This window comes from Marmota flaviventris, chromosome 11 (genome assembly GCF_047511675.1).
Source record: "Marmota flaviventris isolate mMarFla1 chromosome 11, mMarFla1.hap1, whole genome shotgun sequence".
Classification (NCBI taxonomy): Eukaryota; Metazoa; Chordata; class Mammalia; order Rodentia; family Sciuridae; genus Marmota; species Marmota flaviventris.
The window spans coordinates 45,162,762-45,234,850 of NC_092508.1; the positions used below are offsets into that span (position 1 = coordinate 45,162,762).

Below are 72,089 nucleotides of genomic sequence, written 5' to 3' on the forward strand. Positions count from 1 at the left end.
CTGGAATAAACACTGGATAGTGGATGTCATTTCTGGCACTATTGCTCAAACTATGTTTGAAATCTGACTTTTACTGCCTCAATTACAGCTTTGACAACCACCAAAATGTCTTTGCTATTCTTCATACTTTTTGTGTTACTACAATAGTAGATGGAATGGTGTCTCCCTAAGTAAATTCATCTATGAATTCCTAGAACCTGTGATTGTTTTTCATTGCATGAGCCAGGAAGGAATTAAAGTTGCTGGTTAGAATCAAGGCTGCCATAAGGTGACCCTGAAATGTGACAATTATCCTGGTTTATCTAATTGGGCTCCACATTATCATAAAAGTTCTTATATGTGAGAGGAAGGCACAAGAGTCAATATCAGAATGATGTGATGTGGGCAAGACTTGGCCAAATATTGCTAGCTTTGAACATGAAAGTGGATCACAAACCATGGGATCTGGGAGAGGAAAAGACATAGTTTCTCCCTAGAGTCTCTCAAAAGGTACATAGCCTTGCTGGACACTTCTGTTTTAGACAAGACCTAGTTTAGATTTTTGCAAAGTAAAATATTTAGACTCCAGAAATGTGAAAAAAATTATATGGAGTAGAAAGTCACCAACTTTGTGGCAATATGCTACAGCAGTGATAAGAAACTAATACAAATATCTCCAGATTCAAACTTTTGGGTGTGTCTGTCAGCTTTACCAAGCTCAGATCATATGCCTAAATCCTAAATTCAATTAAAGACTGGAAAAGCAAATTGCTTCTAACCTCAAATAAAACATTGGTTGCAAATTTCTTGCAGTAAGATAGGGCTTTAAATGCTTGGGTAGGTACTGAATAAATGAATAAGCGAAAGAATAATAATTTTAAGTCTTCCTTTATCTGAATATTATGTATCAATTACACATAATGTGTTAAAGCTATATTAGTAAAATAAACTACTGTCTATGATATAGTAGTTACAAATATGGGAAAGGAACGCTGTATATCATATGATTCTCTTTGTTTAAAATAAAATGCTAAGACATAATTTGCTAAGCCATACAACTGGCTTGTGTGCACTGCCTCTTTGTGTATATATTTAAACATTTATATGCATTAAAAACTTATATGTAAATAATATATAATATTGTGATATATTATTGAATGAAGAAAATTAAATTCAATAAAACATTTCTCAAAAGATGCATCAGAAACTGTAAACATTGGTTGCTTCTAAGTTGGAGGAGAAGTAGACAATGAGCCCTGATATTTGATAAATTTTCAATTTTGAAAGTATTATTGTTTTTCTTAGTGATATAGAGTGATTAAATCTCAAATTATAAAGTATTCAAGATCATACTAATTTTATTCATGGTGACTATAAGGATAAAAACTTGATGGTGGAGGGGGCTGACCCACAAGGTCAAAGTGACAGCATATAGAGATGGTAGAAAATGCTTCATCTTGAAATTATTTTAAATATTTTTAGAAAAGTATTAGTTTAATTTTTAATGGGCAATAAAATTTGTGTGTATTTATCATATACAACATGATGTTTTGAAACAGGTATACATTGTGGAATGGCTAAATCAAGCTAATTAGCATAATCATACCTTATCTACTTTTTTCTTTTTGGTGAGAACACTTAAGATCTACTCTCTTAGCAATTTTCAGGAATACAGTGCATTGTTGTTAACTATAGTTTTCATGTTGTACAAAAGATCTCTCAAGTTTATTCCTGTAATCTGACTCTAATTTTCTCTCCTTCAACCAATATCTTTCCAAACTTGTCTCACCTACAGCCCCTACTAACTGATACATTACTTCTCTTTAATGAGTTCAACTTTTTTAGATTCTAAATATGGGTGAAATTATGTGATATTTTTCCATTATTCTGAATAGTAAAGTGTTTTGCTGGATCAGTCTTCCTCCCTGATCATTCCCACTTTAGTGACACCCTATTTACTATGTTACCATTCCTGGAGACTAATCCTTTCAAACAGAATGCTCTCAGTTTTCAATATGCTCCAAGAACTCCACTAAATATGATCTAAAAATCTGCATGATTCCCTCCTGAGCATTCTCTCTATTCTGAACATGTTATATAATTTCATATTCTCAAATCGTTGTATAATTAAACTTGAAAGTTATAATTGAATCTATTTTTCAAGAAAATCATTAGAGTTCTTGGGTGTAGACATGTATTCGTTAGACCTGTGAACAGTGACGAAAACCAGGAGTGTTTCATTATGATATTTTATTATGGGTGTCTGTAAGAAAAAAAGATCAACAACCACATACAAGCTTACAAAGGAAAATTTCAAAACATTCTCCGTGTTATTGTGACAAAAGCAGCCCCGTAATTTGTTTGATTTTTACAGGATGAAGGGACAGATTCCCTGTGGCATGCCAATTAATCTTTCTGATGGGAGACAGGTACAGACATTGTGCATTCATGGTTTGAAAGCAGAGTTCTGAAAGTGAAAGTTCATTAGCACCATAACATGTGTCTTTAAAGCCTCCCAAATGTTTTTCATTTTCACCAGCAATGACAAGTAAAGAGAGAAGCACCTTGAATAGCATTTGATAGCCAAGATGAAGATAACTGTGGCTTAGAAAATGTTTGCTTAAGTTTTTGGACTACCTTTTTTTTTTTTTTTAACCAATGTTCTAGGAAATTAATCAATGAGATTCATACATTTGGTCATCTTACACAAATTGTTCAGTCTTCTGGGACTCAAAGAATTTATCTGTTTCTGACCAGTTGAGGTAGTTAAAGAGGGAGGTCATTTCTAATTTCATGTCTGACTATTTCAGAAAGAAAGATTATCTTTTACTGGTGAGCACAATTATTGCTGTACAGATGGGCTAGGATTCAAGAATGTAACACAGTGTTATTGTAAGAGTGTTGAAGTTTATTTATTATAGCACCATTGAGACATTTTGAAATTGGAATTGGTAAAAAAATAAAACAAAAAGCATTTGAACTGTATTTGTAGAACAGCAAAAAAAAAAAAAAAAAAGTATCCTTTTTTTGTCAAATTACACATTTTCCAAAAATTTTGGAAATAAATAACTGGAATTTAGTTGGTCACTTGTACTGGTTGACAAGGTTAGAACAAAAGGAACACATATGGAATGTGGAATTTTTTTTGCTGGAGTTTCAGATAGAGTTTGGCTTATAGAAAGCAAACAGGGCCAATGTCCACACCAAATTCTTGATCAGGACCACCAACATCATAGGGTGCAATATCTATAATAGGTAGTCTCACTGCCTTGCGTGTTCTATATTCAAAGACTGTTTTGCTCCATTCCCCAGTGTGTTTCTGTAAAAAAGATCAAAAAAGTATAAGTGATCATGACTTTACAATTACTTAGAAATTTCCTTATGACTAAACTGAAAAATATTTTTCTTTACTAAGGAAGTTTAAGTGTGCCATGTTATCTTTTATATATATGAGACCTGCTTTATTTAAAATTTTAATCCTTTAGTTGCTAAACAATACTCTTAGTCAAAAGTCTCATGGGACTGGAGGGTAGACCCAGTAGAAAGATTGTCACAGTCCTCCCCGTTCTCCAGAGGCCTGGTTCTGGTTATTGTTACCAGGCATATATTTGCTTACTAAAAAGTGGACTGATCATCCCCAGTGGAACTTGCTAACATTATCAGCAAGATCTTCCTTTGTTCATAAATGCAAATAACACAAGATAGATTTGAAGTTAACCTGAAGTTTTATAAGAGAAGAGATTGTGCATTGAATTCATATAATAACTATTATGCAGAACATATAGAACCATAAAAATTATCACAACCCAATTATCTAGTAAAATTTATATTACAGGTTTAAACTTCAACTGCTTTCCACCTGGAAGTTAAGATCTATTTTTGTGGTATGTAACATTCTCTGCAGTGCATTGGTAGAAGCTATGCCAAATTCACAACAAATGTCATCTTTTGTTTGCCCTGTTGTTTTTATTTTTTCATTTCAAAAAATGATTAATCAAGAAATGCTAACTGCAATATGAACTATGTAGATAAAACTCATTACTTACAGTGCAACCATCCTCCAGAACTGTGTATGTGAATTTGCTACTTCCTTCAGCCTTGAATTCACCTTCATTTGACCCCATCAACTTCAGGGCTTTCTTTACATTCCCACTGGCCTGATCCATGTATGCAATGCTATTCTTGCAGTGATATGTGATGTTCTGGGAGGCCCGGCTTGAGAGAAGTCGGAGATATGCCAATTGAACATCGAGCACATCTTCAGGAAGTTCAGGATTGCCATAGCTAAACTGTAATAGGGAATAAATAAAAATGATCAAACATTATAGTTTTACCTTCATGTAAGAGCTTCATGTAGTAATAGTATGAATGTTGCAATATAAGCTATTCATATATAAATATAAATATATTTTTATGGTGTGCCAGAGTAAAATATTCTTAAGAAGTGAAAAAAAAGATGTTTGCCTGCAAAGTAATTCAATCTAGTTTAGCTCTTATTGAGAGGAAAGTTATAAAAGCATAGTCACCTCAATATACAAGAGTCCTTTGGACTCTTCTATGTATTAATTAACATAGCTTTGTGATGCACAGTTAGGAGGAACAGAATATCTTGGGTAAGTAGGGATGACTTACTTCAAAAGGTATGTCCTTTCTTACCTGAAAACCACCATCCATTGACTCTCCAAACCAGACATGTTTCTTCTCAGCCCCAGTATCTGTCCACCAGTTCTTACGTGGAACAGTCAAAGGACTAGCCTGTATGCATGTTTCCCCAGTTTCCATGTTACAGAATACTTTGATAGCATCCATCTTGCAACCTTGGTTAGGATCAACCCAATATTCTCCTGAATAGTCAAGAAAAAAAAAGTACAATAGGTATTGTTAATAAAATCCAGTAATGAGACTTGAACCAGAATGTCTTTGTTTACTGATAAGACATAATAGTGTCAACTGCTAATGGTTTTATATTTTATGTATAGTATATAGAGAATATTTAAAATGAAATTACCAAGGTAAAAAGTTAGCTTTAACTGTAGAAAATGGCAAAATAAATATAATGTCTTGGTTTTGAATAATGGAGATATACTAAGCCAAGAACTTTTGATTGGTGTATATGATGTGGTAAATTCACTTCTTTTTTAAAAAAAAAGAGTGAATATCTAATGTGAATTTGTTTAACAAAATAAGCTGGCTGTCTAATCCAGAATTATGTCAATCTATCTAAACCTATTTTAATCAATTTGTACAAGTAACTCAGACCAAGGCAATACTCTGTATCTAGATACTTACAAGCTTGAAATAATTTTGTTTTTAAGAAATAGTTAACTTAATGTGTGAAAAACCTTCCACTATAACAATATTCTATGTAATTCTTTAACATTTTTTCATTTGTTTCTAAATTTGAAATTTTTAATAATGAGACTTTACAATTAGGTAAATTATAATACATACACACAGCAATAGCCAAATTACACTAAAATGATGCATATTTAATCCTGAGAATGCAATGACATTATGTCACTTTATCACTCACATCACTCTGATAATATTCAGAAATATACTAAGCTATGATTTGTATTACAATTTCTACAAAATTATTCTTAAGTTTTTCTATATTTGAAATATCTTGAAGTTATTTATGTTACACTTTAAATATTTTGTCACAGCATTTTCAATTCAGTTAACAGTATTTACTAATTTGGCTTAAAAATATTTTCCATTCACAGTGAGGAAAAATAATACAAGGGGGAGAAATGAATGACAGTAGAGGGGGTAGAGAGAGAAGAGGGGAGGGGAGGGGAGGGGAGGGGGGATAGTAGAGGATAGGAAAGGCAGCAGAACACAACAGACACTAGTATGGCAATATGTAAATCAATGGATGTGTAACTGATGTGATTCTGCAATCTGTATATGGGGTAAAAATGGGAGTTCATAACCCACTTGAATCAAAGTGTGAAATATGATATATCAAGAAATTTGTAATGTTTTGAACAGCCAACAATAAAAAATTAAAAACAAAAATTCTAAAATAAGCAGCTTTGTCTTTAGTCCTGTGGCCATGAGTATTTAAGACTCTCAAACATACCACTCTTGAGTTCAGGATGGCAGAATTTCAGGTCTCTGCAGTTCCTAGCAGGGTTTTTACGAGAACCATCAGGACTAATGAGGCTTTCTATTTGTCCGTTAACAGATTTCAGCGAAGACATAATTTCTTCAGTGTTGATTTTGAAATCCATTGGTTCATCTCCATAATAAGGTGCAAAACCACCAGATTTTTCACCTCCAACCCCACCTAGGGCGGCAGCCCCACCACCACAGCAAGGACCAGGGGCACCAGGGGGTCCAGGAGGGCCTGGTTGTCCTGGGTGTCCTGGGGAGCCCTAGAATAGGTAAAAACATGAATCACTGAAGTGTTATTGTTTGGTTGCCGCTGAAAGATTATACCACTCATCCAAGAAAATGCATTGAAAACAACTCATATGTTGTGTCATAGTTACTTTAACAAATGTTCACTTGGGTGCTTTTATAGTCACATTATTATAAACTTAAATAACTATAATTCACAACCAAGAAATGTATTGTTCCACTATGTAAATGTAAGTAGTGTTTAAGAATATATTTTACTCTATCATTTGTCTGTATAAAGAATGTAGGCAAACAGCCCAGAAAACACAACTCTAACACTGTCATCATAGCGGGAACAAAATAAGGAAACCTAGGTTCTGATCCCAAATTTTCCATTAGCCTGGAGTCTTTGGGTTGATCACTTATTTGTGTTTTCATTGCTCCATGCATAGTTTGTAGATATAATGGTTTATATTTCATTTACCTTAAAGGTGTGAGACAGGAATGTATTAGAAATGATGGTATCAGTAGCAATATAAGAATCACAACAGTGAAAGTTTAGAAGTAAATTCACTACATACATGCAAATTGCCAAGATTATCCCAGTTGTGAATTCTAGAGAATGAGATCGAAACTTGCCTGGTTCATTTGGTTAATTGAGCAGATAACATTATTTTAAGTTACCAGTTATCAAACTATAAAACCTTTTTTTTCCCCTTGTTCTTATAGTTTGGAGGAAAAAGTCTTAATGCAGTCAAGAATGTTTTGGAGTTATTGCTGGTTTTCTAAATCAAATTATTACTTTGTATTTAACTCACTACATCAGTTTGATAACATTGTACAGAATTTCTGAAAATGTGAAGATTGCAGAAAATTAAGTATACACATGTTCAAGTGATGTCTTACCTCAGATCCTCTTTCACCTCTGTTACCTCGAGGCCCTGGTGGTCCAATGGGACCTGGATGTCCAGAGGTTCCATCTTTTCCAGGAGGTCCATGAGGTCCAACAGGTCCCTAAGAAATTATCACAATATCATAAAGTTAGAATAACTTCCTATAGTGAAAACATTTTAAAATGTGGACCTTCCAATGTATGTCTGTAGTACTTACTCTGGGGCCTGCAGGTCCTGGACTACCAACAGCACCCTGGTGACCAGAAGGACCCTAGAAAGAAAAGAAGTATAAATATAAGTGACATCCTTAAAAATTTTTAGGAAACTGAACATTTATGATCAGATCAAAAAAACATGATGATCCTAATGAGTTGTGCTTTTCTTTTTAATTTCCACACTGTTTTATGCCTAGTGTTATTTCAAATAAATTCTTGAACTATTTTTTAATTCCTTCTGGCATATACTTTCAGAGATGGAAAGTTTTCTCAGTCTTTAAATTTTTCTCCACTCATCAGTTAAGTGCATTCAAGGAGATTTTCTAACAATGGATGTACTTACAGGAGAACCTGGGGGGCCTGGATTGCCTGGGAATCCTCGATGTCCTTTGATACCATTAGAGCCACGTTCGCCAGTTTCACCTTTGTCACCACGTGGGCCTTGAGGACCCTTTAGAAATATGTTTAAAATTAAGGCCATATACATGCATACACTTTGAAATAATAAAATAGAATTTATAGAAATTAAATTTCTTGTATGGCATTCTAGTTAGAAATCCCCATAAACAGACACTTCACACATTCATGAAACAATAAAGACTGCTTTTTGTGGTTGCTTCAACTTTGTGCTACTAAATGCATGGAATTCCAATAACTGATGTTTATATCCTTGACCTCAAAGAATTTTTAGAACCTGAATTGTATTCTGTATCGCCAAAGGGGAGTTTATATTTGTTACAAAGTTGTATATTGTGTTATTCTCTTTTCCTGACCATGCCAGAAAATAGAATATTTCCTGCACTGTATGATGAGTTAAAACAGAGAACGAAACTTACAGGAGCACCTCGGGAACCAGCAGGACCAGGAGCACCAGCAGGACCAGCAGGGCCCTGGGACAAAAACAAACAAATGAACAAATAAACATAGAATTGTTTATGTTCATTAGTACAATTTTGTTTTGAAAAGTTAACAATTTCATTGTGAAGGAACAATAGCATGCATTATTAGAAATTTGCTTTGTCCTTCAAAGTCCTTTTCCTATTTGTATCTATACAAGGGGGGTCTAACCTGGAAAGCTAGACAATAGTTCTATTAATTTAGTTTTGTATTTACTCAGCATACAGATTGTTGTTCTGATTAACACTGTTTCAGGTTTTAGATAGGAATTTTTTCATTGACTAAATGCTAGAAACTCCTATTACATCTTGATTATTGTATTTGCCTAAGAACCACTAGTATAAGAACTGTAACATAAATCAGAACAGATATTTTGGTCAGAAGATTTGACATTCTATCTTCTCATTGCAAATCTTTTTCATTGAGAAAAACAGACAAGTAAAGAGAGGCAGTGCTGATCAGGACTCACAGCTTCTCCTCTGTCACCACTCTTTCCAGCTGGACCAACAGGACCAGGTGGGCCTGGATGACCAGGAGCACCAGGGGCACCAGGAGAGCCATTTTCACCACGATCACCCTGGGGACAAATTCACAAATCCAAAATAAATGAGATGATCACGTGCTTATAGTACACATACTTATGATTCATGTGTTTGTTATACCTTGCCACCAGGAGCACCATCTCGGCCTGGCAGACCATCTGATCCAGGGTTTCCCTGATTAAAAGAGAGAGAGAGAGAGGGAAAGGAAATAAACTTCCTTCAAACCATCCAAATACAATATAAACCACTCATTCTTAATGGGGCAATATAGTTCTCAAGGTGTGGAAATCAGTTCTTGGGCAATAAGTTGTAGGTATTACAATGCAGTTTGGCCCTTCGAAGCATCATAAAACCTGAACAGATATGGAGTATTTATAGGATACTAAATTTTATAAGGTGGAATAAGGTGATATGATTAGGAAAAAAAAAGTTTGAGAAAAAGTGATCTGATAATGGAAGTCTACTTGATAATTCCACATTTTATACATATATCAAAATATCACATGGTATCTATTCACATATACAATTAAGATTTGTCAATTTAAAACATTAATTTAAAAATCTAAAATAATAAGAAATGACTAATCGCAGATAACTGAGGAACATTTCATCAAAAAAAATGACGTAAATTGAGGCTCTCTCTACTAACTTGTTTCTTAATTTAGCTACAATTCATATTTTCTCATGATTATTTATTGGGTCAATATTAAGGACCAGAGCCCTTAAAGGCTATTCTGAGTTGCAATAGGAAGAATATATTATTAGAGAAGCAAAGAGAACTTGGCTACTTGGCCATATTTATACTCTCAGATATTAAGGCTCAATTGTATTTCTCTTTAGGTAAGTGACTAAATTCTACCTGACTTGTTGAACATCTCCTAAGAATTGCTACTTACATCTCTTCCAGGTTCACCAGCTGCACCAGCCAGACCAGGGAGACCTTGGGGTCCAGGAGGACCACGTTCCCCATTGTGGCCACTAGCACCTGGTTTCCCACTTTCACCCTGTGTACAGAGGAGTAAAAGATATTACCTTAACTCAAGAAATCAATTAATATGGTGTTATCACATCTCTTTATTTTTCATAGAAATATCTTGTTTTACTCAATTTCTACTGAAGTTCTTTTCCCTACACTATGCCCACCATGGGGCAAAATTAGAGGGGGAGCAAGCTTCTTGCATTTTCTCATTTGTTCAGTGACTTGGGATATTAAGGGAATGCATAATTACACAGATTATCTTATTCAGAGTACATTCTAAAGTGAGTTGTATAAATAGACAGGAGTAATGCAAGAAAATATAATGGTTTACTATCAAAGAACTATAGTTTTATGGTGACTATTAGACTAGCTTTTATTGAATACTTTTGCTATATGAAAACTATACATCTACTGGTTATACCATACAAATTAAGTACACTTAATATTAAAATTTTAATCTCATGACAATATTACTTGACATTTTCAAAAGTAATGCTTACTGTGTCATAATGTGAGCACAAATAAAAATGAAATTTGATTACCCTACTTACCAAATGGAACATTTTAAATGCTATGTACTAAAATATTATGGTAATACTAGTAAAAGTAAATGAAGACTGCAAAATGACTAGAGTGGATGGATAATAGGTATCAGTTAAAGACTTTCATAGATTTGTAAGCAAAGAATGTTACTTCCTTCAAGATTGACAGACAACAAGCTCAAGAATATTCACAACTTTCTTAACAGCAGTATTTGAGATGGTAAGATTATTTTTCTTTGATATTAATTTGCTTGTGTTTATATTTAAAACCTGATAATGATTTGCCTGTTTTTGTGTCCTGGGACCATTTAATAAAATTTGTGTTTCTGCAAATCTAAAAGTATACAAAAATGGAATCACTTAGAGAGTTTGAACCTATGAAATAAAAACCTCTCACACTTGATGGGATGAGGTGATCTCTGAATGCTATCAAAGAAACCAAGAGTCCAATGAAAGATGACTGCACTCACCTTGAGACCCTGAGGACCAGGACTTCCTCTAGGACCTGGCATGCCTGGTGGTCCTGCAAGACCCCGTGCTCCTGTAATCCCTGCAATTCCAAGTGGGCCTGGAGCTCCCTGTTGTGACAGATAATGAAGACTCAGTTCATCTTTATGTGACTATGCTTTCTTCTATTGAATTTATGATGGAGAGCAAAATAGTACTGTCAATTAATAGAGCAATGAAGCCACTCACCGGAGGTCCCTGGGCACCAGGTGGTCCCTTCTCTCCTGGTTGGCCAGCATCACCTTTTGGCCCAGCCACTCCAGGGTTGCCAGGAGAACCACTGTTACCTGCAGGACCTGGGGGTCCATCTTTGCCTGGAGCACCACTGGCGCCCGGTGGCCCTGGGTTACCCTACACAAAATTGTTGGAAATTTAAATATGAAAATTTAAGTATTAATGAAAAAGTGAATTTTTCTTTCCTTTTTTTTAAACCTTTTTTCAAGTAATTTTTTATGGGACTCAATAGAAAGTAGCAATATGTGTTTCTTGTCTTATAGCTATACGAATGCTCTTTCGGAAGTACATAATGAAAAAAAAAGTTATAAAAAACTTACATTATTGCCAGGAGGACCAGGAAGACCACGTGCACCAGGAAAGCCAGCAGCACCCTGTGAAATAATAGTGTGTGTGTATATATATATATATATATATATATATATATATATATATATATATATTTTTTTTTAATTTCAAAAGTAGAACAAGTAATGATTCACTGGAAACAAATATAAAGTATAAGAAATGTGATGGTATCAACATTCTACCTTGAAGTCACATATGGTTAGCTTTATCTCCTTGGAATTTACTTATTACTCATCAATAAGTGATAATAATTTCTATGTTCACTTTATGGCGCTAATATCTTTCAAGCAGTTTTTTTTTTTTTATATCAGTCAATGCTTTTCAATAATAGTTAAGAGGATCAATACTTACAGGACCACCAGGACTGCCACGCTCACCCTTTACACCTTGGGGACCAGGAGGACCCTGTATGAATGGAGGGAGAAAAGGGTTATTTAGTATAGCACCAAAAAAAAAAAAAGAACTTGAGAGAAGCATTTAACCTTCAATAACCAGTAAACTTATGAAGATTAAAATAACGTGAATGTTGTCCTATCTAGACTGCTGGAGCCAAGATTCAAATTTAGAATTATATGCCTATGAAAATTATGGCATGCTGTGTCAACATGAAGTATCAAATTCCTGATAAACCTGTGTTTTCCCTTAAAAGCTTAGAGAGTACTTACTGCAGGCCCTGCACCTCCAGGGGGCCCTGCAACTCCAGGAGGGCCTCCTTCACCTTTCTCACCAGGGGCGCCTCTTTCTCCTTTAGCACCAGGCTCACCATTCTGTCCCTGAAAGCAGAAACAAAGGCCTGTTGGCTGACATCCTTAACACTTGGTGTATCCTTATTTCTTTTCAGAATATAGCATTCTTCAGATGAAAGAAGTTGAAATAAAATAAGAATAGCGAGCTCTCGGAATCCATGCCAAAGTAAAGGCAATCAAAATATCCTCATGATAGAAAAAATTTATTAAGAAAGCCTGAGGTGTACGTAATTTGCCATTAGAAAGAAAGCCTTTCCAAGGATTTATGCGTTTGAAAATAATTCCTTTGATAAAAACTAAATTTAGAGAAAATTTTAATTAACATCATCTGATAATGGAAGAACTTTAAAGACCTTGGACACTTTTAAATCTATGATGTTGCTCTAGCCTCATTACCCAGACATAAATGCAGGACAGGTGTTTTTATTTCCATTTTTAATAGAATGAGAATATATGGGCTGGGGTTGTGGCTCAGTGGTAGAGTGCTCCCTTAGCATGCACAAGGCACCGGGTTTGATCCTCAGCACCACATAAATGTAAAATAAAGATATTGTATCCACCTAAAGCTTAAGAATAAATATTTTTTTTTTAAAAAAAGTGAGAATATATGTAAATTAAAGAAACACAGAGGTAAAATAACTTCTCAGGGAATAAGTGGCCCAAGAAAGACTAGAACCCTAAAGTTGAGTTATATTTCTATTTTGCAGCTGTGTGATATACTTGTTTAAACATGCATACTTACGGGAGCACCAGGGAAGCCAGCAGGGCCAGGAGGTCCATGCTCACCTCTCTCACCCTGCAGAGGAAAATATCCTCATTAGTCACAGTGAAGACCTTTCCCCCCAGGCAGTGCTTATTGTCCCCTGTGTCATCTTATTTTTCTTTTAAACAGGAAATGTGCAAAGATAACACACAGAGTTTAACTTCTGATGTCTTTACCACTTCTCAGCAAAATTCAGAGCAGACAACACCACAGCTATTGACTCTGTCTGCCTCTGACCATGGTTATTATTTGCAAGAAAACACAAACTTTTAAAATGTTGAAATATTTAGCACATTTAATTATCTAACTTTCAGAAATCTAAGCATTTAAAAATATGGTAAAACGGTTTATTGAAAAATCAGTTAATTAAAAAAGTCTATTAGATATCTATCTTGAGTCTTAACCCTGGAGTAGAGAATTTTTAACCTAGAAAGACTATCAGGTAAAGATTCTGTAGGTTTAAGAAACTCATTTACAAGTGTATATTACTTGTGCAATTTTAATTCTTCCAGAATTATTCAAGCAAGAAAGCATGGCTTACAAATGTCTCTTGTGGATTTTGTCATGTGTTCCTAGATATAGAACCTCCAAATTGAGGCTCAGGGTATCTGGGGCAGAATTATTAAAAAAAAAAAAAGTGTGTGTGGGGGGGCGGTGGGGAGGCAGAACAAGTAGCTATGTCCTGTGTGAGGTATGAAAATAGGTTGAAATGTCTTTAACACTTACAGGGCCACCACGAGGTCCAGCTATACCTGGAAGTCCAGGGGCACCACCTTCACCCTAAGAAGAGAATAAACAAATATTGTCTCTATCATGCATCCAAAAGTCTAAGTCATTTTATTCTTGTTAACAAACAGTTTTATGTGCTACCTTATCTCCAGGCTGACCAGCAGGGCCAGGGGGACCAATAGGACCAGTAGGACCCTGAGGAAAATAAAAATATACTTTTAAATTTTGAAGATAAAACACTTCATTTTTTCCATATTATTTAAAGAGAATGTTTACAACTTTTCATCAAATAAACTAGATAATATGATTTCATTTATGGCTTGAATGTTATGCTGATCATTGTGTGTAGTGATTAAAAAGTTTAGTAAATAGCAGATTCTCTGAGGATGATCCTAGAAAACAATAGGATTCAGCAGCAGTTTATTGATTCATTCATCATTTTTATCTCTATTGTAGAAGATAAATAGGATGTGATGAGAGATCTTAGCATAATGTCTTTTTAAAATTACATTCCTTTAATTCAACTGCTTGGTCATTTAAAATGTTTACTCAAAGTACTATCACTCACATTACATTTTGAAACTTACAAATATTAGTTTTATCCATATATCTATATCCATTTATACATAAATGATTAGGCATTTAAAAATAATTGAATGATGGCTTATCTATCTAGTCTGTCAAAAGTGAAGTATACATGAATTTCTTTAAGACGATTTCAGTAAATATGTCTATGAAATAACTTAGGTTTATTTGAGCCAGTCTAATCTAGAAGTTTGTTAATGTGAATAGGATTTTTATAATTTCTTGTATATTTTTAACTTTTATTTTGAAATGGCCACAGATTTGCAGAAGGATACAAAGAAATGGATAAGAAGTTCTGTCCACCAATATTCATATCTTACAGAACTATAGTAAGATATTAAACCAAGAAACTGACATTGGTGCAATCCATCTAGATTTCAGCAGTTACTTATGCAGTCCTGTGTGTGCCATGTGTGTATGGCTCTGTACAATTGTATCATGTGCTGCCTGCCAGGACTACCCCAAGACACTATGTCATCAGTGTACCACCTTCTTGTGCCACCTCTTTAGACCATATCCACCTCCTCTTGTTCCTAAATCCTTACAACAACTAACATGATCCACAACTCTTTAATTATGTTATTCTGTGACTATTAAGCAAGAATGAGAACATGCACTTTGTATCCCTTTGAAGTTGACTTTTCTTCAGTCAGTGATGTCCTTGAGGTTTGTATAAGTTGTGCATATCAATATTTCATTCCATTTATTGCCAATAGTATTCCATGATATGAATGTACCATGGAATTATAATGTTATTTAAAATAAAAAAGTTTTTTTAATAGCAATATTGATTATTTTGGATTATAGGTCTCATGATGACATTAATTTTAGACCTTTATCATAGTTTCGAGGGTTTTCATTTTTAGATCATCAAAGAATGATCAGGTAGTGATAGATGTAAACTAGTAACTTACATAATCAAATCATTTGGGTTCTTTTAATGCCCAGAAAAAGGACAAAGTATAGTTCTAAATTTATTATGAGGAACTGAACTAAGGGACTGTCCCATACCACACATGAATAAGGCCTGTTAATCCCAAATGTGAATGCTCACCCTTGGACCATCTTTTCCTGGAGCACCATCAGCACCAGCACTACCTGGTTCACCCTGTCAAATAAAACCAATTGTCATCAGATTGTAAGTATTCTCAGTGAGAATCTAGTAAGAGGAGCAACCCTCAGGATTTGCTGTGATTAGGCATTCTGATCCATCTCAAATTTTACTTAGTATAGAATGATAACATTAATTTTGAAAACAGATTATTTCTACTATATGGCTTTCCTTTAACCTACAATATCTGTTTCATTACATAATTAAGAGAAAAAACGTGTCAGTACCTTGTCACCTTTTGGGCCAGGACCTCCAGGACCTCCTCTTTCTCCAGGCATCCCTTGCAGACCAGGAGAACCAGCAGTACCAGGTGGCCCAGGGGGACCAGCAGGACCCTGAAATTATGGGAGAATAGTAAATGGAAAGAAAGAAATGAAATGTGTTTTCTAAAATATAGGGGAATTGAATTCTGTGGCATTACCTTTCCTCCTTCGGGGCCAGGGGGACCAGCTCCACCTCTGATACCTGGGGTCCCTGCCAACCCAGGAGGCCCACGTTCCCCAGGAGCACCAGCATCACCCTGTCATAGGAAAATGCAAATATTCAAGTTAGAAAATCCAGTGCTAAAAACAAAACAAAGGCAACTTAGATTATATAATTTTGATACAGGCCACTAGGTTCTTAAGATATTTTTGAGCAGTTTGGAAATTTTTATATTTGTAAAAAAATATTTATCAGTTGTATAGAAACTGAAAACTTAAACAGACTAAACAAGGAAAGTCAGATTCTTGTTCTGCCTAAGTATTAGTTTTCTTTGAAAAATTTATTATTTTATTCGCTTGGTAAATTTTGAAGTCGTTCTACAAATACAGTTTTCCTATAGAGAATTAATGCAGTATTTGCCTTTTGAGACTTCAAGCCCATGGCTGATTCTATACTGTTTATTATTACTGTCAGAGAATTGGATTTTCTAGATGAAGCAAATTTAATGTATTGGAAATGTCTTGAGCTTCCCTAAATGGACTTACCAAACATTTAAAATGTTGATTTTCTAAAGAAGTGCTAGTTTGGCTTAACATTTTTTTTTCTTTTAGAGAGAGAGAAATTTTTTAATTTTTTTTTTTTTTTTTTTTTAGTTTTCAGCGGACACACATCTTTGTATGTGGTGTTGAGGATCGAACGCGGGCCGCACGCATGCCAGAAGAGCGCGCTACCGCTTGAGCCATGTCTCCAGCCCTGGCTTAACATTCTTAAAATGCATTACAAATGAATTGCTGTATAATGAGGAAAAAGAGAGAAACCGATATATTACCTTTCCTCCGGGAGCTCCAGGAGAACCAGCTTCTCCCTTTGGACCCTAGGAAGTGGGTATTACATGATTAAGTCCATATTAAAATGCATTATGTAAATATAAGCAGTAAATATATACACCTTGTTTGTTCATCTTGTAAAATTGTTTAAATCTTGAAGTTTTGTACTCTTTATTTAGTTCCTTTATTTTATAGTAAAATTCAAACATTCCAGGTGATTTTTAAATTATCATTTTTGTTTTGATAATGAATATTTCAAAACTAAATATCACAACTTATATGCCATAGGATGAAAAAGTGAAAAAGTTAATAATTGATGCATGATTACTATTTATTATAAGTTTCTAAACATAAAATGGCACTTACTGGTTCACCAGGTTTTCCATTTTCTCCTGGAGGACCACCAGTTCCAGGTAAGCCCTACAGAGAGACATATTTGTATTATGTGATCACTTCAAACAGTGCTTTCCATATAAACATATTTTTTCAAGATATTCAAAGAAGTTTTCATAGTATTTCTAGAGATATACAGTTTGTGTTACTCAAAATCCAATGACAAAGATGAGATAATAATATCTTCCACGTCTGTGCTAATCTCTTTCCTATTGCTATATATAAAAATGAGTTGATAAAAATGGCAAGACAAATTTAGTTACATGGATCTATATTATAATGAAAAATAAATGTGAACACACAGAGCTATGAGTTTAATTCTTTCTTAGTAACTTAATGTGTACATTCTGAAATAGGTATTGAAGACATGTCAACCTCTTAACATTGACCAGCATTTTAGGACTAAAGACAAACTTATCAAAAAATTCGAACAGCCAATTCACTCAACAAAATAATTATAAAAGCAAATTATAGGATTGTCTGGTAAAAGCAAGTACCAGTGAAGTCTAAAGAAGAAGATCTTACTTGTAATCCTTGGGGACCAGGAGGTCCTGAGTCTCCCTTGTCACCAGATGGCCCCTATGTAGAAAAATATAATGATATACTCCATTACAAAAGGCCATTTCATCTTAGTCTACGCTTGACATTTTGGCAGGCTTATAATTTAATTTAAAATAAAAGGGTGTGAAGAGGGGAAGTCTGGGCTGTGAAAGCAATCCAACGAAGACTATTACCATGCATACTATTGCAAGCTTTTAACTAGATAACTAAACAAATTCACAATTTCTTTGGTAAATTACAATGACACAGTGTCAGAGAGAGTCCAAAGTCTTCCCCCTACCCAAACTCCACCCCACTTCCATCTCTAATTTATGTGAGTCAACTTACAGTAGGTCCTGGGGGACCCTGAGGACCAGTTTCACCATTCTTTCCAGGGGGACCCTAAAGACAACAAATTAGAGGAGCACAGTTAATTAGATAACAAAGAGAAGTCCTAAGGGTGGACATGAATGCATCTATGAGAAGGCTAGAAATAAGTAGATGAAAGGTACCTACCGGAAGGCCAGGCCCTCCAGGGCCACCTCGTTCTCCATTCTTGCCAGGAGCACCCTAAAGAAAAAAATGACCAATATTTACCAATTTAAAGAAAGATCACAAATATCATAAATATGGTTACCTCCTATATTTTTTTTACCTTGAACTTGGGTTTTATTTAACCATAAAACACATACATTTAACATTTAAATTATCCATTAATAGGAATAATACTTTACTTTAAGTCATTTATTACACATACACACACAACCAATTATATATTTAGCTTTCTTCCTATATGCTGCAATTATACTTTTCCATATTTTAAGGAAAAGACTCAAATAAGAACAAAGGCTTCCTGTCATATAATTTTTGAATAAATTAATAAAGGAACTCACATCGTTTCCTTTAGGACCAGGGAAACCCATGACACCAGGCTGACCTCGGGGACCAGATGGCCCAGGAGGACCGGGGCGACCACTTTCTCCTTGTGTTCCCTGATGAAATAAACAATTATATTAATCAAAGTTTAATAAATACCCGATCAAAATATACAATATAGAGAGGTATCTACTCAAGGACAGTTTAAAGTCTACATTGTTTTTTGGGGGGCTTATAAAATGAGATATTTTTAAATTGTACATACGGGAGGTCCTGGTTTTCCATCATTGCCTGGTCCTCCTGGGCTTCCAGGCATACCCTAAATGAAAGATATCAGTTATCAAGTGATTTAAAATAAACTTTTAAAAAATACAACACAACCTGTTTATACAATTCAGATATTTCAACTTACATACTTGGCCTCATATTTGACACTTTGTCTTTTTTCTTTCTATAAAGCATCTAAGTGTTTTATTTTCTATTCTTTCTTAATCTGCCCTGGCCTTAATTGCCTTAAAAGAATTTTTTTGATTTGAGCTTTACAAAAATTCATTTATCTTGCCTTTCTTTTGACCAAGTTAAAATGTCACTCCAACAAATACCTACCCTCATTCCTGGACTTCCCGGGGCACCATCTCGGCCAGGTTCTCCAGCTGCTCCTCTGGGACCTGCAGGGCCTGGACCACCACGTTCCCCAGCAGGACCCTAAATAGTGAAATAAATTAACAAACTTTTAGAAGAGCCTTCATTAGCCTAGACATGAACAATATTTAAATTGTAAGTATAGAACTTATTTGGCTAATATGTTGCTGACATCTTCTTCAGAAAAGCAGTTATTTTAGCATGAATTACCATATTGAAAAAAATTTTTTAAAAACTATGATGAACGTAACGTCCTTAAAACAAACAATATTTATTTGGCTTAACAGTATACTTACATACACTTAAATTCAAGTATCTCTGAAGATATGAAATCATTTTTTATATTACTTTAGAGCTTTCAAAGGATTTTCAGGTATTTTATTTTATCTCATTTTTGCAATGGTGCTAAGTGAGTTCCAACTCAGAATTAAGTTAAAATATTCTGATGAAGATTAAGTGACATTCTTTAATTACAAAGCCAGGAAAGTGGCTTTTGCATTCCAAGTTTTACATTGGAATTTTTAAAATTCATTGCCTTTCAGAGATTTAGGTTTTCAGTGGTGGGAAGCTATATATTGAAGAACTACTTATTTATAGTACTAGTACTCGACTTTAGGAAAATAAATACCAAAGTTATCTACCTTTTCTCCTGGAATGCCATTTGGTCCAGCAGGTCCTCGGAATCCAGGGGCACCCTGGAAATAATGAAAGTCAAATATTTTTGTCATAGGGATTAAAACTTTTTCATAATTCCTGAGTGGCAATATAGATAGTGTCATGCTATAAAAGGCTTTAAACAATATTTAGGATTGAATATTCAACATCAGAAAAACAGTGGCTGCCTCTTACAGATGACCAGTAGAAAACCCACCCTTTCTCCTGCAGCTCCTGGTATTCCATTTGCACCAGGTTCGCCAGGTGATCCATCTTTGCCGTCTTCACCCTTGGGTCCTGGAATGCCTGGGGAACCAGCTTCTCCCTAAAAAAAATGATGCCAAAGTGAAAGATTGATGACTAAATTTAGTTGCAAAATTTTTACCTATTTACTTGCTAATTATGTGCTAGTTCTCCAAGAAATAACCAAATCTGTTGTGGTAGTACTTACACGTTCACCACGTGGTCCTGGCTCTCCTTTGGCACCATTCTTACCAGGTTCACCCTAATGTGAAACAAAATCTAGATTAAGAAACAGGAAGGAGTCATAGAAAAATCATCATCAGTCACAAATGATTCAGTGTTTCATCGGGGTGAAATCTATTCAACCGAATAGGGCCAAAAAAATCATGATTAATATTTTTATTGTGAGAATTAAGCCACACCTTTTAGGCAACAGAGGGGAGAAAAAAAGGCCACTTACCGCACCACCTCGCTGTCCAGGAGCACCATTAGCACCAGGTGGTCCTGGAGGACCCCGGGCTCCCATTAACCCAGGAGCTCCAGGAATGCCAGCAGGACCCTAAGAACAACCCAAGAACATAAACATTAGCCAAACATGAAGTTTCCCTTCTGAATATCTCACTTAAGTATCACAAATGTAATCTGTATGTGTATGAGTTGCTAGTGAATCATGTGTATGTTTGGGTGAGGAAACTTACCATTTCACCTTTACCACCAGGACTCCCAGCATTCCCAGGAGGGCCCTAGAGGACACACAAATGAAGCATATTAATAATAATGAAAATAGTTCATATACAGTTAGAGTTGTTTATTTGTTTTTAAAATATACTTATCAGCAGTCATTACACTTTGTAGAGATTAGGTGGTTCCCCAAAATATTTAAATAAATTAGAGATGATATATACTTTTTCTAAATTATTGAAAAAATACATAAGTAGGAGAAGTGTTTGGTTTTGTTATTTTTTTAAGTTTTTTGATTGATTATTAGTTTAGGGCACATTCTTCAAAATGCCAGATGATTATCCTACCCATTCCAACCTATTCTGGGTTATATAAACTTAAAATTTATGCATTCTAGAATAGTTCAAACCTCAAAACTACCATTTTAACTACTAATCTGATCAGTATTTATCACAGTAGAATCATTGCAGAGCATTCAGCAACTTTTTTCTAATTGCTAGCAACATTGAAAGATATGCCTCTGCAAGTAGTGTAGCAGCATTCTTCCTCACAGTGGCCATATTCACTACTTACAGGAGGACCTTGAGCACCAGCATGTCCCTGAGGTCCGGGTTCTCCTCTTTGTCCAGGGGATCCATTTGAACCAGGGGATCCTGCAGGTCCAACTTCACCCTAAGAGATAAAACCCTAAGTAGTCAATTTTGTTTGCCACTCCTAATTGCTTAGTTCACACTTTGACCCTGTTTAAAACCATCATCCCAAAGCTGTAGTACTATGACTACATACTGTAGTTAAAGAAAAAATTCATTAACCACAAAGGCAGAGAAAAAGGGTAAATATGTGACTGTGTTTTGTTTCCCTGAAAGATGATGGGACAAGGCAAAAGGAACTGGAAGAGGTATCAGGATAGCTGAATGCAGTGGATAACGCTTTTCTTATAGTCATGAATAGAGCTTTAAAATTCTATATAGACAAAAGCGATCCATTTGACTAATTAAATCATTTGCAAGAAGCAATTTAATGTTTTTTGTTGTCTCCAAGATATTTTCATGTTCCTCTATAGAAATACATGCTTACCTTAGCACCAGGGGATCCAGGGAATCCTGCAGTTCCTGGGGGACCAGGAGGGCCCTGAAAATAAGTAAATAAAATTTCAAGAGCTCTTAATCAAACAAATGAAACCTAATACTCCAAGTAAGTAATAAATGAGCAAATATAAAATACAGAAGGCACTTATGTAAATAAAAGCAGTATTCATTATTGATGGAGGAATGTTATGTAGAGAAACATGGCACAATAAGAAGAGTAGAAATCTGAAGAGTTAGGAAATCTGGATTTCTCCCCACTTTTGCCATAAGTTCTGTGACTTTCTGTATGTTAATTAGGCTTGAGCTTTGGTGCTCTCATTTACAAAATGAAGGTAATATTGTTATGCATTTTTGTAGGGCTCTTTCAAATGTCATCTCCCATATTGAATATTAGCCAACATTGTAAGGACCATACAGATGTTAGCAATTCAGTAAGTATAACAGACATGTCAGAACCTAGATTTTGTTTATGAGCTCAGTGTCAGTTTGAATCAGATGATTACATATCTAATGTTGAGTATAGGGTCTACCAAAAAATTGATTAACAACGTTATAAAAATAGGCAATTAGAATTGAATATATGAATTATTTTATATATATTAATTATGAAATATTCTACAGTTCAGAATATATGGTTACCCTTGAACAAATCAGGCTTATGCACAGTTACTTACTGGTTGACCGTCGCTACCTCGAGCACCATCATTACCTCGAGCCCCCTAAAGAGAAAAGTTCAAGTCAAATATATTCTTAATTATGAAAAACTGATGACAAATAACATTTGATTTAAGTTCAAGTTCAAGAGACTTGAGATTTCCTCAAGTATATTAAAATCTACTAATTATATATTTTTATGGTCAAGTTGCTAAAATTCTGATATGTATAGCATTGATCAAATGTAGAAGGATTAGATTCTGTGTTTTCAGAACTGAATTCATATATAATGGTCTCATGACATATGCTAAGTCATCTTGAAAAGAAATAATATCAACAGATATAATAGTTGTCAAAATCTTACTCACTTTCATGTAATTATAGCCAGAAATTTACTTGGTTTGACTTTGATATAGTCTTGCAGAAAAGATATTTTTCTGAAGATTTTCACAGTGTGACTACCTGAGACTCTTATCTGTCATTCTGGCATATAACTGGGTTGTGCTTTTAGGGATACTCACTGCAGCTCCAGGAAGTCCTGGCCGTCCTCTCTCACCAGGAGCCCCTCTTGGACCCTGCAGAGTGAAATTGAAAATACGATCTTACTTTAAAGTTGACATGCATAACAACAGTTGGGAAGGAGAAAAGCAAGTTTAGGGTTAGGTGGAGGTTGATAGTAATCATGAGAATTTTATTATGAAACATAATTACCATGGGTCCAGGAGCTCCATTTTCACCTGGAAGACCATTTTCACCCTAGAGGCACATAAAATATGTCAACATTTTATACAACAGAAAGAGGATCTTTTATTTTAAAAAATATATGGTATGGAAAATATAATGAACCTAAGAAAAAGAAGTATCTTAATGATATCAAATGTTCGTTAGCATTTTATTTTATCAGTAATCTCAGTTTCTGCATTTTAAAAGCACAAAGACGAAACATAAGTAATTAATGAGTTACACTGCAATGTTCAACCATTTTAATCTAGACTTTTCAAGCTATGTTTCATGGAAACTTTAATAGAGTATCTCAAATAGTCACTATTATTCAGCTCCTAACATGTAAAATTCTGATAAATTTCAGAAAAAAATTAAGCTCCACAATATAATTGCTTTAAAATTTAAATTGATTTACTTATAAAAATAGGATTTGATCAGATGAAAATGATCATATGGAAATACAGTTTACCTTTAACCCAGGAGCACCTGTTTCACCCTTTTCTCCATTTCGTCCATCAAAGCCCTATGAAATATATAAAAATAAACATATTAAACTTATTTGCAATCCAGAATGATTGATAAACTTTACATTAAATTTGTATTATTAGCTTTTACTACATAGCACTCTTTACAACATTAATTTAAATAATATAAAATTTTAAATGGGTTGAAGATATTTCATTTTACAGCAAAAAAAAAAAAAAAATGAAACTAGAAAGTACCATTTCATCTGATTTTAGAATGTTGACTTTACTATAGACTGAAACACTAGTGTTGATTTTATTCCCATTAGTTCATAGAATTTTAGACTTGGTTGAATCTATCTAATGCATTCATAGGATAAAGGCCCAATTCAATTTATATTGACTAAATAATAATATATCTTCAATTTTTTATGACAGTTATAATAAGAAAAGTAAATTATTCTTAACCAAGCCTTTCCATGCACTTCCAATCAACTCAATCATTTGCATAAAATTCTTAGTTTGATTAACAAATAAGTTTGTTAGTATTTTACAAACATCAAATCACCTAATTGTCAGAATCAACTACTTTTGGTAAAAAATGAATTGTCCACTAAAATTGGTTAGGCAAGTAAGTAAACACAACCAAACGGAGCACCCCATAGGTAATATAGAAATTCTACTTACTCTGTGTCCTTTCATACCAGGGAATCCAGGCATGCCAGCTGGGCCTTTCACACCCTAGAAGTAGCACATGAGAAAAAATATCAACAAACCTTCAAATAGAATCAGCTAAGTAGCAAAATGCTTTCTATTTTTTATTAATTCAATTTAGCCATGTAATAATTTTCAAGCTAAGCTAATTATGATTAATTTATCAGACTTACGGGAGGTCCAGGCAATCCTCGCTCTCCGGGTCGTCCGGGTCTTCCTGACTCTCCCTAGATGGAGAAATAGAGTACATGAGAGTCCTGTATGAGAAAATACACTGTAAACAACAAGTGGTCTGATTAATTTGCATGAAGAACTCACTAAAACTCACAGAGTTGTTTATTAGTATAAGGATTGAGGAGAACTTCTCCTACCCTGATATAAACTTATAAAGAGATGATACAGGTGCCTCTCATCACTGAGATATGCCCCTGCCTCAACCTAGTGAGAAGAATTTATCATTGGAAATTAGAAGAAAGAATGGCATTGTATTAAGGTATCGATGAATCTTAAAGCTAATAAAATACTGTTATCAATTTTTTTCATGACAAGAGGCACACATAAGAAAATCACACCTCCTTCATTTAAATGATATATTCACTGGATGAGTCTTTATAGTTAGGAAGTACATTTGGAGTTCTATTAGTTTAGAATTCAACAAATGGTATATATAGCTATGTAAATATAGTATAAATTCTCAACCCCTTATGAGCTAAAATGTTGTTAAGACATACATTTTTTAAATAATGTTATTCCCTCTGAGAGTCTGCTATATGGCATATGCTGTTTAGAATACTCCAAATAGAATTTTGCTGTATCCTCATCCAGTCCTTAAAAACTTACATCTTTTCCAGCAGGACCAGATGGACCTATAGCACCAGGAGGTCCTGGAGGGCCCTAAAATAAGAAAATAAAAAACATATTTATAAACTTTTCTGTTACAGTTTATTATAACCCATTATGTGCCTCCAAGAAGGGACTACCATTTTGAAAATCCTTTCAATGATTCTCATCATGAAACTTATACTTACTGAGCTAGTATTATACATCTATTCTATACAATTTTTTACTTTTAATTAAATTTATTTTAATGAAAATTAAGTCCCCTGTATCTATATTTTATGCTATGTGCATGTATTTGTATATTCAAATGTTCTTTTACATTTGTTGAGATAATGAATATATCTAAATATGCAGATATTTCTAAATATTTTGAAATATTAAGATAGCTCCACTTCTTGTTTATTTACATACTATATCCTCTGGAAGACTCTTTATGACTATTCCTATTATATAAATATGTATATGTACATGCATACCAATAGAGTAGATATATAGGTGAACTGAGTCGTTACAAGAAATGAAATCTGTATTTAAGAGATTTACTCTATGAAGTGGACAATTTTGATAATTAACCAAAGAATCCCTAAAATTTTTGAAACCAATTCAAATACCATAAAAATGTTATTTATTGTGTAAAACTTAAACATAAATGTAATCTTCACTCTATAGAGGTGTATGGCTATTTTAGAAAACGAAGAGACTTTACCTATAGAAATTGGTTGTCTACCTTGTGTTGTCAATTTATTAAATATAGCTTTAGTTGTTACTTACTGCAGGACCAGCTTGCCCTGGTTCACCGGGGGGACCTTGGTATCCTGGCGAACCCTGGTGAATAATTAATAAGTAAATATTTTTAAAGTAACAAAATCTTCATATTACCCATTTGCATTTTGAAGATAGTAGGAAATCTGGATTTGTGAATGCAGTCAACAAGTTTATTCCAGTTTATAAGTACTGAAACCAAACTTTTATTTTCAGACTAGAATATAAAGATAATATATTCCATTCCATTCATATCATTCCATTGAAACTGAATTGTTTTAAACTCAAAGTCATATTATAGACAATAAAACATGTGATTTAATTTTACCAAGTTTTTAATAGCTAGTAACTATTTGTGTAAAGGAATTAAATCTGGAATTCTATCACTTAAAAAAATAGTCAGTTTATTGGTTGAAACTCCCTTTAATTGGGATTGTGCATGCTAAAATAACTAAATGATAGCAGATTCTACATTAATTTGTACATCCATGAAGCAGAAAGCCCCAGTGCCATACTTACAGGGGAACCAGGATGACCAGATGTACCAGGGGGGCCAGGAGGGCCTGGAGGACCCTGGAATATAAATTTGAATGTAAATATAAAGTAAATTAGTATGAAGTACACTGTACATGTTCTTCAGAGACATGACTATTTAGATAGAATGCTGGTATTTTTTTTTAAATGCAAACAACTGTATCTCATTATATGTTAACTCTTCACTGATATAGATACATGTATGAGATATTCAATGAAGATCTTAAAAAGAAAACATTACTGCAGATGAAATTATCCCAGAACCCATAAAATTATTAATAAATCTTATAAAATGTTAAATTTTATCTTTAAAGAAGGGAATTCAAAAGCTAGAAAAATGAGTACAAAATGCTATGAGAATCCCTGCAGTGTTTGATTGACACTGCATCAATGAGGATGCAATTTCTTATCTAGTAGCCAAACTCAGTGTGGGAAAACATTTATCTGATACTATGATCTGAGTTTCTAAAATAATAATGTAAATCAACCTCAAACCTCATAAGTATCTATTGGTATAGATATCACAGAGTTGCATTGATATGGAGATTTAGATGTGCATATGAGAATCATCACACATGGTAAAATAATAATTTGTAAAATTAGAACAAATGGATTATCATCATTCAGAAATAAAAGCTAAACTAAAAAACCAGTTCTGTAGTATGCTGTTTCTAAATAATGATAATAAATTTATAAAACAACAGTTTTCAATTAAGATTTTTCTTGTAATCATTTTTCTGGAGTGTCCATAAGTGGTAGTTTTATTTAAATTTATAGGTCCAATTAAAATAATAGGATTCATAATGCAAATTTAGCTAAGATGCAATGTCACATAAATTCTCCTTGTGGCTTTGAAAAATACAAAAAAGTCACAGCCCTTAAAACTTTACGGATTTGTAAAAAATTCTTTTTGCAACTTACTTTCTACCCACTAAAAGGGCCTTTTTTAAAAAAGGCCATTTGGATCAGTAAAAAGTTTGTGTTTTCTTGTTTTGGAAGTCATGATATGAGGTCCAGTGATTTGGACAGCAGTCCTCTACAATCCCAGAGAATTCAGTGCCATATTCCATTTACTCTCCTGTGGTAGATACTTGCAATGATAATCATAACCTTCTCTATTACTGATCATCCTGAAAGGCTATTCTAAACAAAGGTCATTTTTGTGGGTTTCCATGTATGTTATCGTGTATGGGTGCCCAGGTTTCAAAGATTTTTGCTGTTTTCTTCTATTAAAACTCTAAGTTGTTTACTTGGAAAAAGTCCTTCAGGTACACATACATAATTATTATTTAAGGTAGAGTATAAAGAATCAATGAATTCTGGAAACATTTCTATTTGATTTTGAGAATTGGAGGCAAGGCAGATTGAGATATTGAACAGTCGTTACTTGGACTATTATCTAGAAAGCAATCTTTAATGAATGAAAGATATAAAAATAAGACTGAAAATTTGGGTGAGAAAGATGAAAAGTGGAAGCAAAATGTGACAATATTTGATTAAAAATTAGAAAATGTGTGAGCCCCAAGCATGAAGCATGTAAGCAGGTGAACCCCCTACCCATTCAGGTGGTCATATAGGAAGTGGAATTACAGGCCTGGCAGGAAAAGATATGAGGAAAAACTGAGAGAAGAAACAAGATAATGTAACATCTTCTTTCACAACCTTAATATAGGATAAGCTATTTTGTAAAAGTTCACAAAAATACCAGATTTTTAGAACATTATTTGAAATTTAAGAAACTGGAAGGTTAAACAGTACTCTAAAATGCTGAAAAATATTTATACTTACAGCTGGACCAGGAAAGCCAGCTCCTGCTCCTAAACCTCCAGCCTTGACGTCATAAGAGTCATACTGGGGAGAATAGTTCTGCAGCGGAGATTAGAGAAACATGCTCACTTTAACAAATAGATCACAGTTATTTTCAAAAGCACTTTGAAGAAGTTCAGGCAACAGCTACTCTTCACTGGTAGAAGGCTTCTGCATGCCAACAGAGGTGGTATATACTAATTATCTTGTTTGTCCTGTTTCTCTGTAACTTTAGATATTAGACATACTACAAAACACTTGCTTGTATAATGCATGAATATTTCAACTAAATTGTTAAATACAGATTCAATGTTAATGCCCAAATTTGATCTTAAATACTCTCATTCAAACCATTATTACTAAGCAATATCTATAGCATTGCGTAGAATCATAGACTTGAAGTTTAAAGAATCTTAAGATTATAAAATCCAAACTTCTCATTTTGTACTGGGAACTGGTTAAGTCAAATTACTTTTCTAAACAGTTAATGAAACAAATAAAATTTATATCTCTGGATTTATGGTTAAATACGCCTAATAGTTGTATCCCAAATTAAGCATTGTTACAGGGGGGAAAAATACTAATATTAGAAATGATCATATACTTATTGAATTTTTTGAAACTTATTTTAATTTTTGTTCCAGGTCTAGAGATAGATTCTATTTGGTTACCAGGATAAGAATAAGTTAGACAATATTATTTGCTTCTTGCTGAATTGCTTTTTGGAAAACTCTTTTTAAAACTCATAAAGATTTTCTAATTTTTCCTAAACATAAAGATTTTCTAATTTTTCCTAATCTAGGTTCTGTTTTAAGGAGAATCTTTAGTCCTATAATTCATTACCTGACCACCAGGACATGGTTCACAGATTCCAGGGGAGCCAGGAGAACCAGGGGAACCTGGTTGCCCTGGGATACCAGGGTCACCATTTCTCCCAGGAATACCAGGAGGGCCCTAAAAAAATTAAGGATAAAAGTAATCAAAAGAGTGAAACATCCTGTGATTAAGAATCATTATCATATTTTTGCTTCTCTGCTTTATGGTATTAGGAATCAGTGCAAGTGATATCTTTTCTAATGAATAAATGCCTTTTTATGCAAAATTTGTGAATAATTTGATTATAATGATAAAGACATTATATGAATTTTTGGCAATATGAATATTGACATGAGTAATTATGAATTTTTAGTTTGTCATTTGATCTCATTATTTAGATATGGAATACTAAAGAAAAATGTCTGACTAATTAAAGTTCAAATCTGAAAAGGACATGGAAAAGAATTATCATAACATGAATTTATTCCCCTGAAGAATGTTTACTTACTCGATCTCCTTTGGGGCCTTGACGTCCTTGACCAACAGAAGGACCTGTAGTCTAGTAAATGGAAAAGATACAGATTTAACAAGACATAGAAAAAAGTTTCCAAGAGCTACATCACAATTTACATGTTTGTTTGTTAAACCATGTTAAATGCTTTAAATTGTCATTTACTTATAATACTGGAATGACTATTGGACAGACACAACTTAAATTTCTTTTGAAGCTCTTATGTAGAAGCTATTCATGTATTTTAACCAGAATCTTGAAGATGTACAAAAATTTCTTGGTACTCACAGGTCTTGGACTCGGTGGGCAAATTGCACAACATTCTCCAAATGGGATTTCTGGGTTGGGGCAGTCTAAACCTTCCTCATCACATAGTATGTCATCGCAGAGAACTAATCCTGCGTCACAGACACATACTTGGCATGGTTCCGGCTTCCAGACATCTCGAGCTGCATAGGTCTGACCGAGATAGGTGCAGCCATCCTCTAAAGGTAGAGAGTAAATTACCGGGTACAATGTTATTTTTGTTATGCAGTCACGACTATTGACAACACCCAAAGTAGAGATAGTTTGGAACAAATGTATTCTCCGTTTCATTAGAAAATCATATCTTTCCTACATCATTTGCTAAGACTAGGAGAGATTGCTTAAAACACCAAATCTGCTAATTAACATAAATTGACACAACAAAGGAAATTTTCCTTAAAATAGTCAATTTTAAAATAACAGAAATTTTAATTTCATTTATACTAAAATGAAAAAGATTATTGGGCTTCTTTTAAATGTTTTCCATGGATATCTTTCAAGCATTTAAACATTTATTTATTCATTAATTGTTCAATTGAAAATAAGCTTTCTATCCAAATTGCTATTCTTGGGTTTAACAGTAGATGGGAGCATTAAATTAAGAAGATGATTTTGTTACTAACTCAAAGAACTTCTATATTTTATTAACTTAGTTGAGAAATTCATAGGAAAGATGAGTTAATCTTGGCAGTATAAAACTCTTTCAAAATTTCCTGAAAGACGTTCACAAAACTTATATGCACTGTATGTCACTGGTAGCTCTGTTTGTCATTAGTAGGTCAATATTATATGGCAATATGTTGTATACTCTATATGAATGTAAAGAAGTCTTCAATTCACAAAAGAAAGAGGTGGTGGTGGTGATGGCAGAGGAGGGGGAGAGAGAGAGAAGAGAGGAAGGGAGGAGGAGTGAAAGAGAGGGAAAGAGAGATATGTTCTTACAATAAATATTGGCAAGGAATAAGTAGAAATAAAAGGAAAAAGTATGAATCATGACCATGTGTATTTGTGGCTTAAAATGGTAAAGAATTTGCCTCAACCAAAATTTTAGTCTCAATTCCTAATTATATGCAAGATCCTGGATTCAGTTGCTATTAACAATGAATCAGCTTAGAAACTGTCAAAATTAAACCTGGTCTCAATTCTTGAAGCATTATCTGTGGATTGTGGTTAAATACAAACTTTATTTCTTGAAGATTACTATGATAGTTTGCCAATAATTGAATAAATATAAGTTTTAAAACATCTAAAAAAGCAGTTTTAAACAATATACTGTTGAGCACTTTCTCAGTTTTGTGAGACAGTGAAATTTTTATTTTCTTAAAGCCAAGGACATTAAATGTGGTCTGAAAATGCATGGTTCAGAGGAGGCATCTATTTTAAAACTACATGTTGTGTTGTTGCCTCCTGACCAAAGGAGCTTTCAGTAGTCCTGAGATTTCACCGCTGACACTATACACAGTCCCAAAGATCACCTTTTCGCGTTCTTATATCTTTGGCATCATCTGCCTTTTTGAAGTAATAATTTAGATTCATAAATACTTTTAGCCTAAAGGTTAAGCTAAAAGTTCACCAAAATGGAGGATCTCTGTATCTGCAAACTCTGTGGAGTATGAAATTGCTTCTATTTCTCATTTCCACACATTTGTGCAGAAACAAAGTTAGTCACAGTTAGATACACAGTTGTGAAACACCTGGAAAGTTCTTGGTCAATTCTAGAAGTTTAAAAACCTATTTTTATTTTGTGTTACAACTTCCCAGAGTGGGCTAGAATTCATAAATGAAAAAAAAAAAAAAGAAAGAAAAGAAAAGAAAAAACAACATGGTGGTTTTATTGAAATTTTAAATAGGAAGAAAGGATCTATTTAGAAAAGTTACTCCAATTCCTTCTCCATGTTTAAAACAGATACATGAGAACATGGGAAAGGTGTATCTAAGCTTTTAAAGAAACATTTCTTTATTCTTAGTGATTGTAAAAGCTGAGTGCCAAAATGCTTATTACCACGATGGAAAGTAAGACTATTGGATGATATTGTGGAAAACATTTAAAAGAAGCCCAATAATCTTTTTCATTTTACGAACAATGATAACATAAGATGGGCTAGGCATTCTATTCATTTATTTTCTATGCAGAACTGACATCTTTAAGAACTAAGTCCATTGGTTTGCAGAAAAAATATCTGAAAGTTTTGAGATAAAAGATTTAAAAGTACATTTTTCCATCTTTGTATTGGTTTCCTTTTCTTAAAGTGGATGGTTTTAAAACCTCTGCATCAACTGTATATAAAATGTTCCTTCAGATTATTTTCAGCTCAAGATTTTTCCAATGAAAACCAAATTTCATGCCACACCCAGACCCTTCAAATACTACTAAATTGTGCTTAGGATTCTTTCAGCTCTTTCTCTCTTGATCAGAAATATCTTGCTACATTTAATATAGTAAGTGGGTTATACAAAATAGCTATGGAATACCCATGGCATATTAAAGCCACATGAAGATAACAGATAAAGAGGTTTAAACAACTCATATTTTAAGTAGCTTCTCTTCCTTTGTTCTTAATTTGTCTTGAAGTCAGCATAAATCATATTTTATCTAATGTTTGCATCCTTCTGTGTTTATGTGTCATTGAGGGTGTTTTCATATTGGTAGAAATATAGCATATTCTGTTTGTTCTGAAAACTATTAAATAAAAGAGACAAATATTGACTAAAAATTTAAATGTATTTGTTATAATTAGGTTAAACACAAGTGTTATATAAATAAAAATTATTATTTTGCTTCTTGTTTCCAAATTTAAACCTCATATAAATATCATCTTAGAGTACTTTTACTGTTTTCTTCTTTTAACATATTTTCAAATTCATTTTAGATTGATAAAACATGAAATTATACTATCTAATGTTCTGATACATGTATGCATTATTTTATTATTAATTTAAATTAAGTATATTTATTACCTCAAACATTTATCATTTGTTTATGGTGAAAACTTCTAAAATTCTTTCTAGTTCTTTAAAAATTTACAGTGCACTGTTGTTATCCATAGACACACTATTTCATTAAACTGTAGCTTAGTACCCATGGGTCGGTCAACATTTCTTCATCTCCCCCTCACCACCTCCCCTTGGGCCCCTGTCCCTCTCCCAGCCTCTGGCAACCACCATTCTATTCTCAACTTCTAGGAAATCAACTCTGTTTATTTTCTTTTGATCTGCTCATGACAATTAACATGATGTGTGTATGCTTTGTTTTGTTTTATAAAGTCATGTTGTTCTAAGTAAAAAAATAAATTTGGCATGCTTAAAAAATAACATAAAAATTAATATAGTCTTGCTTGCTACCATAACATTTCATTTCCACTGAAAAGTTAATGGAGAAACAGAGAAAGGGCTGATGTTCAACCACAAGTTTCTACTTAAAACCTTTCAAGAAATTGCCTTTAGGAGAGCCATCTTTCTTTTCAGAATGCACAGCTTTTTCTAATTTGTCATTTCTGTGCCTGACTATATATGGTTAGTAATACACAGTACCAAAAGCTCAACCTCTTATACAGATGTCTTAGGCCCTCAGTACATGGAAAAATCATAGAAAAGCCAAGAAAAAGAATGTTTTGTCTCCAAGTGGAATAAAATGCTTTTGGTAGCTATTAACACTATTCAAAAATAGAATAGAAAATAAGATTCAGAAGTAAGTCATCTCATTTTCTTAGTTATTGTCAGAGTAACTTTGATAAAAGATACGTTGAATATTTTATGAAAAAAATATTGAATAAAATGTAAACATTCTAATTTTTATTACTGGACAAGGTAATAGATTTTACAATTACTTCCTTTAATGTTGTTGTTTAACAATAGTCTTCCTGTTCCATTTGGCAATTTAAAACTCCACCTCTCATGTCACTTGATATTTCTATTTCTTATTCAAAAGTAAGTTTCTGAAATAAATTTACCTGCAATTGCACAAGCAATGCACTATACTAAATCATCTCCTTACTGAGAGATCTATATTATAAGACAAAATGATTCACTCTAACCTTAATTCACTCTAACCTTCTTTGTTTTCCTAGCACTGTTTGGGAACTTTAGAGAAACATAAAGTCAATAACTTAATTTTATGTATTTCAATAGACTTAAACCTCCAACTTTTTTGTTTCCATTTTTCTAATATTAAATCATGTTAACTTGAAATAATCTTATAACTGAACTAAAATATAATGCAACGTATGCTTATCTCAATACCATTTTGAAGTAAAAATAATATTCCATGAAGCTTCTTAACAAATAGGTAATTTAATTTGAGCAATGAGTGACAGTTTTTCCTCTTCTTAATGAATTCTCATCTGGGAAAAGGTACTCTGCAATCTGGAAAACTAAAAATTACAGATGTGATATGTAAATTACCATAACATTTTTTTCCCATTACTTTTGAATATTTTATAAATGTGAGTGTTTGGAGTTCATATAGTTTCTAAATGAAATAAGTTTGATTTCTCTTTAAAATTATGTCACAAGTGTTTGGAAAATATACATTTTTATGAAATTATTTTGCTGCTTACATATTTATTTTACATATTATATTCATATATGTTAGATGAGTTAACAGAAAAATTCTGAAGAAAAAATATGTAGATGATATAGATGGATAATTTCAATCTAAAAATTATATTTTTCATGGGCAAGGTAGACTTTGCTTATTCTATCACCATCAGAATTTAAAAAAGAAACAAAACTTTATGAATCATAATTTCTGGGTGTTTCCTTTATTCTTTATAGATACATAATTTTGTGTTTCTAATAAAATTTTCTTATGTTGATTATTTTTTTATTCTGCCTAAAGTAAAAATAGATAGTAGAAATCTAAAAGTATCTTATATCTAACCATCAGCAATTGTATCTGTAATATATTTTAATGTCAAATATGAAAGCATTGAAGAATATACTATTTATTCTGTTACAGTTGACAAATTAAATTATACTTTGATATAAAATTAAATTATACTTTGATAACAAAAATTTTACATTTGACCTTTCTTACCACTAAGTCACTAAGTAATTTCTTTCTTAGACCATTTTACTTGCAAATACTACTACTGGGATTACCAGACAGAATATTATAATATCTCCTATGTTGTAAGCACTGTTCTGAGTGGTTTACATCCATTTGACTTAATCCTCTCAAGTCCCTATGAGATGAGTCCTGCAATAACCCTGACTTTTCAGATGAAGAAGCTGAAACAAATGGTAAGTAATTTCTCCAAGGTTACATCATCAAGGGTAAAGCTACAATTTTAATCTAGGAAGGCTTTCTCTTACATTCAATACTCTGAGCCATTGCATTCTATTCCCTTTCTGCTTTCAAAGACTGGGTAGGATTACATAGGAAAGCTTCAAAACTCTGTCCCATGTGGTTTATAAATCCTGCAAGGTTAAAATAAGAGTCTAAAAAGCAGATTTTTTGAGAGGTAATATTTCTCTGAATAATGTCTTTTCTCTCTGGTCTCAAAACAAGCATCTGGAGTTAAATTCTATTGTTTATTTCTCTTGACTTTATGAAAAAAAGTTATATCTCCAAGGCCACCCTGATGGCATCCAGACCACCAACAGGATCAACATGTGATTTAGAAGCACAGCATCCATTTTACTACATACAGAGAAGGAGGATTCCAATTACAACTATAACAAATAGACAAAGTTTCTGCATCCAGTGAAAAAACATTCAGGATGTCTTACTAAGATGCTGATTTTCAGAAAATATAGTTACTAAGTGGTTCATGTTAATGAACATATACCTTCATCACAATTCTCCTCTGAATGATACTCTGACATTAAAAACATACCATACAACTCCAAAGAATGTTTCTATGATTTTAATTTATTTAAGAACTGTAGTATCTGTTTGTAATCCTCCACAACCAAATACCATTAGGGGGATGGAAAGAGTTTCAGAAAAACACATACCATTTTCCAAAGCAGTAATTTCTCAATGTTAGTTTTCAAGGAAAATTTAACTTTTAGGGATTTCTGGATCCTTTATTTTTGGTAGCTTTTTGTCCTCTTTGAACTTTTCTTTTTTGTTCATTAAGGTTGCATGTAAATGGCAGTGTTTGACCTCAGTCATGGAAAAAAAACAAGGCTTTTTTTTATTAGCTAATCTGAAAGGAATCCACTTCTGCTATGTTTTCATTAGGCACAGACAGAAATTCTAGTGGTTAATATAACTCTCTGAATTGCTGTTCACAAATGATTTGTGTAAGAAAAGTGAACTCACTTTTTCCATTGTCATCTTGACATGAAACAGGCAAAGTTTCCCTGTTGAAAATTCTGGACTTTTAAAAATACCATGCAACTTAGTTTTCTGAGTGTGGCAAATGATGGGACTGAGCTAAAAAGAAAAGTCGCTAGGGAAACTGTTTTATAGAAAACAATTCACTGAGATGTTTCCAGAAACTTATTGTAGACCTGGAAACTTTACAAATGTTCCCCTTGTCTAGCAAAAGTAATAACATCTTTCATCTTTAAAGCTTTAGCTCATAAGCAATCCACTTTAATCACTTCAAGATGGTGATATCACTTGATGTTACAAAATGAAAGAACTGGCTACATAATCTTTGGAACTCTGCACAAAAGCAACAACATCCACAATAGAAATCATGGAGTTTTGATAGATGGTACTCTCTTCTGAGTGACAGCTCAAGACTTGGCATAAGACTCTGTAGGTGTGGAATAGTGGCTTTCATGAGGAACTATCTTTTAGTCTCAACTATAATTCTGGTAAAATCACAGAGAATAGTTGAAAATTTTAAAAATAAATCTATGAATAAGACATCAACCCAGGAATCTGAATAAGTTAAAAGGCATTTTATTCTCTCAGTTTTTCCTTCTTTCTCTGCAGAGGCTTTGATCTTTTATGTTTCGAATTGAAGCAAAGATACCTATTTACATACAGGCCTTCAGATTATCTGATGTTGAGTATTCTGGAAGGAGTAAAGAAATGCAAGGTATCATGAGCAAAACCCACAAAAATTTTCTTTCAATAATTCTTTATTTACTACTAATGTACATTTTTCACAGGACCATGATATTTTCTGGTTAAAGCATAAACTCTGAGTCTCTTCTTTAAAAAACAAAAGCAGTTTTACCAGTTCAAAGTTAAATACTAAACATAGAAGTACCTATCCCTTTTCACCTTTATAAATATACTAGCTCAACTATTTTTTAGGACCATGTACTATTTTTTGGTATCTCTCTTCAGTGAAAACAATTACAAAAATAAGAGAGTTCAGGTATTTTAAATTTATGCTTTGTGTCCTTCAAGCTTAACAGGATTTTGGTTCTAGTCTTAACTCTGTCATTACCTAATTTCATGAACTCAACTAAAGTACTAGACCCATGTGAGATGAGTGACACAGATTTGAGAACATTTATGTAAAAGAAGAGGTTCTTTTAAGGTACAATTGTTTCTTGTAAATTAATGCTACTCTGTTTTTCATTAGTTAAGTATGTTTAATAATAGGGACAGCACAAGTCAGAAAACTTGAATGGTAACTGATCAGTTACAATTTTTTTCTTTAAGCATAATGGAAAATAGATTATCATGATGTGAAATGAGAAACTGAATCTCTATTTTTGAAATATATAAACATATAAAGGTCCACAACTCCTTTTAGTCAAATTATTACTGTAGAAAATTTAACAATTCAAAGAACACACTGGATTACAACTGTTTCTGTCCCTGCCTGAATGAAACAGTATTAATGAGTAATATTTATCTCTACATCTATCTACATATCTAATAAGCAGTGAGTAAAATACTTATGTCAAGAAAGGGTTACATCAGAGTCTCTGAAAATGAAAAAATATTTTTAAAAAGTCAAATGTAAAAATGTGGAAATGGTCCACAAATTTTATTTCCAATATCTTTAAATATTGTCACCATTGTTTGTGTGTATTTGGCTATATTTGGTAACATTTCATATATTTAAGAAAGAATGTTTAATACTTAAAATTCACACATATGATATTTTCAAATCTCACTATAAAATGCTGAGTTCCCTATATACTCATTTTGGTTATGTAAGTGGTGTCTCCATCAGCCGCTAGATGGCGCGTGTTTGCACCTAAAGCTTGGCATGTTTATATACCACAGGAAATATAAAACAGATCACGTTTTTCCATTGCTGGAATAAAGCACATGTATAAAATAAATCTTTCACAAATTTGTAAAAATACCAAAATACTTTGTGAAGACTTTTTTTTTTTTTTAATGCTCCAAAAACCTCAGAGTAGACCACAGTTCATGCGCTTCAGCGCTGTGCTGTTCCTGGTGTAGCTGGGCATTTGCAAGACACCCCCACCCCAGCGCTACAGGGTACTCCCAGTGTGCTATGTATTCAGCCACCTCCTGTAACCTCCCCAAAGCTTATCCATCAGCAGGTTTTTCTTATAAAGCCTATAAGAAACATAAGTCACAGTGTCTTAAAGCATCTAAACTTTTTTTCATGACACAAACAATGAAGTTAAACAAAGTCCCTCCCATCTTCTTTTAAGAGCACACAAATGTAAAGAGGTGAACAAAAAGAAATTATGTGATGTGAAGACAATGTACGTATCAAGCACTCCTTTTCTTCCTAAAGTTCAGAAGAAAACATCATAGTGCTTATATCTCATAGCTCTTATAATCACTAGGTAATTACAAATAGTTAACTGATCTTTTGAACTCAAACCCAAGTTTGTAGTCTTGTCAGTGAGCGAGATCTCTGTGATGTTTCCTCCAGAAATCAGTAGAAATTAATAACTTTAGAAAATAGGTGAAAATCTTTATTGGGGTGGGGTCTATTAATTATTTCTTATCGTAGGGGAGGACTGAGACTTGTAAAATCTTCTAGGAGGGACAGAATAGGAAGGGAAAGGGAGAAATGATAGGAAAGGAAGGAAAATGGAGTGCTTGAGAGAAAGGATGAGGAGACAAGGGGAGAGAAGAGATGGAGGAAGAGGTGCTTTCATGGGGATAGGGAGGGAGTGAGAGAGGAAGGGAAGGCAACAATGAAGAGAGATGGGCTGTGCCTAGGATGGGGGTGGGGTGATGAGTGAGGAAGGAAAAGGCAGAGGATGTCTTAAGGAGCCAAAAGGGGTGGAGAGACAAGGAGGAGGGAAAAGGAAGGGAGAGAGGGGCTAAGGAACAAGGAATATGGGTGTTCCTCTTCTTCTGTGGCCATGGATGATATAACTAATGAACTGTCATTGGGTATTTCCCTCCACCCACATTTGCGTATATAATTTTGAAGATACTAAACATATTTGATATCACAAATAAAAAACAATTTTTCTTATACAGTAATCGCAAAAACTATAGATTAAAAAATAAACTTAAAAAATAAACATGTTTATATGTAAAGAAAATTTGTTAACTAATGATTTTGTCTAGTTATCTTTAAGTTTAATATTGAAGTGGTTATTTCAGTTAATTGGTTCAGTATTTTCATGGCTATAAGGAACATACAAATTTACAAAAAACATTTCACATAAATAATGAGTGTTTTAAACATATAAACTTTCTACATGCAAATATTGGAAAAATATAGTCAATCCGTTTTTTGAAGGCAAACTTTAATGTCTTTACTTTGTAGAAAAGTCAAAACATTCCTGTGGAAAACACTTTTTAAAGTATTCTCTTCATTAATATAAGTGCAGCCAAAATACAGAACATGCAGGAAATACTAGATCTGTAACCATAAACTATTAGAAGATATGGATTGATCAACTACTCAAGTACTTGAAACAATAAAATCAGGAACATTGAAACTTTTTACCTCTCTGAACCCATTTAAGGAACATTGACAGATATTCTGTTGTTACCACTTTACAGAAATATATTAAACTATTTTAATGATTCATAATAACTTCCTTTAGACTAGTCTTAATGCATGCTATTTTTAAAGGGTCTTATCTTATTGAGGAAACAATACTCAACATTCAATCCTTACAAAGAATCCAGCATACAAAGGAGAACATAAAATTATTAGAAGAAACCAATAACTTCCAGACTGCAGAGGGAAGCATTCCAAGCCATTAACAGTCCAGGAGGAAAGCCTTTTAAAACCATTTTTAAAAGTTTCCAGTACCTTAAACATGAAAACAAGTTAGTACAAGAAAATCTTTATTTTATGCATAGAGAACTTCTAAATACAAACAAGATGTTATTCTTTTGAACAAATGTAAAAAGCAAAATTATGCTCAGATTAACATGTAACAATTGAGAGTTCATAGAGAAATCTTTCAGGAGGCTGATTTTCCCCTTTATACTTCTTTGTAAGAAATAAAGACGAAAACCTCAGAAAGTTCCTTGGAATCAATACCTACTCACCCGAACTCTGTTGCGCCAAAATAACAGTGGGATGAAGCAGAGCGAGAAGTAACCAGGTTCCCTTTTGCACAAAGCTCATCATGTCTAAATATCAGACATGAGACTCTTTGTGCAAAAAGGAGAAAAGAAAAGCAGTTCAAAGTAGCACCATCAGTTGTTCCCTGCCCTTCAGCACCAGGCCCGTCATAAAACTCAGCCACTGAGATTCCTTTGCTCTGGCCTTAAATAGGAAAAAGTTTGGCTTCCCTCACTTTCCAGCCCCTTTCTGAAATTTGAGAGCAGCACCCATCCCCTTAGCAGTAAAAGAAATGATTAATATTTCTTTTTCTCTTATAGAGGACAGAACCCACAGAGTTAGAAAAATAGCACATCTGGAGCTTGTGTGCATCTGATTATGTATGTTACATACTTTAGCCTTACATACACGTTTGTGAACTTATGAACATATATGGAAATGCTTTGCTTTGTGTTTATAGTATGAGAATTCTCACTGTATGTTTATTCCTCCTTTTAACATTAACAACTGCAAATTTTTGAGAAATTGCCTGAAACATTCTCAGGCATGAATAATTTTGCAAACTTTATCTTCCTAGAAGATTTTGATATTGAGATTTTGCCAGAATCTACCCTAACTCAATTTAAATAGGGAACTGTAGGAGATTAGCTAGAAGAAATGCATCTGTTTTCTTTTTTCACTCATCCACCCACCCTGTCAAAGGACTAAGTATCTGAACTATGTTTGAAGGGAATCCTAACAGTTAGATACTAATCTACAGCAGTTTCTAGTTCTCACAAATTTCTTTAGCAAGTCTGAGTGCTTTTTTGTGAGATTTCCAATTTATATGCTGTTTGGGGAAAGCTAGACAAATTTTTCTTGAGAAAAATTCAGACTTTTCATGTCTTGACTTTCTAAAAAACTAAAAAAGAAAGAGTTTATCAATGGAATAGTAAGAGTACAAGAAAAAACTCTCATTTTGCCTGCATTGGTATAAAGTTTAGTATATATATATATATATTTCTAGATTTAGATTATTATATGTATACTTTCCAGGTTCTAATAACATAGATTTTTAAATATATTTCTGAATCTGCCTAAGGAGAAATTTCTGAAATGTACTTTAAAGATGGGTAAACACCATTTATAGATCTTTGATAAATTTCTGAAGGAAAAGATATGCTTGTTTACAGTATTAAGATATTTCTAAATAATCAAGATATTTATTGACACCATAATACTCAGTCCATTATTCCTTAATTCATCTCTGTAATCTATACTGGGCATTTCAACTCTCATCAAAGTCATCTGCATTTAATTTTCATGTTAACTTAACCATGCCCACATCCATGCATGAGCACATGAAATTCTTCCTATCTTACACCAACTCAGGGAAGTCAATTCACAGTGACCCAGCTCAAAAATTTCTTCCTTAGGGAAACCATGTCTTTTAAATCTCTTTTCATCTCTTTCTCCTAATTCATGGTACTTGATATTTACTCAATTTTTAATATACACACAGACACCATAAATTTTATAAGCATGGGCAACAGTACACTTGCTTCCTTGTATTTTTGTCATGGGGAGCACAAACCAAGATATGCCAATGTAGATGACATCATCTACATGGAGATATCTAGAACAAGACCAAACTCTTGTGCATATTCTGTTTTTGAATTAGAGGGTTGCTGCTTGAGGGGAAATACAGTAACTATTGAAAACTTTTTTACTGGATCATGGTAGAGATATTGGGAGAAAAGACAGTCATAAGCATCATCCAATCATCTTCATCCGATACTTTGATAAATTTCTCTTGTGTTCAAAGTCAGAAATGTGATTACTTTTTCTTATGGAGTCTGCTATCTGCATAAAAAAGTCATAGATCTATATTAAAGATATTTTTCTTTTTTGGTTAGATGGCCAATGAAAATTAAACTTTATTGAATTTCTTCATTAGAATTATTTTCCAGTGTGAAAAATCATAAATGCCATTTTAAAAAAATATACCTTTTATACTTTATTGCAGGTATGTCATGTAAACTTACTATTCCATGTTTAGTTTTTCCCAAATGTCTTCCTTTGTCTAGCCATTTAACTAAAAGCTTTATATATACAAGTAAAATTCCTGATTGATGTGCTCATTAAGGAAAGTTAGCTGATATTTTGCAGATGGAAACATTGTTGTATTGTTAAGGTTTATAGTGGGGAGCTAGAGAAATCATTCTACAGATTTTCTGATTTATCATTCTTTACTACTTTGAGCATATTTAAATGTCCTACATAGGGACCCTTGGTATTCTGCATCCCAGATTCTATTCCTTCTCCTCTGTCAAAGTGTTTCTTAATACAGTGTTTGATGGGTGTGGATCTGAATCGGTGTTACAACTGGGTGGAACATTGGTGATTCCTATTTCGCAACCCAGCAGCTGATGTAATCTAGACAGATATTTTTTCTATACCTCCTTGACTTTACTACTGTTAACCAGGATTCATAAACATGTCATTTTGATCTCTTGGTTGCATCTGAAAGTTTAACACAAATCTAAATAGCTACACCAACCAAAGCACTGCTTTATCTAGCTCTCTTTTCAACAAAGAGAGTGGCTGAAATGATGAGGCACAGTAAGGGTGTGGCAGATTATCAACCAAAAATTCAAGTCTTCCAGCTCAGTGGAAAGTGGAGTTTGGGAGAGCTGCATTAGCACAGCTGTGATGAACTCAGTAGGCCAGTGAATGTCAGCAGTGCTCTCTACAATAGCAATAAGAAAATCAATTATCTCCACTATGAAAAACACATGAAGCAGAAGTTTCCTCCTTGGTTGGCCTGCTTTATGTCTGTTTTTCTTTTTTTCCCTAAGCTAAGGAGATGCTTTATTTTTATGGACATTTCCTATATTTCATGTAACTGTACTGTCCTTTAAAATGTTCCTGTGATTATATTCATTTCAAAATACATAAATTCATAGTATGATTACAGACTAGATTAGCATAATTACCAATACAATCATAGGATATAGTGCAAAACTTTTTTTTTTTTTTTGTTATTCCTAGGGAGTTGAATCTTCATGGGTGGAACCATATTTGGAGAGCTCTATTCCTTTTGTTTGCTGTGCTGGAGATTGAATTCAGGGGCGTTTTAACAATGAGCTGCATCCCCAACCCTTTTCATTTTTCATTTTGAGACATGGTCTCCCTAAGTTGCCCAAGCAGGCCTAGAACTTGTGACCTTCCTACTTCAGTCTCCCCAGTGGGTGGGATTTCAGGCAAGCACCACCTTGCCCAGTGAAGAGCTGTATTCATTTTAAAATAATTTAAACAAACATTTTAAACATACACTAGTATGTGCAAAGTGAAGCCAGATATATGAGTGAAAAAAAATCATGCTGTAGTTGAGGGACTTGAACATATATAGCCATAGATATTTCTAATTAAGTGAAAATGACTTTGGGACAGACAACAAGAATTTGTGGGACATGACCATTGAGTATTTGAGTGATTACTATGACCAAATCTTCAAGACCCTTCTCTGTATTTTCCTCAGTACCCAGGATAAAGTTCATTTTTCCATTATTTTTGTTCTTATATAATTATATTAATAATCACTTCTTTTTACCCTAGAAATTTCACTTTTGTACAAGACACGCATTTCCTTGACTTTCTATAAAATTGTGTGCCACAAAGCAATCTGTTTGGAAATGCTTACTATCTCTATTCCAATCTGGTCTTTAGGTTGTTAAACCTAAGACTCTGTGTTTCTATCTTTGTAGTTGACAGCTGAATATTACCCCAACATTGAATAGAAAGTTCAAAGAGGTTATGAGACACTCAAAATTACTCATTGGAATTGGAATTAAATAGCACACTTTCCAAAACCCTTTTTTTTTTTTTTTACAATATTTTCCACTTGGATTAGTCACTGATCATGGTAATGATATTCTTTATGCAATTTAAAAATTGGGCACATAATTTAGTATTTTTTTTTTCCTAACAGGGCATTGTAAAAGGGGGTGGATAGAAACTATAGAGTTAATGATCAATTTTTAAAAGATCACTATTTTCCTGATTTCTGTCTTATTGTTTATCTTTAATAATTGTCAATACTATATTTAAGTAAAATTTAAGTAGTCTTAAGTAAATGCTCATGAATTTATACTCAGTGATGAAGAACAATCTTAGGAAATTGAAAGAGTTTGCATATGTGTTTATATGTGTTGGTGTATGTGTGTGTGTTTATATGCTATAATATAAATAAATATACATATAAATATTTTAAAGATTGACAAAAATTGAGCAAACAAAATTTTCAGGAATAGCCTTAAATGCTTGCAGTGTAATTATATTTGTTTTGTTAATCTTTCTTCACAGAAGTGGATAAACGTCTGAGTTTCCTCTTATATGGATAGAAAACTGTTATTTAATTTTTAGACTTTTGATCATTGAAATGAAAACTGATAGGCATTTTGAATTATTTTATTTGTGAAGCTTTCTGACATGCATGTTTTTTCCTGAATGAAGTCTTCATATACTTGTGTTTCATTGGTAGCTTTGCCATCATCATTATTGTTTTAATTTGAAAATTCATAGAAAATTAAAATGCATCTTTCCACTTAACACAATGACTCATCTTTGAATGGTGTGATTACTTTATAAATTTTGCAAGAGTGAGTGAGGCTGGGATGCAGCATCTTGTAGGAGTTCAGGAGTTCCCTGTAGGGTCTTCAGTTAACTTAATTATTATTGAGATCGAAGTTCCACTCTGCAAATCCCACTAGACTCTCTATCAAATATAATTTGTCATGTGAGTCAGACTTTGGAATTTTCAGCAGTATCCAACACAGCTGCAATAGCTTTTCAAATGTAGCCAATTCTGGGTGAAGATAAAAAGAAGGCCCAATCACGATCTTCTGATAGAAGAATGAGATAGGTCACTGCTAAACTTTCTGAATTTGCATGCTTTTAAATAGAAACTGATTTTAATTCCTATCAATGTTCTTTATATTCAGATACTCAATGGGGTCCCATGTTGAGGGTCTTTTAAAACAAGCAATTCTTAAGAACACAAAAAGTAAAAGCCTTCTCAGCCTGCCTCTTCAGAAATAAATGGAAGTAAATGTGAACTTTTCATATTTAACTTATCATGTTATTATTTTCCACAGTTAGCCTTCTTCAAGTTAGTATTATTGTCCATGTAAACAACATCCTGCTTAATTGTATGCAGACTTCATTTTTGTCTCTATGTTAAATAATTTTTAAAGAAGCTCTATATTTGTGCATGTTATTGGCCTATCGTGTAATGCCAACATTAAACTCTTGGAGGAAAGAGGCTGATTCAAATGTCTTTCTTTGGTGTCAAGGACATTGACATTGCTCTCTGGAGTCTTACCTTTCATGTGACAATGCTCAGTTTGTTATCTCTGCTTTGTATGTATTTTTATTTGTGTACTCATTTTATTCCTGCTTATAGACCTTTCTTATTTCCTACCCCTACCCGCTTTTTAAAGTCATGCAGAGCAGTAGGCACAATTCCTGGTATGTATAGTCACGTAAACATAAAAACAAATGACTGGACTGGAATAGAAATATCTTAAATATTTTGATGTTTAATACTATAATTATTTCTATAAAAATCATGGGATCAAGATCTTGAATCAATCTCTAGCCTAAACTCTTTTTTTTATAGATATTAGATATATTTCATGAAATGATTCAGTCAAAATATCTGACTAATGAAATTGAAATAATCCAAGTAGAAAGTCTCCACATAAAAATTATTGTACCTTGATTATTCAAGGTGCTAATATTTGGATGAATATACTTAATAAATTAATATTACTCTATTCTTTCATGTTTAGCTATAGCTATTCTTTTCATTTCCCAGTCCCGTCTCAACAAGAAACTAAACACAGTTTTAGGTAATCCCCTATGTACAATTCATTCTGATTCAGGCAATGTCTTCTTAATGAATTTAATGGCACTGTTCTTCCAATGCCCAATCTATATTAATGAAATTTTCATGCTTTGACTTCTCCTTTCTGTCTCAAATGATCCTTCATTATTTCTATGGTTCAAATCATACTCTATTTTCAAAGCTCTGCTCCCAAATCACCTGATCTGTAAAATAGTTCTGATTATCTATATTGAAATAAATCTCGATTACCTTTCCTGTGGCTCTTAGTTTCTTTCAATTTAGTTTTCCATCTCCATCACTAGACTGAAATCTACTGAAAACAGGGCAAGATTGGTCTTTACTGACATTTTTAAACCACAGTACCTATTACATGGACTGGCATATAATAGGCAATTTAAAAATATCAAATGGCATGTGGTTTAAAATATAAAACACTTAATTCAGCAAAACACATGTAAAGTGATCTATTTTATTTGTATCCTTTAAAATTTTTGTAATTTTCAGTAAGGTAATTATTCCCAGTATTTCCATCAGTAAGAAAAAGGAAGATCACTCATTTAAGCATAGGAAATCTTTGGATTTCTAATGAATTTTTAAAACTACCAGATGTTATAAATTTATTTCTAAAATAGAAAAAATAAACAATGGAACATTAGCAAACAAATGGAAAATAGTCCAACTCTGTTGATCACAGTATCACAAGTAAGAGACCACTAAAACTGCATTCAATTTGTAAAATGGAAAGAAACACAGATAATTCACCAAGGATGGTATTACAGAACAGTCAGAAGCTAATTTAAAGATGAATTAAAAATTGAACTAAAATGCATCATTACCTTAATTTATTTTTCAGGTAAAATTTTATAAAATGGTATATAATGGTATATCATGAGAATAACATGCTTCAAAGAGGAATTCTTACACTTTTAATTCAAATTGTTTGCACTCCCCTGGAGTCAATTTCCTTGCTTAGTTAATATTGTTGAAAATAGAAAATTGATACAAAATAAGTCAAAACTGAAATGTCCTTACCCTCCCACAAATACAGACACCCCTCACATAATGTAAGACAATTGTCTAAAGCTTTGTTTTGTTGCTTGATTTATTGGTTTAAGTTCCCTGGAGAATTGTGGAAACTTCAGTCTGTTTGGCTGAGTATGCCAAGGACACGTGCAAATCAGGTAATGCCATTTTAGAGAGGTCTCCTGTGTATAGGCATTGTATTCATTTTCTGATTGTAAGGGAAAACTTAGCTTCAGAGTAGGCAGCCACATTGACCTAGATTCAGCATCAGGGTTGGGTCACTGCTGATGACTTCTTGGTGTCCAGCTGAAACAATCACTGCTGAACTTTTCATTTGGGTGTGGCTGGCTCTGGGAGGTCAACAGCTGAAGGTTAGCAGTTGGATTCAATGTGTAATCAAACTGGGGAGGCTTATGTGAGAATTACCTGACTTTTCCTACCTCCCAATTTAATGTTGTACAAGCAACACACTTTTATGGTGAGGAGGGAAAGAGAAGAAAAAAGAAATATGTTTGCCAGCTATTTGTTATGATGACTACCTAATTGAGGAGAAATTAATTGCTAAAATAAGGCTTTTGGATTAGTTTAAAAAACCTAAGTGTTAGTATTTCTTATTCAAAAATAAAGAACTGATGAATTGTTTGAAATCATATGGATTTAGAAATGGGGGTGGGGGGAAGGGAAGGGGTGCATCATGGGAGATTTCACTGAAATTAACACTAAGTTGAAGAAGGTAATTCTATATCTGCACTTTCTTGCTACAGCAAACACCAGAGCAAAATATGGCCAGACAGTCAACTGGGACAGCATGACACACCACTGGAAAAAATGACTGTCGAGTACAAAATTACAAGAAAAGTAAAATCATTGTTGAAGCCACGTTAGCATACCCTGCTCAAATTGTATTTGATTCTCTAGACACTTCTTTTGGAAGATTCCCCAAAACAAAAGCAGAGAAATTACATAAATGGTTTTCCAGGCCAACCTTTCTGATTTAGTGTGCTGTAAGTTGCTTGCAATGTTTCTCCAAGTAGGGGATCCAGGAAAATTCCTAGGGGTTGTGGATTTTGGAATGTCACCAAATCATTAATGACTGCAGCTACACTAGTTAGCAAAATTCTTCCTAGCTGTTATTAAGAAGATAAGGTAACAAGTGAAAAAGAGGAAACAACAGTAATAGTGATAGCCAATCAACACCTCGGGTTGTAGGGTTGTATGTGTGTATCCATCATAGTGCTAGCTTGGTTTCTTTGTTTTTATTGCAGAAACCACACTGGTGGAGTTAACTCCACTTCTCTTTGTAGGGGTTGGGGAGGGAAAGAAAGATAACATTTCTCATTTCGTCCTCTTAAAAGCTTAGAACCTAGAGGAAATGGGTAAGAAGAGTTTGGGGTAAAGAAGTCTTAAGATTTTAAAAACCGGAAGAATACCAAAATATGGACCACATTAAATAACCACATTCCCAAAGTGTCTTATTTACATGTTGGAGTTTATTTATGATGACAATTTACTTGGTTTATCACTATTGCTACTTTGTATTTTCTTCACAACCATAAGTTCCATGGGGAAAGGGCTGTATATGCTCTGGGGTCACCATCTCTCTAGCACCCAGCACACACTCTGGTGGAACAGGGCTTGAAAGGGCTTGCTGACTGAGGACATGCTCAGATTCTACTTGAATACTGATGATTCAAAGTTTTCTGGCAATTTCATTATTTTTTCAGTCTAATTTAAGTAATTTAAATTTAAAGAACTCCCTATTCTCAATCTTGAATAGTGGTTTTTGTGAGAAATCCATCACTTTATAATAAAAGCATCTATCTTTAGGTCTCATGACATTTTGCTTCATTCCTTATTCTTAAATATCAAAATAAAATCCCTGCCAAGTGAAAGAAATACAAGGAAACTCAAATAATTTGCCGGAGGCAAGTTTATTAATGTTTTTCCCAAAGCATATCTTATTTGAACTGTTTATTTTGGATCACTATCCAAAAGATAACTTTTTTTTCCTCAGAAAATGTTACTTGCATAGTAAAGACAAAGAGTGGAATTAAGTGAGGAAGAGGAAGAGAGACTCCCACAAGTAAAATAGTTTCAGAAAATGTTTTCGATTGTACAATTTAAGTAGTTAGTCCTAAAAATGGTTACTGAAGGAGTTTCAACTACCCCCAAATAAAATCTGAACAATTTTAAATATCTAATGTCTGATACAGTTCCTGAAATGAAAGGTACTCAATGCATGTCTATTTAATGAATGAATTACGGTTACATGTTTTGAAATTTGTTGCCATGGAAAAATAATTGTAGATAATTTCCATAGTTAAAATGATAAAGCCTCTCTTAATTATAATAATAGAAATTCTTATGGAGTACTTAATATTTACTAATCCTAGTCTATGATAAATATGGGCCTCAATCATAAGTTTATACATATATAAACTTAGGATAGGGCTGGCACATAGTAAACACTACACACACACACACACACACATACACACACACAACTAAGTACTAATATCCATGCACATGAAATATATCTTAGAAATATATATATATTTAAAATAATCCTGATTAGAAATACAGAAATATCCAATATATATAGATTATATATTTCTAATGTACATAATATGTATATTTCTTTTAATCTATACCACAATACTGTGAGCATGTACTACTTTTATACCTGTTTTTTTTCATATATATACCTGTTTTAGGTGAGTAAACTGACCTGCCTAAGATCACACAGTTAGTGAATGGCAAAGTCAAGGTATAAAAATAGGAAGTCTGGTTCCAGAATCCATTCTGTTTTTTTTTTTCTTTTCTTTTTTCTCTAATGGGACTTGAACCCAGGGTTACTCCAACTCTGAGAAATACATCCTCAGTCATTTTTATTTTATTTTGAGATATGGTCTCCATAAATTGTCTAGGTTGTCCTTGAACTGGCAATCCTCCTGCCTCAGTCTCCTATATAGCTGGGATTACAGGTGTGCTCCACATGCCTGGCTCAGAGTTCAATCTTTTAATCCTCATATATTATGTTGAATTTAGTAGTTCTAAATGCTTTTAAGCATATCAGAAACTATATATTTAATGTTCTGTCTTCAATGGAATAATTTTGAGAATAGTTATTATGCTTTGTTCAATTTTATTCTCAGCTATGTATTTGTCCCAAACATTTGAATGCTTTTTTGGTAGATACATTGAAAGTAAGCTTAATTTTTATTATATGCCAGAAACAATTTTTTGACATTTCTACTGTATAAATAGCCTTAACAAATTGCGCAACACTGCCTCAAAAAAAAAAAAAAAAAAAACAAAATGAGAACATAAATTAATGATCTTGATTTTCTTGAATGTTCCATAAAATCATTTTAAAAGCTACCCTTCAAATAGATACAAAAATGTTTTTTGAAAAAGCAAAGTGGGGATCCAGTCAAAGATGCATTCTTTATGTTGTGTTTATAAATATAAAAGTAAATAATTAGAGAAAAAATTCAGTATGTGTAGGATTTAAGTCAAAGGAAGAGTCCCTTAAATATATTATCTTGAGTGGAAATGGCAGAAATTTAAATTAGAATATAGACATATAGACATTATCCAAATGAGTAGAATCTCAATCTATGAACTTACATATTTTAATCCTCTTTTTTTTTGTCTTTCTTAGAATCTGTTAGGATAATACAAGTTTTATTGTAGTCAATATTAAGCTTGAATTCGCCAAGTAAAAGCAGAAAGTGAATAGACTTTCCCTCCCCTCAGGGCCTGTCATGTTGTAAGGGCCTGTACAAAATGATCCCATCCTGACAGTGCAGAAATGAACACAGTTTCCAACAAAACTTACATATGTGGCAGGGAGCTGTCCTGAAATGACATACTTAGGCAAATATTTCCAAAAGGATCATAGGATTTTCTTTGAAACCCAATTCCCTAGACTTTTCAACATTTCTTAGCTTGGTTTTCTCTTTATCACTTTCTCTCTTTATCATTTTTTCAAACATAAGCTTGATCAATCTCCAGTTCCTTTAAAGAAAAATGTTTGCTTCAAATAACACTTCTGATGTAGACCTTATTCAGTGCCCAAAAAGCAGTTGAAGGGAATGAAAAAAATAAAACTAGGGGGACACTGAGAATTATTAGCAGTTAAATACATCAAAGCAGCTAACCAGATTTCAATTTTTACTTATATATTTACTTTTTGATATTACACATTTGAAAGAGATGTGATTGATCTCAATTTTTAGATTTTGGGTTTTCAAGGACATCGTTCAAGTTCTCATATTGCCTCTGAATTGCTTTCCAGCAATTCATGTAAATGCCTATAGGTAGATAATGGCATCTAATTTATGCTTCAAACAGGTTTATTAAATCAGTTAATTATGTTATTCTAATACATACTGCATACAAGACACTGATAGGTAGCAGATGGAAATGAGCAGTAAGAACATGGTTAAGGGAATGATTTTGAACACTGGGCCTACTATTAAAACACAATTCCCTAAAATTTTCAACAATTCTCAGCTTGGTATTTTCTTTATAACTTTCTTTCCATGCTTTCTTTTAAAAAGCAGTTTACCTAGGACCATTTTGACCCTGCCCTGGCTTAAGTCAATAGGGTATAATATAATTCCCAGCACACAATCTGTTATCTGCAGGGATATTTTAATTAAAAACAAAGCTCAGCAACCATAGACATATAGAAATGCAAGCTTCAATTAGAATCCACTGGGGCAGGACAGGTGACCTAGGGTTGCCTTTAGATCTTTAACATGTCACCATAATACTAAAGTTCCCTTTCCACTTAGGTACCAAAAGGAAAGACCATGCTCAGTAGGGACTTAAAAATCTGATACAATACTATCAGTCAAGAGCGAATAAGTGGTACCTAGGTAGGACTCTATAGACACGTCCCCAAGACCCCCAATAAAACTGGGAAACAAAAGGGACACATCATTGCTTCCTTTCTGAGAGGTGAGAGTGCCTTTTTTCCCCTTCTCCTTTCTCAAAACAAATTTGCTATAGTTTTACTAAGTCTCGTGCCTTGCCTAAAACTTCCTCCTGCAAGAACACAAGAGCCAAGAACACAACACAATCTCTGGTATCAAGATTCACACTGAGTTTGTTAGAGCATAAACAAAAAGTAATACACAACTCCTAAACTTAAACAGTTCATAATCTACTCAATATTGAGCAATTTATTTGGCCACTTGGTACAAATTCTTACACTTATGAAGTGATGAAATTAACATAATTTGATATGGTTTATTCTAGTTCAAATATTTATGACATTACAAAAACTTTCCAAAAAGCATTTTCCCCTTGAATAAAAAAATTCATGTATTGGCTCAAAATTTCTTCTTATTCTTACAATGTATTTTATGTCTGTAGTCAAATTTCAGTTTTCTGAATAGCACCTATAGAAATGGACATGTCTGTTTTCTGGGTTAAAAATAATATCATCCCTTTCCCAGAGCACATTATGTTGAAACAGATAAAGAGACCCAGAGTTGGTTTTTTTATAAAATTGCACATGAAGAGTTTTCTCAGTTGTTAAGTCATTAAAATGAGAAAGTGACTGGATCACTTTATTGTTTTCATTCTGGAACTGATATATGAATGTTTTCCACTTAAATGTCATGTGAAAATTTTTTTGTCCTTTCAAAAAGAGATGATAAAAATATTCTCGTAATCTGATGTAAAAATTTGTACTTAAAGTTAGCAATGTTAAGGACTTTACATTTGGAAGAATGAGAGAGTAGGTCTCATATGTGTTTTTAAAACCACAATTTAAAAAAGAGGATTATAATACCTGTATTAATTCTTTATTTTTGTTTGTTTTATTATGATAAGTTCAAGTTTATCAGTCATATTTATATTTTTCTGTTGGAATAACATGATTAATTTACAGGATTTAATTTTGAATGGCAATATAGTTATAGACTTTCCTAAATGGTGACTAACATCCATTTCCCTGTTAGAGTCTGTAAACAAGTCTGGATGGTGCCTGGCAAAATGCCAGAGGGAGTGGTTTGAGAAGTAACAAAAGCGAGCCATTAAGTGTGGAGATTTCTTATTGGTTGACTGATGTATCCAGTTTATGCTAATTAGATAAGCTGTGTGGAATGTATAAATACTGCTCCTGTCCTGCAATAAATGGCTCCCACTCCTGCTGTATCAAGTACACAAGTTATTCGTCATCCCCGGCTAGTTTGCTGCAGCCGGACTGTGGCAGATGGTGGCCCGTACGGGGAGCCCCGGGACACTCGGGGGTAAGTTGAGGAAAAAAAGCTGCCCGTCCATAGATAGGACGGGAGCAAATCTGCTCCTCCCTAGGCAGATAGGGCGAGAGGAAAAATGACCATTTCGAGAAAATGGAGAAGATTGATACAGTATGTTTGTGTCTTGTTTTGTCTCAGTGTATTGTATTGTCTTTGTGATGAAAATATGGAAGGGGTGAGAAGTAAATTACTAAGGGAAGAAGGCACCCCAGTGGAACCAAGAATAGTTAGGGCGTGTGTTGATAAAAGCCCAGGAACTCTAGTCAGAAAGAAAAAGAAAGTTCAGAAGAAGAAGGATTATCAGGAAAAAAGTTGCAACAAAAGGCTATTACTAAATACTTTTCGTTACCGGAGAGTGCGTGAAGCGGAGAGGCGGCTGCTGAGTGTGCAAGCCGGTCACAGCGCAGCAAGGATTTTCCAAGAGGTGGCGGCAACTGGCCCTTCCCCGCCTCCTGGCCGGGGAGCTGGCTCTTCCACTGCCGCGAGCCCAAATCTAGACCTGAACTGGAGGCACAGTCTCGCAGGCTCTTGCTCCCTGTGCCCAGTAGCAGTTTGAATCTGGGACACTCCCCAGGGCCATCTGGGGCTGCCCAGGATGCTACAGCCAACAAAAGACGCTACCAGCGTCCCTGATGTTTGGTCATTTCCAAGACCAGTAACTACAATGGTTCTCCCACACCTGGAAGCTAATGAGTAATGAGCACTATTAATGCTTATTTCAAATGCAAAAAAACCTTGAGATAATGTACTAAATTGTTCAGAAGGTTGTTTTCTTAGTAGAATGCTACAGGATTTTCTTTAGCCATCCAGAGTTCCTGCCTTCGTCCCAGTGCCAGTACAGACCAAGGTGGAAGAATTTCCAGTGTTGCTGAAAACCGGACGAGACTTCCACTGAGAAATGGACGAGACTTCGGATCAAGCTAGTTGCCTACAAAACTTTCCTGGACTGTGATTTAAGCTAGCTACCTACAGAACTCACCTGGACTGTGATTTACCTAGACTGTGAGTTAATCTATTGAGACACTGCTTTACCTGGACTGAGACAACAAACTGTAATCTACAACAAATTGTAACTCTTTGTATCTTTACAAACGGTGTCATTGCTGGTATAATTTTTCCAAGGGCTTCTTGCATGGAGCCATCAATTGGCTTGGTATTGTGGCATTTTGTATCCTCCCTTTCTGTTTGTAGCAGGTTATTTATGGTGTTTCTGTAAAAACCACTATGGTCGTTATTTAAATTAAACAAAAGGGGGAATTGTTAGAGTCTGTAAACAAGTCTGGATGGCGCCTGGCAAAATGCCAGAGGGAGTGGTTTGAGAAGTAACAAAAGCGAGCCATTAAGTGTGGAGATTTCTTATTGGTTGACTGATGTATCTAGTTTATGCTAATTAGATAAGCTGTGTGGAATGTATAAATACTGCTCCTGTCCTGCAATAAATGGCTCCCACTCCTGCTGTATCAAGTACACAAGTTATTCGTCATCCCCGGCTAGTTTGCTGCAGCTGGACTGTGGCATTTCCCCTCCATTTTTTTTTTTTTTTTAAAGTTTAGTGAAGTAAGCCTAGGGGGAAAAAAGAAGTAAGAAACTTACCTTCTCATATCTACCATAATATTTTTTATTCCAAGAATCCAAAGAAATTGGATTATGAAGAATATAAGAATATGAAGGGTTGTTTAAAATAATGGTAATCACCTAACAAAACTTAGAATTGTTAATATTTATAATCCAAGAGCAGTGTGACTAGACTGCTTTGTTGAGTTATGGCAGGCATATTCTTCATCTAACTGTCAAATTTTATATTTTTCAGACACAACAATCAAATATCATTTATATTATCCTTAGAAAGTTTGCTCTATTTCCTGTTGCTATAACTAAACACCCGATATAGGAAAAATTATAAAGGAAAGAGGCCTATTTGAGCTCAGAGTTCTGGAATGTCAAAAGCAAGGGACATAGTCTCTACTCAGCTGTGGTTCAGGGCCAGGTGTTGTTCCATGGCTGGATGCAGGAAAGCAAGATGACATATGTAAATCAGAGGGACAGAAAGTTGATCTCCATCAAATAGCTAGAAACACTAATCTTGTGCTTTAGAACCAATGTTCAGTTAGAATAAGGATGTGTAGAATATAAGACATCCTTATGCAACTTGGTGATTTGACAGTGGTCAATCTGGTGAGAGAGAGGGCCACCAAGTGACAATTGTTGGGTAGAATTCACAGCATGGATATTCTGGAGAAAATGGATGATTCGTGCCCTTGGTAGAACAGAAGAGGACAGAGATTTAACATGTATCCAGAATAGAGCACAATTTAAAATTTATGAATAGTTTTTTTCCTGGAATTTCTCATTTAGTATTTTTAGATCATGGTTGAACATGGGTAACTGAAATCACAAACAAAATTGCAGATTTGAGGTATCCTATACCCAAGGTAAAAAAGTATTTTCCTTCCCTTTCTTTCCTTCTTTTTCTCTCCCCTCTTTCTTTCCTTCCTTCCTTCTTCTTCTTCCTCCATCACTTTATTTATTCATTTATTTTGCATAGCCTGCAGTGGTGGTTACCAGCATGATGTACACAGTGAGCATTATTCTGTTCAGAGCTTTTGCACTTCTTGTTCCCTTCACCTGGATCACTTCTTCCTGATACATGTGTGATTTTTCTCTTTCAACTTCTTTAGGTCTTTGCTTAAATACAACCCTAATGAATATTTATTGGACTTTTCCATTATGAATTAAGGCATTTGCTGGTAAGTAGATCGAATTGGAAAGCATCATTCTATGTGAAATATTCCAGACTCAGATGGCCAAGGGTTCAATGTTCTCTCCATATGCATAGAGAGAAATAAGAAAATTTAAAAGGGGATCTCATGAAAATAATCGGGAGATCAGTGGTGTAAAGGAAGAAGGTTAAAAGGAAAGAAGGAAAAACGGAAAAGGGGATGAACTGCAAAATGATATTGACTGAACTATGCTATATGCATGTATAAATATATCACAATGGATCCCACTTTTATGTATAACTATAACCCATCAATAAAAAGATTAGTAAATAGAAGAAAGACCAATAGAGTACAGGAAGGGGATCATGCATGGTGGGATTGGGGGGATGTGAAGATAGTACTTGAAATGGAGCAAATTATGCTTTACGTGTTGATGAATGTGTCAACATTTACCCCACAATTATATATAACTATAATGCACTAGTAAAAATGAATTTAAAATTAACAAAACAATAAACAAAATTTGCACATCATTACTGATTCTCTCTGCACTTTCTTTCCTGTTTTATTTTCTTCTCACCAACTATAATTCTCTGATATAGCACATATTTTATTAACTTTTTATGTTTCTATTTCTATAACTGGATTATAAATTCCATGTTAGGGATTTCATCTGTTTTTTTTTTTCTTCTCTCTTATAGCACTAGCACCTAGTACTCAGTCTCAAGTACTGAACATAATAGATTGTCAAAACAAATTTTTTTAAATGAATGAATGATTACATAAATCAAATTCTCTGGTTTCACTCCTAAGTGCCAAACAATATATTCAATGACATAGTAAATACATCTATTTGGAGGTTTCCCAAGCACTTTGAATTCTATGTTGTCAAAATTGTATTCATTATTTCAAATCTATCCCCACCTCCACTCCAGAGATTATTACTACTGTCCATCTCTTGCCTAGATTTTTGCAACATCCTGAGTTTCTAGTTCTGATTCCAATCTTTATTTTACAATTATTTTCTGTATCTTTTCTTGAGAACTTGTTCTAAAATCCAAATTTGATCCTGCCGTTTGCCAGCTTCTGAATTGTCAATGACACTTCATACCCTCAGAATAAAAAAAGCCCTACACCTGAAGAAGGATTACCTCATTCTTCTTCATCTCATTTTTCTGTCTCAACTCCCAGAATGCCAGGATTCACTCTGCCCTTCCTAAATTACTTTGAATTCTTCTAACTCCCCAGTTTTCTTCCTAATCTCCAGATGATCACCACTTCCTGCTTAACTCACTTTTCTCAGAACCCACTGTAGCAGACCGCTTCTAATCCATCTTTCCTTGTTGATGGCCCTGCCCTGAGAAGTTTTCCCTGAAGCATAAAAAAGTCAGTTGTTCCTAGTAAAAATGAATTTAAAATTAACAAAACAATAAACAATAAAATAAGCCTACTTACTACTTGCCCTTTCTCAAAGCAGTCGTCAAGCATTACTTAAGGTGATTATTTCTCCTTTTATTCTGGTGGAGTCTAAGAGTCATGCAAATAGTCATCTTGTTAGTTTTACTCACATACAGATTCCTAAAGCTTCCTAAATAACCGATAGCTTATGGTTTGTGGGGACATCTCTCATTACAGGTAGAAGTCTGATTCCAGGACCCCTGTGAATATCAAAGTTTGGGGTACTCAATTCCCTTATATAAAATTATGTATTTTTATATGACTTAAGCATATCCTCAAGTATACATTATCTTGAAGATTTATTTTCTTAACTGATACATGAAAACAAAAACTATATACATTAATGGGATATTATGCGATGGTTCCATATATCATATAATATTTAAGTAGGGTTAAATAGATATGTTTCATACCTTTATCATTTCTTTATGGTGAAAACATTCAGAATCCTTTCTTATAGCTTTTAAGTATATACAGTTACAAATTTGTTAGGTGTAGTCCTCTTACTATGCTGAGCACCCCAGAACTTCTTTCTCTGTGACTATACCCACTGAACAATCTTCCCCCATTCTGTATACTTTAAGTCATCTCTAGATTGCTTGAAGTACTTAATACAGCATAAATGTGGTATAAATACCTGTTATACTGTATTGTTTAGGGAATAATGACAAGAAAACATCTGCACATATCTAGTAAAGATGAACTTAAAAAAAAAATATTTTGATTTCCTCGTTGGCTGAACGTGCAAATGCAGAACATTTGGATACAGAGGGCCAGGTCTACTGGATATTTGTCAACGGTGAAAGAGAGAACGTGTAAGAATGAATAGAAGTGGGGGTTGTGGAATGATGCTTTATTCTATCCTTAAAGGAAGACAAGCTTAGGTTACCCATGAAAATAAATAGGATATGAAAGTTTAAATAGGATAATAATAGTATATCTAAAATTCAGCAAAGATACTTCAAAATTTATATTTAACTCCCTCTCTTGTTTCAATAACCAAAATACCCCTTAACCCATAACTGGTACTAAATAAATACATTGTAAATAACATGCACACCTCTCCCTTGCTGCCATCAGATTAGAGGTAACCCTCGTGAATACACACAGATTATTTGATCAATACATTTACCATATGTGGGGCTGGGAGTGTAGTAGCTCAGCGGTAAAGTGCTTGCCTAGCACAGAGGAAGCCCTGGGTTTTTCTCCAGCACCACAATAAATAAATGAATAAATAAAATAAGTTTACTGTATTTTAGTGAGAGTGCTAAAAATGCCCTGCAGGCCAGAATGTGATCCCTCCAGCATGTTATTCACCAGGAGACTGACTATGTGAGTAGAAATGTATGTGAAAACTTACAGAAGTTCTCTCAGTATGATTAAGTTTTAACCAAGTGATTCTAAACTATTTTTACTTACTTATTTTCCAAATCACTATTCAGTTGCTTACATCCTCAGGTAGCATCGACTCTTGGTCTACAAGTTGTTAGTTCTTGTTCTAATCTAGTTCTCGATTGTTCTAAAATTATCTATGTAAGGCTTTCTTCTTTTTAAATTTGTTCTTATTAGTTATACATGACAGTAAAATGTTGACATATAATATATATACATAAAGTATAACTTCTCATTCTTCTAGTTGTACATGATATAGAATTACATTGGATGTGTAATCATGCATGTGCATAGGGAAGTAATATTTGATTTAGTCTACTATCTTTCCTATTCTCATCTCCACCCCTTCCCTTCATTCCTCTTTGTCTAATCCAAAGTACTTCTGTTTTTCCATTCCCCTCATTGTGAGTTAGCATCCATGTATCAGAGAGAACATTCAGCCTTTGGTTTTGGCTTATTTAATTTAACATTATAGTCTCCAGTTCCATCCACTTATGGCAAATACCATAATTTCATTTTTCTTTATGGCTGAGTAGTATTCCGTTGTGTATATATACCATATTTTCTTTATCCATTCACCATTGTTTATCCATTATCCATTGTTGAAGGGCACCTAGGCTGGTTCCATGGCTTAACTATTGTGGATTGAGCTGCTATACACACTGATGTGGTGGTGGCACTATAGTATGCTGATGTTAAGTCCTTTGTGTATAAACCAAGGAGTGGAATAACTGGGTCAAATTGTGGTTTCATTCCAAGTTTTCAGAGGAATCTCCGTACTGCTTTCCAGAGTGGTTGCCCCAATTTCCAGTCCCATCAGCAATGTATGAGTGTACCTTTTCCCCCACATCCTCACCAACATTTATTGTTCCTTGTATTGGTATAGTGGTATGTAAAGCTTCCTCAGATGCCCAGTACCTCTAATACTTTCAGACTTCCCAATCAACTCAAAAACAAATTCTTAGCCTCTCTTTTTATTTTCTCTAGCTCATAATAAATTTCTTATCTGCCTGTGTCTTTCAAAGATATGGAGGCAAATATTTCTACTTATCTGTCTGTGGGGAGCTGGGAGTGGTGTGTCAGACAAGGAAGGCAGTGCTTCTCCATGGATTTGTAGCCTGATAAGAGACATTTTTTTTTGTCTGCTTTTCTCAAAACTGTAACAACCTCTTTGAAACAATGCTGGAAATGTAGATGAAGAAAAAGGGTGGAACCCTTTTGAGCTTACAAAAATGACTCCAAGATCATGTGTATCATTTTTCCTTGTCAAAATATTATTGCCATCTTTCAGAACTCTGCTGAGGATTTGGAATCCATGTCTGTGCTGAGCTAAGTCTGCTACGTGTTACAATTCTCCTCAGACCATGAGCTCATGTAGCAGGATAGTAGACCATCTGGTATTGTTAGAGAACTAAACTCGATTTTCATGCTTAAGGCAAATGTGCTGATGAGGAGCTTCCTTACATTACTAACTAGAAATTTTTCTCTCATGCCACATTGGCAAACTTAAATTCATACTCAAAAAACAAAGCAAAACAACCACTACACCAAAGCAATTTTTAAAATACAAAAAAAAAATACATAGGAACATATTCTTACTTTTCTTATTGAGCTTTGATTTTTTTATTTGTCCGAACCAATATATTCTATATCATAATTTAGAGTAATACTTTTCTTCTAGTTCTGTTTATGTAAGACATCTTGGACTACAGCAGCGATTTCCTAATTAAAGAAAGCAGCAAGGCCCTAAGCAACTCATTGAGAACCTGTCTCTAAATAAGATACAATAAAGGGCTGGGGATGTGGCTCAGTGGTTAAGTGCTCCTGAGTTCATTCCCTGGTACATCCCCAGAAAGAAAGAAAGAGAAAGGAAGGAAGGAAGGAAGGAAGGAAGGAAGGAAGGAAGGAAGGAAGGAAGGAAGGAAGGAAGGAGCAAATGTGAGAAAGATGACTTAAATTATAAAATGCTAACCTAAGAAAATGAGAGTTAGTCAAATTTTTTTTATTTGAAGTCAATTGTCTGATACTGGCTACTTACTATTTAGCTGTTAGATCTGCAGATAATAAAATGACTTGATAATATGCTGGATATTAATATACCTCAAAGTTGTCCATTTACTGTAGTGTGATTTTAATATTTGTGAAGAGACCAGTAAGTTTTGATAACTTGAAAGTTAGATATGAGGAGAGGAAAGAATGTGGAATTAACATATGATATAAGTTGGAAGAACAGAGGGGTGGCATTTGAGACAGAAAAGGATTGAGCAAGTTTGCAAAATAGGACCTGGAAGTGCTGGCTGGAGAGGAGTACAGGTGAGGAAAGGAAGAGACACGGGAAACAGGTGGTGGGATAATTACTATTTATATTTATAATTTATTATCAAATCTCTACTCATTTTCAGTTAATTAAGAACCTTGTATAAAGAGTATACAGCAAAATTCAAATGAAGAATTTATAAAAATATTAATTAAATTCAGGGTTTTTTTTTCCTTACATTTAATCACCTTTATACCAGCAGGAAGAACACATAGACATTGTATTTAGCATATAATTTGTGTTTATAATTTAACTTACAAATACCTCTTATTTCTTCAAGTATAACTCTTCAGATGTAGACCCTATTGAAAGTACATACTGTCTCAGAACAGAAGACAGTTTATAATAAGCTAATAAATTTGGCAGCATTTCCCCTTCTTCCCTCCCTCTCTTCCTTCCTTTCTTTTTGTATTATGGTACAATTCCTCAGACAGAATTGGAAAAATACATGCTTCTTATACTTGTATCCACAGATTCATTCTCACAAGTCCTTGAAATACCCTTGAGATTAAAAAAAATTTTTTGGTTTTCATTTGAAGATAAACACATATCCACACAAACATGTAGCTGTCATCTGTAGGGTGTGTATCATCCTATTGTATCAGAGTGGTGCTAAGCAATAATCAATTCGCATGCTGCCATAGCTGACCAGGTGGATCCAATTGTCATCATAGTTCAAAATGATGAGTGTCAGGAGGACCTGAGGAGAGAATTAGGTGGAAGGGGAAAGGCTTTCCTGATTATACACTTTTGTATAATGTGGAAATTTAACATAATTTTAAAAAGAAATCCATATAAATGGGAAAGGAGAGATGTAGCTAATGAACTGAAAAAACACTGAAATAAACACACATAATCATATTGTAATTTTTAAAAAATGTATTTGTTTACTCTGATTTCTTATACATGACAGCAGAATGCATTTCAATTCATAGTACGCATATAGAATACAATTTTTCATGTCTCTGGTTGTTCACAAAGTAGACTCATACCATTTGTGTCTTCATACATGTACATAGGGTAATGATGTCTATCTAATTCCATCATCTTTCCTACCCCCATGCTTCCTCCCTTCTCCTCTCTCCCCTTTGCCCTATCCAAAGTTCTTCCATTCCTCCCATGCTCCTCTCCTGCCCCATTATGGATCAGTATCCATATATCAGAGAAAACTTTCGGCCTTTGGTTTTTTGGGATTGGCTTACTTCACTTAGCATAATATTCTCCAGCTTGATCCATTTATCTGTTAATGCCATGATTTTATTCTCTTTTAATGCTGAGTAATTTTTCTATTGTATGTATATACCACAATTTCTTTATCTATTCATCTACTGAAGGGAATCTAGTTTGCTTCCACAATTTAGCTATTGTGAATTGTGCTGCTATAAACACTGATGTGGCTGCATCATTGTAGTATGCTGTTTTTAAGTCCTTGGGGGTATAAACTGAGGAGTGGGATAGTTGGGTCAAATGGTGGTTCCATTCCAAGTTTTCTAAGGAATCTCCATACTGATTTCCATATTGGTTACAACATTTTGCAATCCCACCAGCAATGTATTAGTGTGCCTTTCCCACCACATCTTTGCCAACACTTATTATTGTTTATATTCTTAATAGCTGCCATTCTGACTGGAATGAGAAGAAATCTTAAAGTAGATTTGATTAGCATTTATCTAATTGCTAGAGATGTTGAATATTTTTTTCATATATTTCTTGATTGATTGTATATCCTCTTCTGAGAAGTATCTGTTCAGTTCCTTGGCCCATTTACTGATTAGGTTGTTTTTTGTTTTGTTTTGTTTTGTTTGTGTTAAGTTTTTTGAGTTTCTTATATATCATAGAGATTAGTGCTCTATCTGATGTGCATGTAGTAAAAATTTGTTCCCATTCTATAGGCTCTCAATTCACCTCACTGATTGTTTCTTTTTCTGAGAAGAAGTTTTTCAGTTTGAAAAGCTTTGTCTAGTTATCTCATACTGGACAAAGGTGCCAAAAACAAATGGTGAAGATTCTTGATTTTATTTCTTGTGCTATAAGAGTCTTGTTAAGGAAGTTGGGGCCTAATCTGACATTATGAAGATTTAAGCCTACTTTTTCTTCTATTAGGCTCAGGGTCTCTAGTTTAATTCCTAGGTCCTTGATTCACTTTGAGTTGAGTTTTGTGCATGGTGAAAGATAGGGGCATATTTTCATTTTGCTGCATATGGATTTCCAGTTTTCTTAGCACCAGTTGTTGAGATGCTATCTTTTCTCCAATATATGTTTTTGATGTCTTTGTCTAGTATGAGATAACTGTATTTATGTGGGTTTTTCTCTGGGTCTTCTATTCTGTACCGTTGGTCTACAAGTCTTTTTGTGTCAATACCATGACATGTTAGTATTGCTAGGTAATATAGTTTAAGGTCTGGTATAGTGATGCTACCTGCTTCACTCTTCTTGCTAAGGATTGCTTTGGCTATTCTGGGTTTCTTATTTCTTCCAGATGAATTCATGATTGCTTTATCTATTTCTATGAGGAATGTCATTAGAATTTTGATTGGAATTGCATTAAATTTGTATAGTGCTTTTGGTAATATGGTCATTTTGACAATATTAATTATGCCTATCCAAAAATAGGGAGATCTTTCCATCTTCTAAGGTCTTCTTTATTTTCTTTCTTTAGCATTCTGTAGTTTCCATTGTAGAGGTCTTTCACCTCTTTTATTATGTTGATTCCCAAGTTTTTAATTTTTTTGAGGCTATTGTAAACAGGGTGGTTTTCTTGGTTTCTCTTTCAGAGTATTTGTCACTTATATACAGAAATGACTTTCATTTATGGGTGTTCATTTTATATCCTGCTACTTTGCTGAATTCATTTATTAGTTCTAGAAGTTTTCTGGAATTTTTTAAGGTGCAGAATCATGACCTCATCAAAAGTAATAGTTCAAATTCTTTTTTTCCTATCTGTATCCCTTTATTTTCTTTCATCTCTCTAATTGTTCTGGCTAGAGTTTCAGGAACTATATTAAATAGAAGTGGTGAAAGAGGGCATTCCTGACTTGTTTCAGTGTTTAGAGCAAATACTTTCAATTTTTCTCCATTTAGAATGATGTTGGCCTGGGGCTTCGCATAGATAGCTTTTACAATGTTGAGATATGTTCCTGTTATCCCTAGTTTTTCTAGTGTTTTGAACATAAAGGGTTCTGTACTTTGTCAAATGCATTTTCTGCATCTATTGAGATGATCAGGTGATTCTTATCTTTAAGTCTATTGATGTGATGAGTTACCTTTATTGATTTCCATATGCTGAACCAAACTTGCATCCTAGGGATGAACCCCACTTGATTGTGTGGTTCACTATTTTGCTAACATGTTTCTGTATTCCATTTGCCAGAATTTTAGTGAGAATTTTTGCATCTATGTTCATTAGAGATACTGGTCTGAAGTTTTCTTTCTTTCATGTGCCTGTATTTACACATTTAGGTCATTCTTTATAGATCATTTTAATTATGTACATTCTGAACTCCTTCTCTGACAGTTCATCTACTGTGCTGTCTATTATTGTAATATCTTGGTTTGTTTGGTGCACTTTCCACGTTTTTTTTTTTCATGTTTTCTCTGTGTCTTCCTTTCTTGCAGTGCAGATCTGAGCTATTACAATTTCTATTTACCCTATAATCTTATAGTGTCCCTGCAGATTACCTGTACCTCACCTTGGTGTTAGGCTTCTAAACCCCAGCTGATGTCCCACAAGAAATGCTACTACAACTAAATGTGGTGGTGGCAAGAGCAGAGATAAATCAAGATCACAGTGGGGGTGTCCCAAGATGGATGTAACCACTTTCAGAGGTGCGGTTGAAAGGGTGAGCCTTATAATGGTTTGGGGATGACCGTTCTGAGATGTAGCTGCTTCCAGGCCCTATCTGTTGTACCAAGGTGGAAGCTACTATGTGGGGAGGGCTCTAGTGATGGCTTCAAGGTCCCAAGATGGAGATGAGGTAGGCCTGGGTTCTGCTGTGGGTCTGCTGGTTGGTGGGGCAGTCCTGGGCTGGGGCCTGGGCCTTGGCTCCCACTCAGGTTAGTGGGTGCTCCTGGGTTGGGCCTAGGTTCTGGGATGGTCTGCCAGTTGGCTGGTTGTTCCTAGGACTAAACTTATCCTTGGCTCCCCAGGGTGGTCCTAGGCCTGGGGCTGAGGTCCGGCCGGTCTGCCAATCATATTGTAATTTAATAGCTGAAATAGCTGAATGTAACAACCGACTACTAGAGGAAAATGTGGGAGAAACTCATTTTGACCTTGTGCTTGGTAAAAGTCCCTTTAATAGAACATCAGAATCACAATACATCAAAGAAAAATTGATAAATGGTGCATATCCAAATGAAGAATTTTGGGTCATTGAAAAATGCAGAGAAATGAAAAGAAAAACCACACATTGGGTGAAAATATTTTGCAAACCAAGTAGCTAATGAATAATTTGCATCCCAATTCTACATAGAACTTTTTTTTTTTTTTTTTTGGTATTGGGGATTTAACTCAGGGGCACTGGATCACTGAGACACTTGCTTAGTGCCTTGCTTTTGCTTTTGAATTCATAATCTTCCTGTCTCAGCCTCCAGAGCTGGTGGGATTACAGGCGTGCACCACCACACCCAGCTACATAGTATTCTTAAGTCAGTAAGACAATAAATAAACCATATATGGGATGTATAGATAGATAATGAGTATATGAAATGGTACACAATATCATGTCAGAACAGCAACTTGATAACACAGCACATTTATTAGAAATACTAAAATTAAAATGTTGAGAGTTATAACAATTGAAATTCTTATACACTGTTAGTGTAACTATGTTGAAAACAGTTTTTCCATTTCTTAAGAAGTTAAACATACTTTCAGTATATGCCCCATTCATTTTTTAACTAGCAATCTATTCAATGGCAATGAAAGTATATATCCATATTTTTTTTCATGAATGCCCATCACAACTTTATTTGTAGTAACTAAAAAATAAAAAGAGTTACATCTCCATTGACAGGCCAGTCTTGATACTAACCAATCTTACTGCATATCAGTATAATTATGCTAAGAGAAAGAAGCTAGACTTAAAAAGAGACTTGTGTGATTCCATTCACACAAATTTCCATAAAATGCTATCTTATCTACTGTGTTAGAAGACAAATAATTGAGTTTCTAGGATGGAGGGGGTTAAGGAGAGGCAGGGAGAGGGACTGCCAAGGAACCCAAATAAATTTTGTACGTGACAAATTTATTATCTTGATGTCATTATGGTTTCATGGGTAATTTATATTTCAAATATTACCAATTTAAGCATGTGTGATTTATTATAATATGATTAAAGTTGTTAAAAATGAAAAAAAAATAATTTACACAGTGGGAAATATTGGGGGAATAAAGTCAGTAGATAAGAGAACTCTTACAAGAGGAAACATGGATAAATGTTGTTTATGGAATATAATAAGTGCTGTGGGGGTTGGACCACACTTTGATTGGCATAGAGAAGTTTTGCCATGGGCAATGTACTTCCCAAGGATTATGTATCCCAAAACACAGAAAAAAAACGTGTTAAGTATACCAGAGTTTAGGCTAACTGCGCAGGAAAAAGTCCCTACATCACTGCCTCCACGTCAGGCACTAGCCTTAAGTTTGGGAAACCCCAAGACCATCTTCACTTCAGACCAACTGGCTACGAAAATTTGATTGTTATCAAAACTAAACCACTTTGAGGTTCAATAATTTGCTAGAGTAGCTCACAGAGCTTAAGAAAACACTATACTTATAATTAGTTTTATTACAGTGACACTATGCAAATTAAAACCAGCCCTCAAAAGAAATAAATAAAATAAATTTAAGAGGGTTTTAAACAAGAGACTTTCTTTGTTCTCAGGGACTTGTGACTTGTTCTCCTCCTGGCATTGAAAAATGACAACACTCAAACAATATTGTCAACCAAAGAAGCTCACTCTAGTCTTTGATGTCCCTAGTTTTCATTGTGGCTTATTCATGTACTGCTCACATGATTGATGATTAGTTTCCAGTACCCATAAGTTGGGTACTTTCTTTGGTTTCCAGTTGCTCCAGAGGTCAGAACTGATATAGTGTGTTCCATGCCCCCCATCATAAACTATTTTGTTAGAAGGATGGCAAAATCCCCAGTTAACAAAGACAGATGAAGGCTAGATCCCCTTTGGGTAATGTTAATTCTTCACATACATTAAGAACACATGAATTCTTCTTTTACACAGGACCTAGTACTCAGCTTCCAAGCAGCGTAACCTATTACTTTAAGCATCCATGGTCCAGACGAACATCATCCAGATCATAGGGAAATTCTTCTATGCTTTTCTAGTTTGTGTTCTGGAGGAACAAGTCAATCCATTCCTTCTCTTCTCTTCTCTTTCTTCCTTTCTTTCCTTTTTCACCTTATCTTTTGGTAATTGAGTCCAGAGGTACTGTATCAATAAGCTACACTACCAAGTTATTTTTATTTTTTGAGACAGGGTCTTGCTAAGTTTCCTAGGCTGGCCTCAAACTTGCAGTCCTTCCGCCTCATCCTACTAAACAGCTGGTATTACAGGCATGCACCACCATGCCTTGCAATCTATTTGTAATACCTTGAAAATTTTGGTTTGTTTGATGCCATAGGTGGGGACCCACTGTGCTTTGGAGTGCTTGGAGGATTTGAATGGCATAGTTCTTAGGTGAAAGACAAATGACTAGTGTGTCATATCCTTCTCCTAAGAGCATGACTATAAAAGATCCTAGCCTAATGTAAATACCCTTTCCCAGTAGTGCTGTTTCATTTTTATTTTTTATTTTGTTTTACTTTATTTGTGTGTGTGTATGTGTTTGTGTTATAGTGTGTGGTTTTGGAGACACTCAAAAATTAGTACAGTTTTCATAAGTATTGCCCATGTCAGCTGAGGGATTCTTTGCAAGTTTAAAAAATCATATTATTTTTACTCCTTGCAGGGCTAAACATACATTTAAAATGTGTTGTTGCCCCTTTAAATTTTAATTAAATAGGTATTACATGATATAATACAGTTCAATTAAATTTCCAAGATTGACTATAAATTTAGCTTGCCTAATCTTTATTTATTTATAATATAACTTTTTTGCCTCCAAATTCTAACACATAAATTTGAATCCTTTATAATTTTTGAGAAATGCACAATTATAATTAAGTGATTTTGATGTCTAAAATGCTGGTCTTTTAACGATAAATTCTCTGTGTTAAAATACAATTAAATTTTACTATATATTTTAAATTTTGTTATATGATATTCATTATGATGACACATAAATAAATAAATAAATCATGGGTTAAGTTTATGACAATCTGAGAGTTATTTTTGCTTTATTTTTCTTCCTTTAGAAAATATCAAGTCACAGACTGTCTAGATGCATAATAATGAATGAATTTAGTCATCTTTGATATTATTTTTACTTTGAACAATTATGCAAATCATAGCTTTATGTATTTTTAAAATTATGCTTTTATGAATGCGTATGTCAAAATCTTTGAGTTTCTTAAATGAATTTGTTAAGAAGCAAGGAAAAAGCATAATTTGTCAGCAGTTTATTAAATTTGCTTACAACCTTTAACATGTGACTATAAGTTATTTGACTCCTGTTTATTCTCTTGGCCAGTGCTTCACAAATAATAGAGTTGATTATATTGGTGAAGTTAAGAATCTAGTTGTCCAAAGGATGCTTGAGGGAAGTTTTAGTCTAAATGTTAAACATACAAAGAAGAGAGTGATAAATGATGGCTATATAATTTAGATAATTACTATAAAATAATTCATGATCTTTGGTGTGTGTGTGTTGGGGGGGAGAGCTGCTGCAAGCTGGAGGTATGTCTTTAGGAAAACAATGTGATTTTTCTGAAGAACAGTTAAATTTAAAGATCAATGAGGGCACATTAGTTTTTTTTTATTAACAAGAAAAATATGTACGAAACTTAAAAACTAACAAATAGATTATATTAATGTTGTACCAGAAAGTCATGGATCAAATTAAAAAGTATTATAATTTAGAGTAACTAATAGAGTTGAAAACGGAACGATCTTTATCTCACATTGGTACTCAAATGTAAGTGAAATTTTACCTACAGAGAAAGAAATACATAAGCATATTTCTGACATACTCTGAGCTCTTTAATGTATAATGTTGATTTCATCATAATGTTTATTCTTGCACAATTTACAGATAGAACATTGAAGGCTTAACTATAGTTATAAATAGATTTAGGGTTCTGTCATTGCACTTTCAAAATTAAAACCATACCTAATAGAAGCAGACAATCCATATTCAACAAATGATATTATGTCAAGAAAAATATAAGAAATCTGGGTAAGGAGTAATGGGAATAAAATTTCTTTATCTTACATGAATAGTTTTTCAGTTAAAATTACTTTTGAAACTAGTGTTTCAATCAAAATTTTAATTTTGTTCTTGATAATTAGAAAAATATGTGCTGAAATATGCTTGTGGAGTACTCACAGTAAAAAGAAAAAAAATACAATTTCTCAAATGAAGATATTGAGTTCATAATATACACCTGAATCATTCACTTGTTAATCTTAATAACACTATATTTTAATTACTATGAATTTTGAGAGAAATATTTCATTCTGATTTCGTAAATGAGGAAAATGATATACATAGAAATTAAATGGTTTTCTTCAAGGCATGAAATCAGTGGCATAGAATGTCACATCTTTGTAGATAGTGCTTTTGAAAGTCACCATGGAATATGCTTGATTTCTTTATCCTACTGTCCACTTGTCATTCTAATGTCCAAATTGTTAATTTTACACTTTCTAGCAAATAAACAGATGTAAAGGAATTAGATGACCACAGTACTAGTATAATGTCTCATTTATGTCATATCCATGTTTCTCCTAAGTGGGGGTAGACAATAGTGTGTGAAAAAGTAAACACATAGTGGTGCACAGTAGAGATTCCAGAATGAAGTCACAATTTCCTCCTTAACGATTCAGAATAGACCCTCAGTGCTCCTGTGACTGATGTCATTGCTATTATTTTTTTTTTTTAATTAGGGGTTAGGTTGTTTATTCTTCCTTTTTGTTTTTACTTATCAACTCTGGTAACCATCATTCTCCTCTACTTGTAGGTTTGTCTGCTTTTAGACTCCGCATATTAATGAGATCTTGTAGTACTTTTCTTTATGTGCCTGGCTAGGTCACTTGGCATAATACCCTCCAGGTTCATCTATTGTGTTGCAAATAACATGGTTTTCTTTTATATAGAGGTGAATATTATACCATTGTGCGTATCTATCACAATTTGTTTCCATATCTTGGTTATTGTGAATATGCTGTAACGAAATCCAGACATCTCTTCAACATACTGATTCAATTTTCTTTGGATATATAGCCAGAAGTAGAATTAATGGATCATATAATTCTATTCTTAATTTTTTGAGAAACCATAATGACTATATTAATTTACAGTTCTCCAATAGTGTAGCAATGTTCCCCTTACTCTATATCCTTGTGAATGCTTGTTGTCTCTGGTATTTTCACTAAAATCCATTCTAAAATTTAAGAACTTACATCTAATTGTTTTACATTTCCATGATGCTTAGTGATGTTGAAAATTTTTTCATATACATGTTGTTCATTCACATACCTTTATTGAGACATTTATCTTCAAGTCCTTTGCACATTTTTTTATATTAGGCTGTTTTTTACAATTAAGATGTCTGAGGATGGACTATGATCTTGTTTATATTTCTGAGTTCTTTCTATTTTCCTCCATAGCAAATGTCATAGTAGAAATCATCCTTGACTATAAGTGACCCAAAATGAACAGGGTTTTCTTTGTACTATTTTCATTTTCAGATAAAGCACTACATTTGTTTGAACCTCCGTTTCCTCATCTTCAATGGGAGGACAGTGATATAACAGTTTTCTTGTTATGTTTTGTTATCTTCAATGGGAGGACAGTGATATAACAGTTTTCTTGTTATGTTTTGGAGATTTGTTGACATAAAGTATGTGCAAAAGTTTTTGAGCATATAAAACAATAAACACAACTGCTTATATGTCAAATTAATGATATCTATCTTAAATCAAGTTAAATTTAAAAAAAAATTAAACATCCAAGCGTGGTGGCACATGCCTGTCATCCTACCTTCTAGGGAGATTGAGACATGCAGACTTCAAGCATGGGAAACTTAGCGAGAACTTGCCTCAAAATTTAAAAAAAAGCAAAAAGGGATTGGGGGTGAAGCTCAGTAGTAGGGTGCCCCTGGTTCAATTCCCAGTTCCACAAAATAAACAAATAAATAATAAAAATGAAAAATTAACCAAGTAAAGTCCTCTTTTAATGTATAAAATATTTTAGTAAATAAGTTAGTTTTAAAGGAAACTACTGTAGATTTTGAATTTCTTACAAATAATTCATTTTAAAGACATGTTTACTGTTTTGAAACTATTGCTGAGTTACTTGCCATTTGGAAAATATGGAAATTTTGTAACATTTCCTACAAAGCTTTCAATAAATTTGTATGCCTGGATACATTCTTAGCAACTAACACATTAAAGGAAAATGGATTTTTTTAAAAAAAATGTTTTTTCTCCAAACAAATAAAATACTGACTATAATGAAAATGTGGCCTTAGAAAAAGAAGCAGATGTTTTTAGTTGTTGGGGAAGTTCATGGAAATATATTAGTAACCACACATTTCATATTGCAAAT

At 33.8% G+C, this 72,089-nt stretch overlaps 1 protein-coding gene across 1 annotated transcript; it reads right to left on the reverse strand.

Annotated features, from left to right (window-relative positions):
* Positions 1-2,212: 2,212 nt before the first annotated feature.
* Positions 2,213-40,485, reverse strand: Col3a1 (collagen type III alpha 1 chain). The gene is made up of 51 exons (XM_027924825.2): positions 40,276-40,485; positions 29,895-30,091; positions 29,604-29,654; positions 29,123-29,233; positions 28,262-28,339; positions 26,459-26,512; positions 25,949-26,002; positions 25,178-25,231; positions 24,511-24,564; positions 24,311-24,364; positions 23,629-23,682; positions 23,148-23,192; positions 22,958-23,011; positions 22,457-22,501; positions 21,772-21,825; positions 21,268-21,366; positions 20,712-20,756; positions 20,474-20,572; positions 20,222-20,275; positions 19,988-20,095; positions 19,758-19,811; positions 19,081-19,179; positions 18,740-18,793; positions 18,492-18,590; positions 18,115-18,168; positions 17,947-18,000; positions 17,584-17,637; positions 17,032-17,085; positions 16,668-16,712; positions 15,837-15,935; positions 15,643-15,750; positions 15,359-15,412; positions 13,861-13,914; positions 13,717-13,770; positions 12,970-13,023; positions 12,147-12,254; positions 11,833-11,886; positions 11,454-11,507; positions 11,089-11,250; positions 10,863-10,970; positions 9,768-9,875; positions 8,992-9,045; positions 8,799-8,906; positions 8,269-8,322; positions 7,776-7,883; positions 7,435-7,488; positions 7,231-7,338; positions 6,065-6,359; positions 4,636-4,823; positions 4,026-4,268; positions 2,213-3,298 (listed from the first exon to the last, which is right to left on the reverse strand). The coding sequence occupies exons 1-51, from the start codon at positions 40,355-40,357 to the stop codon at positions 3,152-3,154; spliced, it is 4,389 nt and encodes a 1,462-aa protein (XP_027780626.2). The 5' UTR covers positions 40,358-40,485; the 3' UTR covers positions 2,213-3,151.
* Between the last annotated feature and the right edge of the window lie 31,604 nt (positions 40,486-72,089).

What these genes read in the sequence shown, in the direction of transcription:
- Col3a1 (XM_027924825.2), bottom strand. Translation starts at nt 40,357, where the DNA reads ATGATGAGCTTTGTGCAAAAGGGAACCTGGTTACTTCTCGCTCTGCTT. An exon ending in CTGGTCCTGCTGGAAAAGAT is followed by an intron (nt 24,565 to 25,177) that starts GTAAGTTTTTAA and finishes TTCTCCATCTAG; the next exon opens with GGAGAGTCAGGAAGACCCGG. An exon ending in CGGGAAGTCCAGGAATGAGG is followed by an intron (nt 18,794 to 19,080) that starts GTAGGTATTTGT and finishes TCTTTCATTTAG; the next exon opens with GGTATGCCTGGAAGCCCAGG.